Raw genomic sequence first — 72089 nt, forward strand, 5'->3', positions numbered from 1 at the left:
CATCACTAGTCCCCAAGCTCAGACAGCACAACACACAGAAAGATACCCTCTGCCTATGGGAGAAGGAGAATAAAGTGAGCCCAAATGCCAGGCCCACTCCAGTGGCCCTGGGTTACTAACTGGTCCTCTGGACTCATGATCTAAGTTTGCCCATGTAAACTCAGTCCCATATCCATCACCGAAGACTCCAGTGCTAGGCCAATGCACATGGACCCAGACACCAGGATGACCCCTTGCTGACTCCCCACATGCTGACTCAGGTACCAAATCTGCTCATCCAAGTATACCAGCAGCCAACCTACCTGTGGACACCACCAGAGAGCCCACCCAGAATCTCTGGACAGGCTGCCTTGGTGAACGGATTTGCCTTCCTAAAGCTGGGGAGATATTTGCATTTCAAGTTCACGAAGCTAATAGGTCACTCCAAAATTTCAGCTCAAATTAATCTCCTCCAAACACATTATAATAAAACTGTCTAAAATGAAAGACAAGAAAACATTATCAAGGGAAAAAAAAAAAAAAAAACCCCAAGAGAAAAATAAGTTCATACATAAGGCAATCTCCTAAGGCTATCAGTGGATTTATCAGAAGAAACCTGCAGGCCAGGAGAGTGTAAGATAATGAGATCAAATTGTTGAAAAAAAATTTCTAAACAAGACTATTTTACCTGGCACAGTTGTCTTTCAGGAATGAAGCAGTTCCTCACCATCAGACCTGTTTCACAAGGTGCTGAAAGGGATTCTTCAAGCTGAAAAGAAAGGACTCTAATTAGTAACATGAAACAATATGAAAATATAAAACATACTGGAAAAGGCAAGTATCTAATACTCTAACACTGTAATTTGGGGTTGTATTAACTAAATCCTGCATACATGACTCTCACTTCAGCTTTAAGGATATATATATAGGCTCAAAATTAAGGGACAGAAAAAGCAAAAGTGAGTAGGGAAAGGTAAATTTATATTATACAAAACAGACTTTAAGTTAAAAACTGTCACAAGAGGCAAATAAGGTGATTATATAATGATAAAGTGTTCAATTCATCAAAAGGATATATCAAACACAAGTAAACAGGCACCCAACATCAGAGCACTTAAATATATTAAGCACATACCAACAGAGCTGAAGGACACATGGACAGCAATACAAAAACAGTATGGTTCTTCAATACCACACTTTGGGCCATGGATAGATCATCCAGAGAAAAAATCAATATGGAAACACTGCACTTGAACTATACCTAAGTCCAAACAGACATAACAGACAGATACAGAACATTCCACCCAACAACAGCAGAATATAGATTCTTCTCAAGAACATGCAGAATATTCTCCAGTTTAGATATTATGTTGTCACAAAACAAATCTTAGCAAATATAAAGGATTGAAATAATGTCAACTACCTTTTCTGAACACAATAGTATGAAACTAAATATCAATGATAAAAGGAAAACTGGGAAATTCACAAATGTGTGGAGAGTAAACAGCACACTTCTAAACAACAGGTCAAAGAAGAAATCAAAATGGAAAATCAAAAGATGTCTTGAAACAGATGAAAAGAGAAACACAACATACCAGAAATTACAGTATGAGCAAAAGCAATTCAAAGAATGAAGTTCATAGTGATAAATATCTGCATATTAAAATGGAAAATCTCACATAAACAACCTAACTTTATACCTCAAGAAGAAATAAATGAAATGGAGACCAGAAAATCAGTAGAAAACGTCAGTAAAACTAAGATCTGAATTTTTGAAAAGATAACCAAAATTGACAAACCTTTAGCTAGACCAGCCAAGAAAAAAAGGAGAAAATACTGAAATAAATACATCAAAAATGAAAGTGGAAACACTACCACTGATGCCACAGAATATAAAGGATCATGAGACTAAACAGTTATGTGTTCAACAAATTGAATAACCTAGAACAAATAGAAAAATTCCTAGAAAAACACAATAACACAAGACTGACTTATGAAGAAATTGAAAATTTGAACAGACCAATAATGAGTAAGGAGATTAAAATAGTAAACAAAAACCAGCCAACTAAAAGAGCACAGAAATGGATGGCTCACTGGTGAATTCTACTAAACATTTAAAGAACTGACAATTCCTTTCAAACTCTTCTAAAAAACTGAAGATGAGAACATTTCCAAACTCATTTTATAAAGCCAACACTACCCTGATACAGAGAAAGACATTAAAATAAAAGAGGACAGTATCCTTCACAAATATAGATGCAAAAATTCTCAACAAAATACTAGCAAAAGACAAGCCACAGAATGGGAGAAAATATTTGCAAACTAAGAGAACAAGGGATTGATCTTCAAAATACACAAACAGTTCATGCAGCTCAATAACAAAAACACCCAAACAACCCAATCAAAAAATGGATGGGAGATCTAAATAGACATTCCTCCAAAGAAGGCATACAAATGGCAACAAACAAACAAACCAAAAAACCCACACATGAAAAGATGTTCAACATCATCAATTATTAGAGAAATAAAATCATAACTACAATGAGGTACCACCTTGCACCTGTCAGAAAGGCCATTATCAAAAAATCTGTTAGTGATACATGCTGGAGAGGGTAGGGAAAAAAGGAAACCCTCCTACACTGTTGGTAAAATGTAAATTGGTACAGCCACTTTGGAGAACAGTATGGAGGTTTCTTAAAAATCTAAAAATATATCTACCATGTGACCCTGCAATTTCACTCCTGGGCATATATTCAGAGAAAACCAAAACTCAAAACAATACATGCACCCCAGTGTTCATTGCAACACTATTTACAATAGCCAGGACATTGAATCAACCTAAATGTCCATCAACAGACGGATGGATCAATAATTTGTGGTACACGTGTATGATGGAATATTTCTCAACCATAAAAAAGAACAGAATAATGCCCTTTGCAGCAACATGGATGGGCCTAGAGACTGTCATACTAGTGAAGTAACTCAGACAGAGAAAGACAAATATCATATGATATCACTTGTATGTGGAATCAGAAAAAAATGGTTCAAATGAATTATTTACAAAACAGAAATAGAGTCACAAATGTAAAAATAAACTTAGGGTGACCAGTGGGGAAGTTGTGGAGGGGTGTGTGGAGATAAACTTGGAGACTGGGATTAACAAGTACACACTGCTATATATAAAATAGATAACTAATAAGGACCTGCTATATAGCACAGGGAACTCTACACAATACTCTACAAATACCTATATGAGAAAATAATCTAAAGAACAGTTGATATGTGTATGCATATAACTGATTAACTTTGCTGTATACCTGAATCTAACAAAACACTGTAAAGCCACTATACTCCAATGAATTAAAAATAATAGTATCAGCATCAAAAGAGAAACACTGACCAGTAAAACAGAAATGAGAGTCCAGAATGATTGCATATATAGTAAATAATGTTTGATAAGGGAGTCAAGAGTATTCAGTGTGGAAAGGATAATCCCTTCAACAAACGGTATTGGGAAAACTGAACTGTCACATGCAAAAGAATGAAGTTGGACTTCTAACACTACTGATAAAAATGAACTCAATATAGATTAAATATTTAAATCTAGGATTCAAAACTATAAATTTCTTTGAAGAAAGCATAGACAAAAACTCCTTCACAGTGCTATTGACAATCATTTCTCAGATATGATGCCAGATGTGCAAGCAACAAAAGTAAAAATAAGCTGTGACTATAGCTAAACAAAAATCTTCTGCACAGAAAAAGAAACAATCAGCAGAATGAAAAGGAAACTATAGAATGGGATAAAATATTTTCAATCCTTCTATCTGATAAGGATAGATAAAAAAACAAGAAATTCATACAACTCAACAGAAAAAAAAGACACAATCTAATTGAAAGATGAACAAGAACCTATTAAATAGACATTTTTGAAAAGAAAACATACAATGGCCAGAAAACACATGAAAAGATTATCAAAATTAATCATCAGGGAAATACAAACCAAACCCATAATGAGAAATCACCTTACACTTGTCAGAATAGTTACTATAAAAAAGAAAAAGAAAAAAAGAGTAGTGAGGATATGTAAAGAAGGAACTTTTGTGCTCTGCTGATGGAAATGTAAAATGGTACTATTAACACTATTATAGAAAACAGTATGGCGGTTCCTCAGAAGATTGAAAAAAATAAAATAACACTACTATATAATCCAGAAATCCCACTTCCAAGTATATAGCCAAAGGGAATGAAATAATTATCTTGGAGAGATTATTTGCATTTTAATATCCATTGCAGCAGTCATCTATGATAGCCAAGAAATGGAAATAACCTAAGGATACCTGGAAGAATGAATAAAGAAAATATGGCATATGCATCCACTGGAATATTATTTAGCTATAAAAAAGAGGAAAAACCTGCCATTTATACAACATAGACTGACTGTAAGAGCATTATGCTACATGAAATAAGCCAACCAGCAGAAGAAAAATATTGTATGGTCTCATTTATATGTGGTATCTGAAAAAGTCACACTCACAGACAGAGTACAGTGGTGATAGCCAGAGATGGGGGTAGGGGAAAAGAGGAGATGTTGGTCAAATGGTACATACTTCCAATTATAAGATAAATAAGTTCTGGGGATCTAATTTATAGCATGGTGACTCCAATGGACAATACTGTATTATATACTTGAAATCTGTTAAGAGAATAGATCTTAAATATTGTCATCAAAAATTTTTTAAAGGCAGTTAGGTGAAGGGGTGGGTATGTTAACTAACATTATTGTGGCACTCATTTCACAATACATGTGTGTATCAAATTATCACACTGTACAGCTTAAACATACATATATGTCAATAATATTAATATTGCAGTAAAGTTAGAAAAAAAATAGAGCAGATATCTTACCATAGCACATATTTTGCCATAGGAGGAAGTTGGTAACAGCATTAAATCCTTATGAACCAAAGTTAATATGTTGAGATTTGAAAAAGAAGAAATTAAACTACACTAAAATTTTCACTGTGAGGCAATTCTATTCCTACAGCAGACAGACTTAAGATGGCCCCCTGATCTCTCTCTTCAGGTGTTATATTCTTATAAATTCCCTCCCCTTTAGAGTTAGCAGGACATATATCTTATTTCTACCCAAACAAATATAGCAGAAGTAATAGGCTTTTGTGTCCATGATTATGTTTCATTATATAAGACCCAATCATTCCAGCCAACTTTTCCCTTTGCTAGCGTAGAAAAAGCAAGCTTCCATGAAACTTAAAATTATAAGAAACTAAATGCTGCCAACAAGAATGCTAGAGGACACGAAGAACAAGATGGCGGAGGAGTAGGTGGACGTGGAGTACATCTCTCTCAATGGATGCATCAGAAATACAACATCAAGAGCTTAAGTGCACGCAGAACACCAGCTGAGAGCAGACAGGAGTGCCTGAACAGCAGAAAAGAACATACAGAACCACACAAAACTTGGTAGGATGAAGGAAACGGGGGAAAACAGGAGTCTTAATAGGACTGGACCTGCCCTCAGCGGGTGGGGGAACTGAAGCAGGGGTCCGATCCCCACATTGGGCAATTGTCTGAGTCAGAGGAGAAACATTTAAGGCTGAGAGTGAAACAGCTCATCTGTGGCAGCCTAAATGGGATGAGAATCAGACAATCCTTGCCGCAGCCATACAAACCCCAGACGGTGCAGCGGCTGGGAGCTGGAGTTTAGGGATTGTGGAGCAATCTGAGGGCAAGGGCTGCTGTTGACTGTGGAGAGACAGATGGAGGGGATGTGGGGGAGGAGATTCTGGTGGGAAATGCCTGAAGAGGAAAGCCGGGCAGCCAAGGAAGCAAGACCATGCTGCTGAGTTATGCGTAGGGGGTGGAGACATCACCACAGCCTCTCTGTCCCCACACACCAGCATCGGCAGCTGAACACTAGCGAGGCTGGCCCATCAAATGCCTGACGCACTGAACTAGAGTAGGCCCCCACCCAGGGCGCCCCTTTTAGTGACTGATGTGCTGAAAAGCAGAGAAGGACCCCAGGCAAGGGAGCCCTCTAAGTGTCTGAATGGGAGGAGCTACGGAGAAAGACTGGCCAAAGAGGCCTGCTGATCACCAGCTACAAGAGGCTCGAAAAAAGACTCTGATAGGGCCGTAACTTCTACAGTGGAGGCAATCTGTGTCCCTGCACACTTGGCACCACCAGGATCCCCACAAACCAAGCAGCTGCACCACCTTCATGCTCAGGTCTCACTGGGGCAGAGCTGACACAGGCAAGAAAAGTCTTACATCTATGCTTGCAGGGTCGCTTTGGTTGTGTCCAGGCTCTTTGCGACCCTGTAGACTGTGGCCTGCCAGGCTTCTCTGTCTGGGAGGGGGGTCTCCAGGCAAGAACACTGGAGCGTATTGGCCAATACTGGTTGCCATGCCCTTCTAGAGCTCTATATTTCCTGCTGCCCCAGCCGCCAACTCCCCTGAGTACCTGGTGCTGCCAGAACCCCTGCGACCCAAGCAGCTGCACCACCTCCACACCTGGCCCTCACAGGGGCAAACCCAAGCCCTCCAGGGCAGCCTCAGGAGCAAACCCCAGTGGACGACCCACATGTAGAGGTGGAAATAAAACCACAATTGAAACCTAGGGTCAGTGTGGCTAAGATAGAAGACCCAAAACCTTCCACCAGCTGTGCAAGCTACAGATTAAGTCCACACAATCAACTAGTCAGACACTGTGTCTATGGAATATATAAAAGGTCATTGAGAGCTCCCACAAAAGAAAATACACTATTTCTGATAGCTGTGGACTTTAGAGGCAAGAATACACAGGAGTAGGACCAGATTAGAATCTGAGCAGCCCCCACAGAAGGTCCAGAGACAGCAGTGTTGGAGGACATCCTAGGGAAGTGAGGTGGACTGTGACTCCTAGTGAGGGAAAGGATTCTGACAGCAGTGACTCAAGAAAAACATTTATTATTCTTATGTTGTGAATTATTCTTTAGATTCTCCCCCTGAACCCCATTGTAGCTGTCAATTTTATTGGTACTGTGAAATCTAATAAAGCTTTTCAGCTATTTTTTTTTCTCAGTCACATTTTTTATTGTTGTTATAAAATCTCAGCCTCTATGTTGGGCTTTTGCAGTTCTGTGGAGTTTTCCTTTTTTAAAATTTTCTCTTTTCTAATTTTAATATTTTAACCTATTATTATTTCTTCTACATTTATTCCTTTGTTTGCCTTTCCTACTGTTCTTTTCCCCTTGCAGTTAATCTTTAAGGTATATAAATCTTCTTCATCTACCTCTATTTGACTTTGCATACCCATTCTTTCTTTCCTTTCTTTCCTTTCCTCTCAATGTATTTGTTAGTTTTATTTTCATGCTTTATTTCTCACTTGGCACCTAGTTTTGGTTTTGTTTTCCAGTTTGTGCTTTAGTTAGCTTTGTTTTTAACTGGTAAATAAACTTTTGATTTCCTGTGTCAGGTCAATCTATTGTGATTAATTTTTGTTGGACTGTTGTGAATTTGCTCATGGGTGTATATGTATATGTGCTTATTCCACTATTTTAATATTATTTGCTGGATTTTGTAACTGCCATTTGTCTGGGGTTCATTTTTGGTTTCTTGTTTTTAAATATTTGTTTTAATCTCACTTAATGCCATAACAAACCACTTGTGGAATCTTTGTTCCTGACCAGAGATCAGACACTAGGCCTTTGGAGTGGGAGCACTGATTCCAAGACTCTAGACTACCAGAGAACTAACCCTAGGAAGTATCAAATAGTGAGAACTCACACAAAGTTGTGAATACAAGGTTTTGAATACAAGACTTGGCATCACCCAACCACCAGTAGCACCCTGTGTAGGATGCCTAATCCAAACAACAACAACAACAACAACAACAACAAAAATACAAACCCAATCATCAGCAGACAGGATTACCACCTCACTCAGCCTTGCCCATCAGAGGAAAAACAAATAAACAAACAAAAACTCAGCACAAATCTCACCCTATAGGAAGCTTACACAGACCACTGGACCAACCTTAGGAGGGCAGAAACCAAACAGAAGAAAGATTTCAACTTTGAAGCCTGGGAAAAGGAGATCTCAAATATAATAAGTTAAAAAAGTAATGAAAAGGCAGAGAAATACCACACAAATGAAAGAACAAACTAGAAACACAAAAGTCCAAATAAATGGAGAGGAAATAGGCAAACTACCTGAAAAATAATTCAGAATAATGATAGTAAAGATGATCAAAAACCTTGAAAACAAAATGGAGAAAATGTAAGAATTAATTGACAAAGACCTAGAAGAATTAAAGAATAAACATACAGAGACAAACAACATAATTACTAAAATTAAAAATACTCTAGAAGGAATCAATAGCAGAATATCTGAAGCAGAAGAATAAATTAGTAAGCTGGAAGATAAAATGGTGTTAATAACTTCTGAAGAGCAGAACAAAGTAAAAAGAATGAAAAGAACTGAGGATAGTCTCAGAGACTTCTGGAACAATGCAAATGCACCAACATTCGAGTTATAGGGGGGTCCCAGAAGAAAAGAAAAAGAAAGGGTATGAGAAAAATTTTGAATAAATTATAGTTGAAAATTTTCCCAGTGCGGAAAAGGAAATAGTCAAACAGGTAATCAAACTAACAAACACTAAACACAAAGAAAGAATATTAAAAGCAGCAAGGGAGAAGCAACAAGTAACAAACAAGGGAAACCCCATACGCTTAATAGCTGATCTTTCAGCAGAAACTCTGTGGGCCAGAAGGGAATGGTAGGATATATTTAAAGTAATGAAAGGGAAAAATCTCCAACCAAGATTATTGTACCTGGCAAGGATCTCCTTCAAAATTGACGGAGAAACAAAAAGTTTTTCAGACAAGCAAAAGTTAAGAGCATTCAGTACCACCAAATCAGCTCTACAACAAATGTTAAAAGGATTTATATAGTCAAGAAATACAAGAAATGTAAAAGGGCTACAAAATCAACCCCAAACCAATTAAGAAAATGGCCATAGGGACATATATATCAGTAATTACTTTAAATGTAAATGGATTAAATGCTCCACCCAAAAGACACAGACTGGCTGAATGGATACAAAAATAAGACCCATACTGATGCTGTCTACAAGAGAACTATTTCAGACCTAAAGAGACAAATAGACTGAAAGTGGGAGGATGGAAAAATATATTCCATCCTAACGGAAAGCAAAAGAAAGCTGGAGTAGCAATCCTCATATCAGACAAAATAGACCTTAACATGAAGATTACAAGAAATAAGGAAGGACACTACATAATGATCAAAAGATCAATCCAAGAGGAGGACATAACAATTGTAAATATCTATGCACCCAACACAGGAGCACCTCAATACATAAGACAAACACTAACATACAGAAAAGGAGAAACTGACAGTAGTACAATATGAGTAGGAGACTTTAACACCCCACTCACACCAGTGGGCAGATCAACAAAACAGAAAGTTAATAAGGAAATACAACTCTTAAATGATACATTAGATGAGATGGATCTCATTGATATCTTCAGGACATTCCATCTAAATGCAGTAGAATACACCTTCTTCTCAAATGCACATGGAACATTCTCCAGGATAGACCATGTCTTGGGTCACAAATCAAACCTCAGTAAATTTAAGAAAATTGAAATCATATCAAGCATCTTTTCTGACCACAACATGATGAGACTAAATATCAATTACAAGAAAGAACTGTAAGAAACACAAACACATGGAGATTAAACAACACATTTCTAAATAACTAATAGGTACTGAAGAAATCTATAGGGAAATCAAAAAATTTCTAGAAACAAATGTCAATGAAAACATGATAACTCAAAACCTATGGGATGCAGCCAAAGCAGTTCTAAGAGGGACGTTTATAGCAATACAATCCTACCTCAAGAAACAAGAAAAACATCGAACAGACAACCTAACTTTACACCTAAAACAACTAGAAAAAGATGAAGAAAAGAACCCCAAAATTCGTATAAGGAAAGAAATCATAAAGATCCAAGCAGAAATAAATGAAAAATAAATGAAAGAAACAATAGTAAAGATTAATAAAACTAAAAGCTGGTTCTTTGAGAAGATAAAATGGACATACCATAAGTCAGACTCATCAAGAAAAGAAGAGAGAAGAATCAAATCAACAAAATTAGAAAAAAAGGAGATGTTACAACAGAAAATGTAGAAATACAAAGGATTATAAGAGACTATTATGTATAACTATATCACAATAAAATGGATAACCTGGAAGAAATGGGCAGGTTCTTAGAAAAATTCAGTCTTCCAGGACTGACCCAGGAAGAAACAGAAATTATGAACAACCCAATTACAAGCACTGAAATTGAAGCTTTGATCAAAAATCTCAAAAAAACAAAAGCTCAGGATCAGATGGATTCACAGGAGACTTCTATCAAACATTTAGAGAAAATCTAATGCCTATCTTTCTAATACTCTTTCAAAAAGGTGCAGAGGAAGGACCACTTCCAAACTCATTCTAAAAGGCCACCATCACCCTGATTCCAAAACCCAGAGAAAGACAACACAAAAAAAGTAAACTACAGGCCAATATCACTGATGAACATAGATGCAAAAATCTTCAACAAAATTTTAGCAAACAGAATTCAGCAACACATTAAAAAGCTTGTACACTATGATCAAGTTGGGTTTATTCCAGGAATACAAGGATTCTTCAATATTCACAAATCCATGTGATACACCATATTAACAAATTGAAAGATAAAAACCATATGATAATGTCAATAAATGCAGAGGAAGACTTTGACAAAATTCATCACCCATTTATGATTAAAACTCTTCAAAAAATGAGCATAGAGGGAACCTACCTCAACATAGTAAAGGCCATATATGATAAGCAAACAGCAAACATTATTCTCAGTGGTGAAAATCTAAAAGCATTTCCCCTAAGATCAGGAACAAGACAAGGGTGTCCAATTTCACCACTGTTATTCAACACAGTTCTGGAAGTCCTAGCTACAGCAATCAGAGGAAGAAAAAGAAATAAAAGGAATCCAGATTGGGAAAGGAGAAGTAAACCTCTCACTGTAGATGACATGATACTGTACATAGAAAACCCTAAAGATAGTATCAGAAAATTACTGGAGCTAATCAATGAATTTAGCAAAGTTGCAGGATACAAAATCAATACACAGAAATCACTTGCATTTCTATATACTAACAATGAAAAAGGAAATTAAGGAATCAATCTCATTCACCATTCACCAAAAAAAGAATTAAATATCTAGGAATAAATTTACCTAAGGAGACAAAAGAACTGTACAGAGAAAATTATAAGACACTCATAAAAGAAATCAAAGATGAAATAAACAGGTGGAGAGATATTCCATGTTCCTGGGTAGGAAGAATCAATAGTGTGGAAATGATTATACTAAAAAATGCAACCTATGGATTCAATGTGATCCCTATCAAATTATCAATGTAATTTTTCACAGAACTAGAACAAAAAGTTTCACAATTCATATGGAAACACAAAAGACCCTGAATAGCTAAAGAAGTCTTGAGAAAGAAGAATGGAGCTGGAGGAATCACCCTTCCTGACTTCAGATTATACTACAAACCTACAGTTATCAAGACAGTATGGTACTGGCACAAAAACAGAAGTATAGACCAATGGAACAAGATAGAAAGCCCAGAAATAAACTCATGCACCTGTGGGTACCTTATTTTTGACAAAGAAGCCAAGAATATACAATGGGGCAAAGACAGCCTCTTCAATAAATGATGCTGTGAAAACTGGACAGCTACATGTAAAAGAATGAAAGTAGAACACTTCTTAACACCATATACAAAGATAAACTCAAAATGGATTAAAGACCTAAATGTAAGACCAGAAACTATAAAACTCTTAGAGGAAAACATAGGCAGAACACTCGATTACATAAATCAAAGCAAGATCCTCTATGACTCATCTCCTAGAATGGAAATAAAAACAAAGGTAAACAAGTGGTACCTGATAAAACTTAAAAGCTTTTGCATAGCAAAGGAAACTCTAAGCAAGGTGAAAAGACAACCCTTCAGAATGGGAGAAAACAATAGCAAATGAAACAAGTGACAAAAGATTAATTTTCAAAATATACAAATAGCACATACAAATCAATACCAGGAATACAAACAACCCAATCAAAAAGTGGGAAAAAGAAGACATTTCTCCAAAGAAGATATACAGATGGCTAACTGACACAGGAAAAGATGCCCAACATCGCTCATCATTAGAGAAATGCAAATCACAATTACAATGAGATATCACCTCACACCAGTCAGAATGGCCCTCATCAAAAAGTCTACAAACAATAAATGTTGGAGAAGGTATGGAGAAAAGGGAACGCTCTTGCACTGTTGGTGGGAATGTAAACTGATATAGCCCTACGGAAGACAGTATGGAGATTCCTTAAAAAACTAGGAATAAAACCACCATATGACCCAGCAATCCCACTCCTTTGCATATAGTCTGAAGAAACTAAAATTGAAAGATACATGTGTATCCCATTGTTCACTGCAGCACTATTTACAATAGCTAGAACATGGAAGCAACCTAGATGTCCATCAACAGATGAATGGATAAAGAAGCTGTGGTACATATTCACAATGTAATATTAATCTGCCATGAAAAGGAACACATTTGAGTCAGTTCTATTGAGGTGGATGAACCAAGAACCTATTATACAGAGTGAAGTGAGTCAGAAAGAGAAAGATAAATATTGTATTCTAACACGTATATATGGAATCTAGAAGAATGGTTTTGAAGAATTTTTTTACACGGCAGCAATGGAGAAACATACATAGAGAACAGACTTATGGACATGGGGAGAGGGGAGGAGAGGGTGAGATGTATGGAAAGAGTAACATGGAAACTTACATTACCATATTTAAAATAGATAGCCCACAGGAATTTGCTGTATGGCTCAGGAAACTCAAACAGGGGCTCTGTATCAACCTTAGAGGGGTGGAAGGGGAGGGCGATGGGAGGGAGTTTCAAAAGGGAGGGGATATATCTATACCTATGGCTGATTCATGCTGAGGTTTGACAGAAAACAACAAGATTCTGTAAAGCAATAATCCTTCAATAAAATAATTGATTTAAAAAAATGCTAGACAAGAAGTGGATATTTCCTAAGGTGAGTCTCCAGCTGAGAACCCAGCCCTGGAAAACACCTTGACTGTAGGCTCTGATACCCTAAGCAGTGAAGTTCTGCCCAGACATCTGACCCACAAAACTTCAGGGAAAATAAATGCAAAAATAAAAACAAATAAACACAGATAATAAATTACTATATACACTAATACAATTCCACAGTCAAAAAATTGGTTTAAAATATAAATGTCCATAAGAAAAAGTATGTCAGGCTAATGATTTTTATGAGAGTTTGTCCTTTAGAAGATACTGATAGTGTAATGGGGGCTGGAAATTATTTAGAAAGTATGACAGAACTAGGAGATACTTGAAGTAATTGCCTGAAATAAGAAAAAATTATCATTTTTAAAATGAACAAAATAATCTTTTTAAAACAACTGTAATAACTGGACTCAAATTTCCAAAGCTTTGATCAATTCCAACACCCTTGTGAAAATTCTCATCCTTCTGTAGCAGTGAAACATCACTATTCTCTTAGTTGTTTTTATAGTTTGAAAGTTCTCTTGAACACTTTCTTTTATCACCAAATTCTGGTCAGTTTATCTCTATGGGCCTGTAACATCTGACCTCTTCTTTTCATGTGAATTCCACTCTCTCTGAGTTTTCATCTCTCCTGATCTATATCAACTGGTCTTTAAGTCTCATTTATTGAACAAAAACTTTGGGAATACCTACTACCATGTGTAGAATATTCAATAAAATATCATCTAAACTGTTGTCAGAGCATCTCTCTAAATGACAGGCCTAATCACGGAACAGAATCTATCAAAGCCATTCCACCATCAAACAGAGGTCGTCTGATTTGTCTGATTTTGCATTTTAGCTAACTTTCAATCAAGCGATGACAATTAGCATTAGTCTAGAAAAGTCAAATATTTAACTTAGCTAACTAAGAAAAATAACAAAACTATTTTCATAAAAATAATACATATTTTATTATAAAAATTAACCTTTAAATTTCATATGTTTAACTTACTAATTGTACTCACCTGATATAGTTATTTTGAGAATAAATGAAAGAATATACATAAATCCCTGAACCATCAGAACCATTCAATAAATTGTAGTAAATATTATTTGTATTCTTATTTAAATTGATTCATAATCAAGCACTAATTTTCAAATGACAAGATTTAGCTGAAATGAGAAAGATATACTTTGTAAGAAAAGATAGTTGATAACTTTATACTTAGAGACATGTACACAAAATTTAACAGATTATTTTAGTAATTCAGGAACAATAACTATGTCCTTAGACATGAGAATAAAAACTCAGTTTATGACATATTGAAGTGATATATTTGAAAGAAATTGACTGATAGTGAAGGGTAGAAAAAGAAACTTTAAGGAAGGCTTCTATATTTCAGGCTATATTTCATCAGTAACTTTAACCAAGGTGAGAATTAAATTCAGCTTGGGACAGGTTGAATTTTAGATACAGAAACTTTTGTCAGTGAAACCCAATGGGCAATAAAATGATGCCTGTGCCCCTAGATTGAATAGCTTGAGGGTAGGGACCTTTTTTACTCATGTTGTCATTTTTCTTCAAGTACAAGTCCTTGCACTAGAAAGTATTCAATACAAGATTTAATTCAATTGACAGCTCTATTTTGGAAAGGTCAGAAAGCCCAAGAAAAAGAATACAGTAAATATAAAAATGCCTATTCTTCTCTTTTCAATCAAAACTCAGTAGGGATTGGAAATATTCATGTTTACTGTCTCACCAATCCAGAATAGAAACAGAATGTTTTGAAAAGAATAGAACTGATTCAAAACCCTATAATTTTGCCGAAGTTGCTTGAAACAGTTTTTTAAATAATTGAATACAACTTTATTTCAATTAAAAAATTCTTGATATCAAATATTTAGTTTCTCCTATTCATCTATCACTTAAACTGAAATACCCAATGTTTTCAAACCTTTCCAAATGAAATCTCTAAGTAACTGTCAGGTCCTTCCCCTGTTGGAGATATTGCTTTGTGCAATTCACATTGTATCTATGAAATCCAATTTCTGCATAAAACCTGTGATCAGACTCTATAATCTATTTCTCACATTAGTCAGGCTCTTTAATATGGCTTTCAGTCAGAATTATTTGATCTCTTTAACTTTAAGCTTCTGAAGATAGGCACAGGGATCTGTCTTTCTTAAGCTGTCAATTGTCATTTAAATATAAGAACTTTTTTTAGTAGTCATTACCAAACTTTGAATACAGAAAATTCCCTGAGCTACTTCCCCATCTAAAAAAGTCTAATTCCACTTCTCAGACCATTTCTAAAAAGAAACTTCCCAAGGATAATCATCATGGCCCATGCAGAAATTTGAGGTGAATGTGATAGTTTAGGTTCTGGGAAAACACCTAAACCTAAAAAATAGTTAAAAAAAAAAAAAATTTCCTATGGGAAAAAAAAAGTCAGACAAATTTAGTCAATATGACCTATTTTAAAATGTATGTTTCTCTGAGATAATAATCTGAAGCATGCTTTACTCTGCATCACACACACACACACACACACACACACACACACACACTTTCTTTCTCCTGGACCAAGCATGTTTCTGAGATTACAAACAGAAGTCAAATTGAGTTAGTTCAGTAGCTACAATTCATGGCATTTCTTATAAGATATTCCTTTGCAAATATTGAGTAGTAAGTTCTGGAGCAATTTTAAGCAATATTCTGAATCATATACCATACTCCACCTTAAAAGTTTCTCTCCAAGAGCTTCAGAAGGGCAAAAATGTTAGAGTTCTGGACTACTGGTCTAGATTTCCAACCTAGGGTATGGAGTCATATTTTTCACGTTTTTACTCACTAACATCATCTATAAAATCTGAGTACCCAACATTTATTAACTTCTATGCCAAGCGCTGAGAGCAGATACAAAAGAGACTGCTTCCCAAGACAGATGGGCTTTCCTTCAAACTAAGGGTATTAGGATAGCCCAAAAGGCTTATCTCAAAAGACAGAAGACCCATCAGAATCTCTCTCACAAACAAAACTCCTATCTTAGATAAGACTGGGTAATCTTGTCATCTGCTCTCAGTCTTAGTTGTCCAGACCTTTGTTGAAAGAGCTTAAAGTCATTTTTTTGGTGAAATAACCTTAAAGAAAATTGCTTCCACCAAGTTTCTTTTTGCCTCCTTCTTACTCTTTTCACATACCCTCAGTCAAATTTGCCTCTCTTGTCATTTAATATTAAAAAACACTCAAAGGCATTGATCAAACTGTTCCTCAAAACTGCCTCACATTCCCACGTTAGAGCCTTTGCATGAGCAATGTGTGATAATTGACACAATCTCTTACCTCATCTGTAATCTACTGGTAACTTAAAAAAAATTTACACTTCCTACTATTTCTGACTACCTAATCCACAGTAATTACTCAATCTCTTATTTTATTTTAATGTTCTGAACAGTCTTTAAAACTGATGTTTTTTTTGAAGGTCCTATTATAAGACCATAAAGTGACAATGAAGAACCTTTTCTGTCTGCCCCCCTTGCTAATCTCTATATCCACAGTAAGGAGAAGAGCGCCTGACATGTACTGGATGCTCAATAAATATCTGTCAATGAAAAAAATATGTATCATTGTAGAAATCATTCACAATGCAGTCTGTGGAAGTAATATATCCCAATAATTCAATGAAGGGGCCCTATTTTTGAGTCCAGTCTGGTCACAATTCAGATTGTGTCTTGTGGAAAGCAAGGGTTTGTAAAGAGCAGTGAGACAACAACAAATATGCCAGAAGATAACTGGGCTTTTGCCATTGTGAGTATCAGCATTTGCTCAGCCTTCAGAAACAGAACAATTTTCTTCTGGTTGGTGTGTAACTTTAGGAAAGACTGTCAACCTGATTTGGAAAGTGTCCCCTGAACTGAAAACAACATCACAGAGTAAAGTTCTGCCCCTGCAGCTGAAAATGGCCTCAATGTTTCCTCACCAGCAGTCTATGCTATACGGCATTTTGCTTTACTGGACAGGTAGCCAGCTCAGGGAAGATGCAGCTTCTGTCCAGATCCATATAAAATGTAAAACATAGAAGATGTAGTTACTCTGTTTGAAAAGAGGAAAGAGATTTGATCGTATTCCTGTAGTATCTGGAAAGATTTTTCAAACTTTGGGGGGCTGAACGGGAAGCAATTAGTTGGAGAGGTATAGATTCCAAAGCAGATAAATAGGAGGAGGATGGGGAGCAGTTGAGCATGTCTTTATGAAAATCCTTTTATCTGTACCTCTCCTGGCTTCCCAGGCGGCCTGCCAGTCCAGGGTGAGCACATAAATATGTGTAGCAGAGTGCACCAGGGGGCCCATGTTCCTCAGCAAGGGTGATTAATATGTGATATCAACATCTATGACAAGACACATTTTATTTCTGTCAACAAAGAGGTTTCTACTTTCTCTGTCAGCTGAATACCCAAGGCTTTTATTTTGCGCAATAAACCCTTCTATAGCTGGAGCTGAAAGATAGATGTTGAACTGCAGTCAATTCTTTAAATAGGTTTCTTCAATTGGCAGGTGGCCTGTCTGGGGCCAGTATCAAATATGAGGAATTCTACTTTTGGTGGGAAATAAGCAAGCATGATGGGGAGGGGTCCAAGAGATTTGCCTGCTCCAGTTTTCATAGCGAGCATTTAGCACTGCGCTATGTACACTGGAGAAAAAAGGCTGGTTTTTCTGTTCTCAAGGAACTTTCAAGTGAGTCTAATACATATGACACAGTAGAAATGTTGGAAAATTTATCTTTAGATAAATGCTTTCTTTTTAAGACTTTGAGGAGAAAAAGAGGGGACTTCCCTGGTGATTCAGTGGTTAAGAATCTGCCTTGCAATGCACAGGATGTGGGTTCAATCCCTTGCTGGGGAACTAAGATTCCACATGCTGCAACTGAGCCTGCCTGCCACAATGACTGAGCCCGTGTGCCACAAGTAGAGGGTCTGTGCACCACAGGAAAGATCCCACATGCGGCAACTAACAATCCATGTAGCCAAAAAAAAAAAAAAAAAGACCTTCAGGTGCTATACAAATGTTAATTTCTAAAATGGAACCCATTTACAATAAAATGAGCTGTTATAACTTTCCCTCAGAACACAGAAAACAAGGACTAGTACTTAGATAAGAAAGGAGAATGGTTTTCTTTTTCTGACCATGAGGATGAGTTCCTTAAAGAGCAGTAAGTGCCATGATCCAGTGATGCAGATAATGCCCCTGAGTGTGGCTGAATGTTTGCTCTGTAAAACCCAATGGACCCAAGCAGATGTAGTGGCTTTGACCCTCCTGTTAATGCCAACTCAGCCCACCTGAGATCTGTGCCCACTATGTCCAGAAATGATATGCTCAAGCTCTTCATGAGCCATTGGGCTCTCTGTTAACATATCCTTGGTATCTGATAAGTTTTTATTGTTGATGTTAATGAACAAATAGATCCACTGGAGCTGTAAACCTCATTAAGATGTTCATGGACTTAATGGGACAGCTGGTAGCTAACACATCTTCCAATCTTATAGTGGGTTCTTATCCCTGATTATTGAGCAAGTTGATGCCTCAGTAAAATGGCAAAATACTATCTGTCATGTACTTTCTGAAATTTTATTAGAAAATGATGATGAGGACAAAGCTAGTTAGTATACCTATTAAGAGTGCTTCATGTTCTCCATGCTTTACCTATGTTATGTGATTATCATAATCATTCTACTAGGTAAATTTTTTAACAAGTTCATTTTAGAGATGAAGAAATTAACTCATAGATTCAGCAACTTGTCCAAGATCTCACAAATAGTAAGTGGTGTTTCAGTGACTTGAATTAGGTTTTTCCTGACCCTGAAGCCTTTTTGTTGTTGATAGAGTGGATTATTACTCCAAAGACCAAGCTTATGCTATCCAGTAATTTATTTGGAGCATCTACTGTTTTCTCAGCATCATCCTATGTGCTCTGGGAGATACAGTGCCCTGGCAATGTTTGACTTTGCTTTCAGATGTTTATAGGCTTAAGGGAAAAGGAAGATGAACAGGAATAAAACAATTAGAGGATAATTCAAAAGGGAATAATTAAGGGCTGATAAAATGAAAGGAAGCACCAGCTTGGCATTACGTACAGAGCCCTAGATTTGAAATCAGAGATAGGATTTAAGCACAGTTCTATCATTTATTTCTGTATATCGTTAGGCAAATTGCTTGACTTTGATCTCCTCACAGGATAGTATTCTCTATCATGGGAATATGTCTCTTTGTATTTACTGGACTCAGATGAGTCCTGTGAAATCTGTATATAAAAACAGAAAGATATAGTTCACTTAATGTCTCTTTCAAAAGAAGAGCACATGCAGTACAGTCTGGGTTCACCTCTGAGGGAGGATAACATTGAAGACAAACCTGCAGCAAACCATGCTTCCCAAATGGCCTTCCTACCGGGAGGGTGCTCGCACCTCCTAAGAGGAGCAGCAGAAAAGGCCCTGGTGCCACACAAGCAGCAGCAGAGCAGCTGGGGAGGAGCACCAGGGGGAGTGGGGAGGCAGCAGCGCCCAGCAGGTGGGTGTGGAGCAGAGGCAGCAGGCGGGAAGGCGTGACCAGGCCCATCCTAAACCTCTGCAGGGCTGGGGGCGGGAGAATGAATGGAGTCAACATAGCGTGCATCTAAACATTTAAAGTTGTAAATAGAGTTACTAGACTGACAAATAAAATCTCTTCTATCCCCCTAGCTCCATGTGATCCTCTACTTGACAGCACTGGGAGCACTGGGAGCTGTTGGTCACTGCTGGCTGGGGGCCTGCACCTCACGCCCTTTTACTTCCTGATGAGGAGCAGCCCAGCTCTGCAGGTGCATCTCAGGTGCATGCAGGTGGCATCTCAGATGCAACGTGGACATCTCAGCCTAAGTACCCAAGCTCCCCTGTGTCTGTGTGTTAGTTGCTCAGTCGTGTCCGACTCTTAGGGACCCCATAGCCCGCCAGGCTGCTGTGTCCATGGACTTCTCCAGGCAAGAATACTGGAGTGGGTTGCCACATCTTTCTCCAGGGGTTTTTCTCAACTCAGGGATCAAACCTGGGTCTTCTGCTGGGTAGGCAGGTTCTTTACCACGTGAGTCAACAGGGAAGCTCCTCTATAACGCCCTGAAACAGTTCTGCTTAGTGCAGGCCTACGGGTGTGCTCTGTGATGACACCACCCAACCTCAGAAGGACAGAATTCTGTAGGGAAGAGATAACAGGAGCATGCTGCTTCTCTAGCAGGCAGAATCCTGCAGGCAGGGAGGGTTAAGTTATGACTGCAAAAACGTAGAGAGCTAGTGCTTTGCAGAAACTTTTGCAAAACTAAAAAGAAGGTAAGAAGTCATCAGAGGGAAACATTAATGATGTCATGGTTTGCTATAGCTTTGGCACCTGGCATAAGATTTTTTCAAAGAAACAATTCCCACAAAGTTCCTCCCATCCAGTCCAAAATTATATCTGCATTCCCAGCATCTAACTCTGTACATGATGTATAACATTATGAATAAGCATTTGTTAAATAAATACATAGAAAACTGTGTGCTAGAGCCCAAAGCCACTGAATCCAGAAAGAATTCTTTAAATCAAATCAGAATAAATGAATGAATGAATAAAAATATTATTCAAGGGAGAATCAGGGTATTGCCACTATCACCACTGCACTGTGAATAAATAAATAAGCTCAAGTCAAGAATGAAAATTCTTGTGGTTCAAGCCAGAAATATATGACTAAATTAAAAAATAACAATTGTCTTAGTTTTCCATGGAATTTGGGATAAATTCTCAGGTCACTGTCTTTTGCAAGCATAGGCAAAGCCTAAGGAACTGCATACATAAGGTGTCTATTAGATTTTTCCAGCACTAAGGTAACTCGCTATAAGTAGTATGGAATTTTACATAAATTATATGACTCTATAAATGTTATGATCAGTTTATTAGACTTATTATTTTTTTTCCATCCATGGAGGGGTCAAAGTTCCATCTAGTTGATAAATCTAAGCAATGCTTTTTTTTTTTTTCAACTAAAAAAAGATAAAAAGCAACCAGGTTTGTTATTCTTTGATATATTATTAAAAAACTACCCTAGATATCTCTCTCCGGAACTTATTCTACTTTATTTGGGAAAGAATTCATGTAAGAAAGGTTCTGAGACAGAGAACTTAACATTTTTAACATGTTGTTCCCCCAACTAAGTGTTTTTCTCTGCTAGCTTCAGAGTCTGGAAGCAAATATTCTTTGTGTCTATATCAGTTTAAGATAAAAATTTATTGGTATTTCCACTCACTAGGATTTCAAACGAGACACTTGAGGAAACCAAGGGGTTCTTTCATATCCCAAATGACTTCTCGGAAACATTCTTTGTCATCAAGGAGACTGATTCTGGGAAGCCATGGAGAATGATGGCTATTAGGTAATGTGTTCGGAAAAAAAGAGCAAATGGAGGAAATTTCCTGGCCCCCTCCTCTTCACATTCAAAGTAAACCATCATCCTTGTCCTTTAGTCTTATGAGATTTCTGTTGTACAAATACTGCTTGAAATTCTGGCTTGTTCCATCTTGAGTAATTTCTGCCTACTCTATATTGTTCACAGGTAGTAGAACAGCACTTGGCTTCCCTTTGCCAACTGCATGTCTAGCTTTACTTTGTACTTGTCATTCTAGATCAAAATATAACTGAGATGATAATGAGTGCTGATTTACCAAGAACCTCTCCATTTATCTGCTCTCACTGCTTAAAACATCATTTTAAAAACATATTTCCATCAGTTACCACTAGGTGGAGATACTAATTTTGAAGTGCATAATAAAGTGCACAATTAACCCTTCAATTCAGTAACTGAAGGGTTAATTGTATAAAATAATATATATGATTGTTGTATTTCTATACATCTTTAAATTCCACTGCGTTGGTAATGCTGAATCTGTATACTATTTTAACTCATGTTAAGAAATACACACACACATCGTGTGTGTGTGTGTGTGTGTGTGTGTGTGTGTGTGTGTGCTGTGATAAGCAGCTTCAGTCATGTCTGACTCTTTGTGACTCTGGACTGTAGCCCACAAGGCTCCTCTGTCCATGGGGATTCTCTAGGCAAGAATACTGGAGTGGGTTGCCCTCCTCCAGGAGTATAGACACATTTATGAATAATGCTTATACACATTTATGAATAATGCTAAGTGTAGAGAATATGCATTTTTATATTAGTTCTATAATATATGCATATTTGGAAAAGCTAATAATAAAGTTAATGCTTCTGTGGCTTGGCAATAATCAAAGAAAATCCACTGCATATTATTTTATTGGAAATGCCTTCAATACTTGACAGAATATAACAATGTTAGTTGAAACTGAGGCTGAGGTAAGGGAACTATGGATGCAAAAGTAAATGTTCATTATACTGAGAGTGGAGTGTCCCCTTTCTGTTCCCTTATGTGCTTAATACAGGGGTTTCATGTTTTTTGCCCCCCTACTCCTTGTAGAAATCTTTCAGAACACATTTGGCAATCTTAGTCAAACTAAAACGTCAGTGATTAACAATGTGCTTTGGGCTATCTCACACAAGGAGATTGTTCTGAAACAGGGCTTACAAAGCTTAAGTCTTTAACAAAGGAAATTCAAACATCAGCAAATTAGTGGACAGAATCTAAATGGTTTTGTCTTGATCACTGAAATCACTCACAAAGGAGGAAGGTCAGCCCATACAGAAATGCAGGAAGGTCCTGATTGATTGTCTTATTTCTCACCATGGCATTTGGTGCAATGCAGAAAGAGAATCTCTGGGCTTGTGATGATTTGGAGGAGGGTAGTTACTGCATGAATTCTCAGCATGAGATGGCAGCTGGCAAGAGAAACTGCACTGACGGCAGTCCTTCAAGAAGAGAAAGAGATGAGTCCTTGGGGCCAGGACATGTTGTACCATGAAGAGAAAAACAGAAATGGGGTGGGGACTGTGAATGGACGAAACAAGGAATGCAAATTAAAGACTGATAAGGCTCTATAGGGGTACCTTACTCGTTCACAAATGTGTTCCCCAGAGACTTAGGCCACAAGGAGACCAAAATCCACCTAAGATGAAGCATGTTAATGGAGAAAACAAATGAAGCGTTTCAAAGAGGAGTTCTTGCTAGTTACCATATCGGCAAATATTTGGAGTGATGAAAAATGTTTTTCTCTTCATCTAATGCAGGCTACCCATTTAGGTAATGCGACTAAGTTATCAGAAAAAAAATATCACAGTAAATGAAAACCTGCAGCTCTGTCAAACTTAACACCTAAAACTTTCTGGCACTGTGATTCTCTGAGAAAAAGCCTTTTATTGTAAGTGGGTATCTGCTAGTGCCTCTGATTAGAAATACTTTGGAGAGAAGGAAAGCAAAGTGTGAGAATACAGTGGTTCTTCTGCCTGTTCGTCAGGAAAAGGTACATTGAATGCTCACTCACCAAGTTTAATCCAGCACCAGTCCTATACTTACCACACAGTTGTTCTTGCTTTGTAGGATTTATTGTTATGTTATCAAGTATTGACAATTTGTTTGATAGGTTTCTGCCTCCTTTCTTATAGCAAATGTTTCAGAAAATAGACATGTTTCTGAAAAACAAGTAGAACCATTCACGTATAACTCAGAGGTCTGTGTGGGCATTGGCATAATTAGTCCATATTACTGAGCTAGTGGAAGTACAGAAAGTAACATCTATATATGTATGGTTTATATATAGCATAGTTTTTTCTCCCAGCGGAAAAGGATAATGGTGAAACTGGCTAGGATAGCTATATTTTATTCATTCACATATTCAACAGAAATCAAAGGAGCATGTGCAAAGGGCAGGTGTTAATAAATACAAAATAGTCAGAACCCATCTATAGATCACACTCTAGGAGATGCCCAAAGATAATATAAGATAAATGACTTACAATATGAATAAATACAACTAAGGAAAAATAAAGCACATGATGAGAAGGTATAGCAGGGGAAGCTAATTTAGCTTGGGGGAGGTGTTTGAGGAGTTTTCTAGAAATTGACATGCAAGGTAAGACTTTTTTAACAACCAGGATTTAGCCAGATAAACAGGTGACAGAAGAGAGCCTTAGGAAGGGACAATAGTACATGTGAGTACTTGTCACATTTGATGAACTAAACTGTTGCTCACCAAAGAGATAAAGCCCCCTGTCCTTTTGGATCCTGCCTAAAGACATTCAGTTGCTGTTTCAATAGGGTCCAAATAGGAAACAGCTGTTATAGTCAAATTAGAATAATTCAAAGAGTGTTAAAACATATATAAACATGTGGGCAGGTTGCAGAAACAAAGGATTCTGCAGTTAACCTGGGGTTTGTAACCCTGGAGCTATTACTACCCTCAGAACCAAAGGGACAAGGGAAAAAACGTAACAGAACCTGGAAGTAGAGTACTATGTAGAAAAGGACACCCTGAGCGGAGCAATGATTTTCAGTCCAAAGAGACAGCTAGCCAGATCAGATCCACAGTAAGGGGGCCTGACTTCACTCCCTCTCTCTGATCTCCTTCTAGGGCACCCTACTGATCCATCAATTAGAAGCCACAGAGCATGGGAACCACGTGATGCAGTCTAGCATTTCAACTCTCCAGACAGAGAACAGGGTGGATGGAAAGGGATGGAGAGCAGATCTGAAAGAGAAAACAGAAATGTCTGTTTGTTGGGTCATTTCTAGGATGAAGAAGGGATGCTAGGAAGGGAAATGGCTCTTAGACTAGTCACTTCTGATAAAGCAATAAAAAACTAGCAGCAATCCATCCTAGTTTTCATTATTTTAATGAGTTTTCTCATTTCTATTATTTCTCTGTTCACTTGGATGAATCTGCTTCTTATGAGCAAGAGGGTTTCTGTATTTGCTTTTAATCATACACCCTGGGAATACAGAATCCTGAAACTCCTCCACTTCTCTACAGGAATCTCTACATCTGGGTGGCCTGATCCTCTAAATCTGTTCCTAGGACAACTTGTGAATAGAATCACCTATGATGTAGCATGGGCTTTTCGCTTTACAGGGTGCATGAGATTCGCCCTTGGGAGCATGGAGAAAGGCAGAATCCTTGCCTCAGTGGTTCTGAATCAGCAGGTCTGGCCTGAGACCCTAGAATCTGTCATGTAAAAACAAGCATCCTAGATGATTCTGATGCATGTAATCCAAGGAACACATTTTAAAAAACTCTGGTAGAGTTGCTATAGCAAATAGAGCATCTTACTTAATTAGTAGAAATTCTGAAAACACTGGGGTATATACTAGGAGTATTTTAAAAAGTAGAAAGTTTGGAAAAAGAAGCTAAGTTCAAAAATAGAAACAGAAAAAAACAGAATTATGTAGTGATTTATTTAATTTACAGGTTAAGCCAAAAATGAATGGAGTCATTACAATTAATCCTGAATTGCTAGTGACATCATTTGGAAAGGTTTTACCTTTTTCTGTGACTAATCTGTGACTAATAGGTCATGGTGCTTTTGCTGTATATTTACATAAGCATCCACCCCCAGGGGCACCTAATGATCTTTAAACCATATTTAAATGCACTGGGGTAGCTTATACTTTCAAAGATCCTTGAAAATTGTTTTATTGTTATATATTTGTTGATGTGAACAAGCCTTCTTAATACTATATGTCAGTTTTGTACATTAAGATCTCTCTACCAGGTTTTGCTTTAGAGCAGAAGTCAACAGAACTTTATTGTGTAAAAGGCTAAGTAGTAAACACTTTAGGCTATGCTGGCCATATTGTCTCCGTCATTAGCACTCATCTCTGCTACAGTGGTGAGAAAGCAGCGCCAGGTAAAACAAAATGACTAAGTGTGGGTGTTCCAGTTAAAACTTTATCTGTGGTCAACACATTTGAATTGCATATCATTTTCATGGGCCATGAAATATCCTTCTTTAATTTTGCTTCAACCATTTCCAAATGTAAAAACCATTCTTATAAGCCATAGAAAAACAGACAATGGGTTATAAATTTTTGACCCTTGATTTTGAGCAATCTTATAAATTATAGTGGTTAGAACATACAGATTTCATTTCTTATCCCTAGACATAAGACAAAAAAGAATGTAGGTCTTCAGGCAATCCATGATAAGCTATCCTTTATAACTTTGTCTTAAAGGAAAGGTAGGAAAAACGATGAATTGTGCAGACACAGGACTGAGTCCCAGCTGCTAGCTTCATCCCCGAAAACACTGTTACTCTGAGCAAGTTACTTCTCTTCCCTTAGCCTCACTTTCTTCACCTTTTAAATTGCGTTGACTCTTCTCACTTCACAGTATTACAATAAAAATTAAAAAGGTAATAGTACTCAGCATCATTGCTGGCACCAAAAGGTACTCCTTAAAGATGAGCCTGCTTCCCTTCGGTTAAAAACAAAGGTGACAGTTGCACTTTGCATCTATGGATTTAATACTGATTTTCAAAATCCACTTATAACTACAGTTCTTAACCACTGGCTGCATGTTGGAAATCTACTGGGAAGATTTTTAAACTTCTGATGAGAAAGCCACAACACAGAACAATTAAATAGGTATCTCTCATGAGGTATACTAAGCCTCAGTATTTTTAAAAATAAACTTTCCAATGTACAAGCAAGATTGAAAATCACTACCTTTTACCTTACTATTTTTAAAAACTGAAACACTGGTACTTTTTTGTGGTCATGCAAATGTTTGAGACATTGGTCAGCAACTTAGTTGACCATTTTTCTCTCTGTCTTTAATAGCCTCCTCTTCCACTCCTGCTCCATCCCCTTTCTAACATCCTCAATGCAAGCTCTTCCTCTTGTTCTCTGTCACTGATCTCCTGCCGCATCTAACATCCTTTCCCCAACCTTATCATGGCCTCCCACAAAAAGCCTGCAAGGACCTGGCAGTGCAATGCACAGGCAGATGCTTCAGCTGAGAATGAAGTGATTAGGACCACAATCACTTATTTGCAGATGGCAAGTAAGGCAATAAAACTGCTCACATACAACTGCTCTGGCCCATGCAGAGGAGTCACCCAGGGCAGTATTAGTGACAACTCCACTCAGGGGAGATGCATGACAAAAGATACGCAAGGCCAATTGGGCTGACCCAGCCCAGGTTAGTGGGCTTCGCTGGTGGCTCAAAGGGTAAAGAATCTCCCTGCAATGCAGGAGACCCGATTTTGATTCCTGGGTCAGGAAGATTCCCTGGAGGAGGAAATGGCAACCCACTCTAGTATTCTTGCCTGGGGAATTCCACGGACAGAGGAGACTGGCAAGCTACAGTCCAAGGCATCACAAAGAATCAGATATGATTGAGCAACTAACTCTTGCACTTCACTGCAGGTTACAGCTCTCAATGATCCCAAGATGGAAAGGAATACAGCTCAGAGATGTCATTTAATAGCTAGTAATTTATATTTAAGTAATATTTTTCCTTCACTTTTATATTATTTCATAACTTTACATTGGATACATTTTGTTCAAATGTATTTGATAAGGTTGAGTAACTAGTTATGATTATTTTGTTAAATTATGCTTACATTTTCATAATACGCCAATATTGTACTGTTACCCACTCCCCCCAAAAAAACTCCAGTAATTTTCCCCAGCATAGTCATCACTACTTCTCTCCTCTCCTGATGTGTGTGCTGTTTTAGAGGATCTCCTTCTGGCCACGTTCACTCTCTCTGTAGGCAAAGCTCCATGACCTAGAGCTCTCTCAGTCAGCACTAATGCTCCACCCAAACTAACCTCAGCTAAGCCTTTCCTCTCTTACTTGCCAGGCCTTCACACACACTCGCCAGTGTTAACTGTGTCTTGTCTTGCAGGGGCTACAGAGGGTTAGGTGACTCAAGGACTCAGAAAATAAAGCATATTTGATTGACACCAGATCAATAAGTCTTGAATTCAGAGACTCTGAAGGCAAGATGAAGAACTGGACTCTGTTAAATGTACAATCAGTAGAGGCAGAGCACTGCAATGAAATGAAAGTCAATATTATCTTAGAATCCTGACAGCCTTTTGACATATGTCATGATTTTTAATATCAGATAAAATCTGGGCAACTTTCAGGTGCTTAAGGGAAGACGCTTTTTTTCCCCTTTCAGAATTACTTCTTCTGGGACAAATGCATTGACAACAGAGAACAGCCTCTCAATTTTTTCCCTTCTACTTTGCCCTATTCTGCCTTTCATGACTCAATACTTTCTCTATTTCCCAAGTTATTTTTTTTTTAATTTCTAAAAGATTTGGCAAACATTTGTTTTTTTTTAATAATCCATGGATTTAAAAATTCATAGTTGATTATGTCTCTAGTCACAGTAAGCCAAATTACAGATTTAAAATGAATATGCAATTTCCTTTTGCTTACTTGGAAACTAAGAATGATTATGCAAAGGCAAAAATTGGCTGAGTAGGAATTCTCTCCCTGTTGCTGAGAGTGAGGCTTGCTATAAACATGTAAACAGCTAAAGAAACGAATATACATTTGCCCAGACACAGTGCTACAAGGGTCCCCCGATTCTGTTATTCCTATTACATTTCCTTAAGAATAAAAAGAATTACCTTATAAGCTATAGATAAATCTTCATCTTAGGAAAACTGTATGATTTTGGCTATCCATATTCCATGGAAATATTACATTCCCAGGGTGATTATGAAAACCTTAGTAACTACATTTCAAAATGTACTGCATTATTAAGAGGTGTCACTTAGAAAAAAGTTCAAGCATTTTGGGTCTCGCTATTTTTGAGTTGCTATGAAGTTTGATATATGCTTTCTTGATACTGAATCTGCGAAGATAAGCAAAGCTCCCACAGAACTTTAAAAACAGCTATTTGAAACAATGGCAAAAATATAACTCACAAATAAAACTTTTCTGAAACCTAGAAGAAGACTAAGATCTGCTCCCCTTGTCTAGATCCAGAATGATGCTACCCATGAAAAGGGCAGGGGTGGGGGGGCGGAAACAACAACACTTTCTTACTTTTACTCTTGTATCTTTAATCAGCGGGCGCTGAGAAAAAAAATCTGTACCCAGATTTTCAGTATGCACACTTCCACCCACCTCAGTTTCTCTGGAAGAGCCCGAGGGAACACACCAGCTGAGTAGTCACAGCTGTGGGCTCCTTGGCCTTGTACCAACGCAGAATGTTCTATCGCTCAGGGACGAGGGTGACTTGCGGAGGCTCTGAAAGTGAATTAGTAGGTTTGCCAGGCCCCCCGGCTTATCCGAGTACAAGTAGCACCTCAGTGGCTCAGAACTCACAGGGCTGGGCCCCAGCAGGGGTCAGGGGAGCCATATCCTCCAAACAGCAATAGCCGCTGATGGAAACCAAAGCTAATGGACGATAAAGGTACTGCCTCACACATGGGCAAAACACTGCTAACATCATGGCTGCTCAAAGATAAACTTAAAGGACTGCAAATTTCAGTGTTTTAGATAACCAACAGTGAAAAAGAGAAAAAACCCACCAAACTCGTTTCCTACCATCTTATTACAGAAAGAGAGAGAAAAGCTGCAGTCTGCACATTGCTCATTTGAATATCAAAGTGGAAAGAAAATTGCCTTTTTAAGTCTTCCAGAAAATTTTATTGGAAAGTTTGTACCTGGTCTAGGAAAGTAGCCACTTTGAATTATGATGGCACCATAATACCGCACTATGAAAGATGGCAAAGCAGCACACAGGCCCATCTTCTCACCTAGTAAAATCATCTTTCCATGCAGTTGTTCTTTCAGAGCATAGACCAATGCACAGATTTCTATACTACAGCAGTAAGAGATAATGTTTAAAAATGCATAAGCTCTACGTGCCATTTATAAACCCTTCGGATGGGCTATCTTACATGCTAGTTTCCTCTAATTTTGGTTAGCTTCTGCCAGTCTCCCTAAATGTGACCAAACTGCATGCTCTGGCAAAACTAAATTTCTGGGACAGTAAAACTAAAAATAATATTGTTCTCCATGTTCCAAAATTGTGAGGTTCTGTCAAAAGGCTGACTTGCCCCGAGCATCAATCTCTCCTTCACTCCTTAAGAAAGTTACCAAGCTCGGTTTAACATCCTTAACTTGTTGGGACATGCTCAGACACCTCCCTCTATGTTAATCCAGCACACACTACACCTTTTTGCCTCCACAGTTACGATTTATTCCTATTCTGAAGAACTTTTCCAATCCCTATGGTTTTTACTTTTGTTTTATTAACTTTTCTTCTAAAACTTGTGTGTTTGGGAAGAAAACACATGAAACTATAGTCCCAAAGGTTACTGATCAATCCAGCAAGTATTATAGCTCTCGTTTTATACTTTTCTCAATTTTGAGGTCTCATAGCAATTGTTGAAAAATGTAAACTGCCACCCAGAAAATTGTTAGAAATGTCCTGGGAGCTGTTGGATCGTGCTGGTGAGAGCTCATTTGAAGGATTAGAACTCCCCAAAGAATAGGCAGTTTTCCATCCTATAATTCCTCCTTTTTCTATTTTTTGGAGGGTTATGGCTATAACAGTTCAACTTGCTTTCTGAATAAATACTAATGATAAAGAAGGCTATTTCCTTGCTTATTCCCTTGCTTGAAACCATCTCATACTGATTCAGCATCTCATACTGATTCTCTCCAGAGTAATTTCTTTCTCTGAGAGCAATGAGGTCCGAATGTTCAAATAAATAAACCAGTCATGTGGGAATAAGTATTCCCAAACAGAAACCCTTTCCATGTCTAGGAGAGGGAATGTTTTAAATGTTATTTAACCGTCTTGGAGGTGAGTTAATTCATCCAGAGCTCTACCACCTTAAAAGTAAGTACATGATGAATAGCCTAAGTTCAATCATAAAATGGTAAAGATGTCTCAGGAACACAAAATGTGCTTGCAAGTTTTCAGTACAGTGGTTACTTATTTCTCTGAAAGTGTTCAGAGGAAAGGAGAAAGGGAACCCTCTTACACTGTTGGTGGGAATGCAAACTAGTACAGCCACTATGGAAAACAGTGTGGAGATTCCTTAAAAAACTGGAAATAGAACTGCCATATGACCCAGCAATCCCACTTCTGGGCATACACACTGAGGAAACCAGATCTGAAAGAGACACGTGCACCCCAATGTTCATCGCAGCACTGTTTATAATAGCCAGGACATGGAAGCAACCTAGATGCCCATCAGCAGATGAATGGATAAGGAAGCTGTGGTACATATACACCATGGAATATTACTCAGCCGTTAAAAAGAATTCATTTGAACCAGTCCTAATGAGATGGATGAAACTGGAGCCCCTTATACAGAGTGAAGTAAGCCAGAAAGATAAAGAACATTACAGCATACTAACACATATATATGGAATTTAGAAAGATGGTAACGATAACCCTATATGCAAAACAGAAAAAGAGACACAGAAATAAAGAACAGACTTTTGAACTCTGTGGGAAAAGGTGAGGGTGGGATGTTTCAAAAGAACAGCATGTATACTATCTATGGTGAAACAGACCACCAGCCCAGGTGGGATGCACGAGACAAGTGCTCGGGCCTGGTGCACTGGGAAGACCCAGAGGAATCGGGTGGAGAGGGAGGTGGGAGAGGGTATCGGGATGGGGAATAAGTGTAAATCTATGGCTGATTCATATTAATGTATGACAAAACCCACTGAAATGTTGTGAAGTAATTAGCCTCCAACTAATAAAAAAAATAATTAAAAAAAAAAAAAGATCATCATTTCTGGTATGTCATTCACTTGTGCTGTACTACCAACCAGTTCTCAAGGTATGACAATATTATGTGTCTCTCTTGATGAATCAGTATTTAAAAACCCCTGACCCTTTATGCGCCCCACCCACATAAGTCACTGAACAGAATCTGCTATGTGAATCAAAGACATCTTATCAGGATATTACACATATGGATATTTGTAACATATATATATATTTGTGGTTTGGTATCACATGCCTTTAGCCACACAAGTGTTTAACTTAAATAGGAACTAGAGTGCATTATGTATACAAAGATTCAGTGACTAATTCTATTAAAAACTGTGATGCACCTGATTGCATTAAGAATATAGTATACTTAACTTACTTAACATAGAACATAAAATTAAAGTTAGGTTTTGAAAAGAATTTAAATTAAGGAGGACCTCACAGAAATGAAGATCCACTGTATCTTGGGGGAAAGATCTGAGGGGAAAAAAAACAAACACAAAAAGATAAGACAGCAAAATTCAAGTTTCTTTGACCATTAAATTCCTATCTGTGAAAGTTGTCAAAAAGCTTCAATCTAGACTAGGTAGACAGCAGGGGAAAAGGCACAATTATACACTGATGTAGATTGGAATGACCACTTGTGGAACTGAATTGCAGTTGCTGGGACAAAATTTCCTAGACAGCCCTAGCTAGAAGTAAAAAAAAAAAAATAGGGACTCAAATATGCAGCTTCCAACTATGCACTCAAATATCTGTTTAGGTATAAACCAGAAAATCATGTCTGCATCAATCATATGTAAGTATTTACATTATATGGATATAGCTAAAACCGAGAAAATGCACTACTTAGAATGTGGTGCAATGGTCATGATTAGTCTGCAGGAGCCCAAGGTATGACAAAGGAATAATATAAACTGAGGCTGGAGAGAGAGGATAGGACTATTATTTGTATTGGAAATTTATATTCTAATTTCCCTAAATTGTAAAACTTCATCTCACCTTGGTGGGCAAGGCAGAATCCTTGATGGTTTTAAATACAGAAAGGACCATATACTAATGGTATATTATATCTTCAATGCAGGCGACCCAGGTTTGATCTGGGTCAGGATGACTCTCTGGAGAAGAGAATGGCAATCCATTCCAGTATTCTTGCCTGGAGAATCCCATGGACAGGGGAGCCTGGCAGGTCACAGTCCAGTTCAGTTCAGTCGCTCAGTCGTGTCCGACTCTTTGTGACCCTATGAATCGCAGCATGCCAGGCCTCCCTGTCCATCACCAACTCCAGGAGTTGACTCAAACTCATGTCCATCAAGTCAGTGATGCCATTCAGCCATCTCATCCTTTGTCGTCCCCTTCTTCTCCTGCCCCCAATCCCTCCCAGCATCAGGGTCTTTTCCAGTGAGTCAAGTCTTCGCATGAGGTGGCCAAAGTATTGGAGTTTCAGCTTCAGCATCAGTTTTCCAGTGAACACCCAGGACTGATCTCCTTTAGGATGGACTGGTTGGACCTCCTTGCAGACTCTCAAGAGTCTTTTCCATCACCACAGTTCAAAAGCATCAATTTTTTCGGTGCTCAGCTTTCTTCACAGTCCAACTCTCACATCCATGCATGACCTCTGGAAAAACCATAGCCTTGACTAGATGGACTTTGTTGGCAAAGTAATGTCTCTGCTTTTTAATATGCTATCTAGGTTGGTCATAACTTTCCATCCAAGGAGTAAGCATCTTTTAATTTCATGGCTGCCATCACCATCTGCAGTGATTTTGGAGCCCCCCAAAAATAAAGTCTGACACTGTTTCCACTGTCTCCCCATCTATTCCCCATAAAGTGATGGGACCAGAAGGCATGATCTTAGTTTTCTGAATGTTTAGCTTTAAGCCAAATTTTTCACTCTCCTCTTTCACTTTCATCAAGAGGTTTTTTAGTTCCTCTTCAGTTTCTGCCATAAGAGTGGTGTCATCTGCATATCTGAGGCTATTGATATTCTCCCAGCAATCTTGATTCCAGCTTGTGCTTCATCCAGCCCAGTGTTTTTCATGATGTACTCTGCATATAAATTAAATAAGCAGGGTGACAATATACAGCCTTGACGTACTCTTTTTCTATTTGGAACCAGTCTGTTGTTCTATGTCCAGTTCTAACTGCTGCTTCCTGACCTGCATATAGGTTTCTCAAGAGGCAGGTCAGGTGGTCCAGTATTCCCATCTCTCTCAGAATTTTCCACAGTTTATTGTGACCCACACAGTCAAAGGCTTTGGCATAGTCAATAAAGCAGAAATAGATGTTTTTCTGGAACTCTCTTGTGTTTTCGATGATCCAACAGATGTTGGCAATTTGATCTCTGGTTCCTCTGCCTTTTCTAAATCCAGCTTGAACATCTGGAAGTTCACGGTTCACATATTGCTGAAGCCTGGCTTGGAGAATTTTGAGCATTACTTTACTAGCATGTGAGATGAGTGCAATTGTGCGGTAGTTTGAGCATTCTTTGGGATTGGAATGAAAACTGACCTTTTCCAGTCCTGTGGCCACTGCTGAGTTTTCCAAATGTGCTGGCATATTGAGTGCAGCACTTTCACAGCATCATTTTTCAGGATTTGAAATCGCTCAACTGGAATTCCATCACCTCCACTAGCTTTGTTCGTAGTGAGGCTTCCTAAGGCCCACTTGACTTCACATTCCAGGATGTCTGGCTCTAGGTGAGTGATCACACCATTGTGATTATCTGGGTCGTGAAGATCTTTTTTGTACAGTTCTTCTGTGTATCCTTGCCACCTCTTCTTAATATCTTCTGCTTCTGTTAGGTCCATACCATTTTTGTCCTTTATCGAACTCATCTTTGTATGAAATGTTCCCTTGATATCTCTAATTTTCTTGAAGAGATCTCGTCTTTCCCATTCTGTTGTTTTCCTCTATTTCTTTGCATTGATCACTGAGGAAGGCTTTCTTATCTCTCCTTGCTATTCTTTGGAACTCTGCATTCAAATCTTTCCCTTTCTCCTTTGCTTTTCACTTCTCTTCTTTTCGCAGACTGTGACAGTGGGTCATAGTCCATGGGGTTGCAAAGAGTCAGACACAACTGAGCGACTAACACTACTACCATATGTAAAGATACTACAGCACCAACTATCATAAGATAATACCAAAGATGCGGTTTCCCTGTTGGCTCAGTAGTAAACAATCCGCCTGCCAATGCAGGTGATGCAGACTTGATCCTTGAGTCTGGAAGATCTCCTGGAGAAGAAAATGGCAACCCACTCCAGTATTCTTGTCTGGGAAATACCATGGACAGAGTAATGGCTGGCTACAGTTCATGGGGTTGCAAAAGAGTCAGACACAACTTAGTGACTAAAACAACAACAATAAAACCAAAGATAGTCCCCAAAATAAGAATAATAGCTATAATAATAGTTTCATGTTGTATACTTTAAATAAGTATACAGATGTAGCAAATATTATTGGAATAAGTCCCATGATAAAATACTAAATCTATAAAATATAAAATATTATAAGCTGCCTTGAGGCCTAAACAAATTATATTTTTATATAGTGAAAAGTAAATGTGTTGGTCGCTCAGTATATTTTTCTTATAACTCAAGTATAAACTCAGTTATATTTTTATATAGCTACAGCCCATTTGCACTTCCTTTTCCTCCTGACACCAGTTAGAAACTAGCGTGTGTTTGGGCTGAGACAAAAACAATTCTTTCAGTTCAGTTAAGTCGCTCAGTGGCATCTGACTCTTTGTGACCCCATGGACTGCAGCACGCCAGGCCTCCCTGTCCATCACCAACTCCCAGAGTTTACTCAGACTCATGTCCACTGAGTCGGTGATGCCATCCAACCATCTCATCCTCTGTTGTCCCCTTCTCCTCCCACCTTCAATCTTTCCCAGCACAAGGATCTTTTCAAATGAGTTAGTTCTTCCCATCAGGTGGCCAACGTATTAGAGTTTCAGCTTCAGCAATAGTCTTTCCAATGAGTATTCAGGGCTAATCTCCCTTAGGATGGACTGGTTGGATCTCCATACAGTCCAAGGGACTCTCAAGAGTCTTCTCCAACACTACAGTTCAAAAGCATCAATTCTTCAGCACTCAGCTTTCTTTATAGTCCAACACTCACATCCATGCATGACTCCTGGAAAAACCATAGCTTTGACTAGATGGACCTTTGTTGGCAAAGTAAGGTCTTTGCTTTTTAATATGCTGCCTAGGTTAGTCATGGCTTTTCTTCCAAGCAACAAGCGTCTTTTAATTTCATGGCTGCAATCACCATCTGCAGTGACTTTGGAGCCCCCCAAAATAAAATCTGTTACTGTTTCCATTGTTTCCCCATCTATTTGCCATGAAGTGATGGGACCAGATGCCATGATCTTAGTTTTCTAAATGTTGAGTTTTAAGCCAACTTTTTCACTCTCCTTTTTCACTTTCATCAAGAGGCTCTTTAGTTCCTCTTCACTTTCTGCCATCAGGGTGGTGTCATCTGCATATTTGAGGTTATTGATATTTCTCTAAAAAATTCTCTAGTCCTCAACAAGTATTGAACTTGAACTGGACATATTAGTAAAGCCAGAAAAAACTCTAAGAATAAGAGCAAGATGAGTAATTGGTATTAATTAGCATCAATTGCTGTTTTCTCTGAAAACAGCTCATGCTGAGGAAGCTATGTCATGGCATAGGCTGAATGTATACCTACAGCTTTCTTGAATTTCACCAATCTTATATATATATTTTTTTAAATTGAACTTAATTTTATTTTATTCAAGAACACTGATCGGGGGAAACAGCTTTATTTGATGAGATCATGTAGCATTGGATTGTTGGCTTTTGTGTGCTGTCTGAATTGGAAGGGGCTGTTCTCACTTGGCTCTGTTTTCTGACATGAAATGAGCCTTGAAGATTAACCAGCCATGTGGTATGTGCATCCCTGATATCATATGTTGTCTTGTACTTACTGTCAACAGAAGTTTCTTATTTTTTTCTTTATCTCCTCTTATCATCTGCCTCACATTCATATTGGACCTTCAGATTATCACACAGCCAGAATACTGAAGAAACTGCTTGTGAAACAATGTCCACTGTGTCTGCAAAATTCCTGTTGGCCGGGTTAGTACCTGACTGTCTCAGCTAATGCAAGGTGGCTTTTCATATCCAAAATAATATATCTCCCTCCCTGGGGCAAAGTCCAAAAATAGCATGAAATGCAGGAATTTGCCACAGGCCAATAGCTAATTTTCAGCTGTTTGTTTTGCTTGTTTGTTTTTCTCATTTAACTGACAAAATTAATTGCACATCAATTAGCCCTTCCTCTTGGAGTTAAAGAAAAATGTATATGCTCCTAAGACACCGTCAAGATGTTTTTATTCTTAATTATATTATTATTTAAGTCTTTGACTTCCAAAAAATCAAATAATCTCACCAAAATCAGTCTGCTCTGTAAATTTTTCAATATTTATTCTTAAAGCTATTGCATAGAGCCATTGTCCTGAATCCCTCCTTTGATGCATTTACAAAGGGTTTCTTCTTAAGTGGGTTGTGACTTGGTTCTCAATCTCATAGTCTCTGACAATTTTCCGTCTCACATGTCTCTCACCATGGAGACATGTACATTGAGATATGGATCGGCTCAGAGTGCTGAGCATTATTTCTGTAGTTTCATGGCTGCTGCTTATGATTGTATTAGTTTAATTTCAATTCCCTATTCCATGTCTCTTTTTCCTGTCTTGTCAAAAAGAATTTTAGCTAACAATACTCTTCCATGGATAGGGCACAGGTTTGCAAAAATGCATCTGAAGATGTGTGCTCTTCTGGTCTTTTTTATGAGTTTACATAAAAAGGTACACTTTGAAAACATGTACAGTCTCTTCTCAGTTATCAGTTTACATGGATCTAGTAAGCTAGACTGTGCTCAACTTGCAAATTATTTTTAAAATAATTGAAAAAATCATTTTAGCTCAGTTATTGGGAATTCTAGATATGGTTCTTGTCACCAAACAATCCCACCTCAAGTACAGCATTTATGGCTGATGAGACGGGCTCTGAGAAATTGGGGCCTGAGGTCATTACCAGGGCTCTAGAAGCTTCTGGGAAGTAGGGATATTCTGGTAGGAGGATAGAAACTTAGAAGGGTGTATGGGTCTTAGGGGAATGATCCCACGGGTTCATACATGCAGACTTATGTGGTAATGAATCCAATGTACCAATGATGGCAGGAATATAGCCCTATCAGAAGGGATGTGGGGGGAAGGCATTTAGGTGTAAGGCAGGGACCCCATTTTTAACAGTTGGAGCTCCTTGTGAGAGTTGGTGGGCTCTGTGTGTTAGCCAAGAGAAACGTAAATTATGGATTGATTTTTTTTTAAACAAAGCTACACAGTAGAACACTCTGTATTTTGTCACCATTTGAGACACTTAAAAATTTAATCATATTTTGATGTTTGCCTAAAATATGGTTACATGTTAAAATCTAAATATTAACTCTTCTTAAATCACATCTAGTAAATTTTTCTTGTGCTTTCTTTCTCATGGTACATGATATTGTCACATGCTTACACAAAATGGTATTCTTTTTGATGTACTTCATACCTACTGTCTACTATGTTCCTGGCTTTATAGCAACTTTTGAAGATATAAAGATGGATAAAAAGCTGTGTTTGCCTTCAAAGTCTTCACTGAAGACAAGTGTGTGAGATATTGAAGTATCAAGAAATAATTATAATGCAGTGTGAAATATGATAACAATTGAATATACAGATGAATAATAATAGTTATATCAGTCTTTACTGTATAACAAGCACTCTGACACTTTATTTTTTAACTGGATCCTGATAACTGCCCAATGATGGAGATATTATTATCATTTAGTTGATGTACAGGAGAGAGAAAATAACTTATTCAAGGTAACACAACTACTAAAAGATGGCTCTAAGCAGCCTGGATCCAGAGCATTGAGTTAGAGGGCCTTAGTTCGGAAGATGTAGTGATTCAGCTGTTCCCTGGGGATGGTTTTGAAAAATCAGTAGAAGTTAGCAATGTCAATGGTGGCATGAAACTAGGGGGTTAGAGCAGGGTGTAGCCTGGAAGAGGGAACAGCCTGGAAAAGGTAGGGAAATTGGATAGAATTTTGAAACCATAAGAGTTCAAAAACTCTAAATCTAAAAGAAGGAAGGAATAAATAATGAAAAAAAAAATGCACCTGGAAAGCTGAGCTACTGACTGAAGCTTGGATGGACTTTCAGGTTGTTGTTCAGCCACTGTCATGACCAACTCTTTTTACGACCCCCATGGACAGAGGACCCTGTAGCCCACCAGGCTCCTCTGTCCATGGGATTTCCCAGGCAAGAATAGTGGAGTGGGCTGCCATTTCCTTCTCAATGGGATCTTCCTAACTAAGGGATCAAACTTAGGGTCTCCTGCATTGGCAGGTAGATTCTTTACCCCTGAGCCAACAGGGAAGCTCAGGACTCCAGGAGCTTAGGTTTAATTTAAGATTGTGAGCTACGGGGAGATGGAGAGGTTTGTATGGGGAAGAGGGAAGGGCTCGTAAGGAGAATACATGGGATTGTGGGCAGATCCAAGACAAGGAGACAGTGATGGATAGTTGGACTGTCCAGCTCAGAGAAGCTAGGACCTGGAGAATATGGGGGCAGTGATGACAGAGGGAAGGGGATAGATGCAAAACAAATCTCAGAGGAGGTAACAGATTTGGACAGTGATTTGAGCATGAGAGCCAAAGCAGACTACTGGCTCTAGGAGTTTGCTTCCAGTAGTAAAAATTGTAAATAATTAACTGCTGGTGAACTCATTTCCATTGAATACATAGAAATTGGAGGTTTCTTTTAAAAAGGGAATAATGATAATGAGCTGCTTTAAGTTTTTCGCAAAGTCAAATCTAATGCAACTCTGCTGACATAGATATCTAATAGCTTGGAAACTGTTACAAAACTATAAGGGAAAAACATCACAATTGTGCCAAAATAACTCTTTTTACACTGCATTAGTCATCATTATATAAGAGCTATTTCCCCCCATCCTTTTAAGGGCTTACATTAAATAACACTCATTCTTAGCTTTTTAATCCACAAAATAAAGACACAGTATCTATAATAGCACAATCATGTACTGCAGAGCTTTGCAATCTTGGCTCTAGAAGAGAGAACCTTTTCTGTCTGTAGATCCCCACTCTATCCTGAGGACAAGGCCAGCTTCAACTAAAACACCAGCTCTCAAGGGGCTCTTCTATGGAGGTTTGCAGAACAAAATTTTGAAATCAGTCCTCTAAAATGCAAATCAAAGCTACAATGTGAGGAACTTCCCTGGTGGTCCACTGGCTAAGACTCCAAGTTTCCAATGCAGGGGGCCTGGGTTCTATCTGTGGTCCCGGAACTAGATCCCGCATGCCACAACTAAGACCAGATGTAGCCAAATAAATGAAGAAATAAATAAATATTTTAAAAAATAGGTATCACCTCACATTGGTCAGAATGGTTATCACAAACAAGTCTGCAAATAAAAACTGATGGAGAGGGTGTAGACAAAAAGAACCCTCTTACTCTGTTGGTGTGAATGTAAATTGGTATAATCACTATGGAAAGCAAGATGGAGGTTCCTCAAAAAACTAAAATCATAGTTGCCATATGATCCAGCAATTCCACTCCTGGGATTATACCCAGAGAAAACTATAATGTGAAAAAAATACATGCACCCCAATGTCCACCACAGCACCATTTACAATAGCCAAGACACAGAAGCAATCTAAATGGCCATCAACAGAAGAATGAATAAAGAAGTGGTACATACATGCACTATATACATATTTACAATAATATATATATAATATATAGAATATTGCAATAATACAATATTATGGCAACCCACTCCAGTATTCTTGCCTGGAGAATGCTTGGCAGGCTACAGTCTATGGGGTTGCAGATAGTCAGACACGACTGAGCGACTCACACACACACAGACACACTCAGCCATAAAAACGAATGAACTGATGCCAGCTGCATTAACTTGGATGGACCCAGAGATTATCGTACTAAGTGAAGTAAGTTGGACAGAGAACAACAAATATCATATGATATCACTTACATGTGGAGTCTAAAATAGGACACAAATGAACTCATTTGTAAAACAGAAATGGACTCACAGGCATAGAAAACAAACTTATGGCGATCAAAGGAAAAAGGAGAAGGAGAGGGATAAATTAGTATTTGGGATTAGCATATACAAACTACCATATATAAAATAGATTAAACAGCACAGCCCTACTGTATAGCACAGGAAACTATATTAAAAATCCTGTAATAAATCATAATGGAAAATAATATATATATATATTTTAATCACTGCTATATACCAGACACCAACACAATATTATAATTCAACTATACTTCACTAAAAATTCTTTAAAAAAAATCAATACTCCATTAAACTTAGAAATTCTCCATGGGACTCAATTAAATGCTTTTTGGTTACAAGCTAATTTTAGTTCATTTTCTTCTGAAAAAAAAATTTATGATGAATGATTATAAATTCCAAGAATGATCAGTCATGAGAAAACTTAGGCCTTACTTTAATTCAGAGACATGATAAGGAATGATTTTTTAAATTTGCTTAACTGATTTTAGGGTTGTGGACCTTGAACGGAGAAGAAGTTTAATTAGGACAATCTTGTAATGATACAGGTAAAGCATCAAAAAAAAAAAGTTCTATTCCCATTGTATTTAAAAGATGAATATCCCACCTCTTCCCAATAAATGTCTAATCTGCATACTTTCACAAGTTCCCCAAACACTAATACTAATTCTAGCCCATAAACTCGAGAGTTTATAGCGCCTCCAAGGTATCAGACTGAAATAAAAGACTGGTGGATTCAATCAACCAAGCAAGCATTTCATCAATTTAAATAATGTTATGCAATACAGTGATTAGTACACAATAGGTGTTCACAGCCATAAACCCAAAGTGACATAGCACCAAACCGTTTCTCTACCAGATTGAAGCCTAGGGATTTGTCTGTTTATATATACACAAGTGTTCTTTATCCAAGCATTTTTAAACACAGATTTTTCCTCTAAAGGACAAAACATATCCTACAGGGAAACTTACTGTAATATATTAATCAAAGATAATAAACTAAATAGTTCTGCTTGAAGACTTTGTCCCTGCCACCAGTAGGAGGCAAGGAGTATATTATCTCAAACCTCTTTGGTACAGCTCAAAAATCTAGGCGTATCTTCCTAACAAGAGGGTTGGGTTTAAAAAAGTAAAACAGGCACTGTCAACTGGGTTTGGCTAAGAAAACAAGGAAAGACAGACAGACAGATGCAGACTTCCCTGGTGGCACAGTGGGTAAGAATCTGCCTGCCAATGCAGGGGACATGGGTTAGGTCTCTGGTCAGGGAAGATTCCATGTGCCACTGAGCAACTAAGCCCCTGACCTGCAGCTACTGAGCCCACGCACCCTGACTACTGAAGCCTGTGTGCCTAGAGCCTGTGCTCCTCAGCAAGAGAAGACATGGCATTCAGGACCGCCGCACCACGATTAGAGAAAGCCCGTGGAAAGCAACAAAGACCCAGCCAAAGATAAAAACAAATAAATAAGCAAATAAATTTAAAAGTTAAAGAAAATAATCTCCACTTTTATAAAGAGACCTATGCATATTGTTTAGTTTGTAAATTAAAAGTTCTCCTTCTGCTATTATAAGGTAAAGAAAAGCAATATTTAATCTTCTTGATAATTCTAAAGACCTAGACAGCACTAATGGAGAAGGAAATGGCAACCCACTGCAGTAATCTTGCCTGGAGAATCTCATAGACAGAGGAGCCTGGGGGGCTAGAGTCCATGGGGTGGGAAAGAGTCGGACACGACTGAGTGGCTAACATTTTCACTTTCACTAGATGACACTAAAAGGCAATGCAGATGAAAACTAGATTCTAGACATCTGTGGAAAAACAAAATGCTTTGTTATGTGCAAGGTAATACGAGTGAATTGAGTTTTGCTTTTTTTTTTTTTAATCTGTAAGAAATGAATTTCTGGACAGTGTTAAACCTCTGTGAGAATATTCATGATATTTATGCAAGACATTTATGTAAGACATATAATTTTGGACAAACAATAAGCACACAGGAGGAAAGATCTTTTCATTTCCAAAATAATTTGTTGGATTAAAAGCTTTACATATCTTAAAATATTTCCCTTCTAATTTCTGTGACAAAAATTTCATTTACATATGTAATAAAACATTTAGCAATATAAAAATAAACCCAACTCCCACTGAATCATTTGTGAGGAGGAAATCTTGAACACATTCAAAAGATAATGAACCAGTTGTATCACCCAGTAGTTATATATCTCAATATAAGATTAAAACTCTTATTCCCAAACTCTTAATTGAGTCAAAATAAGACAATTACAGCAAAGAGATGGTGTAGTGCTTGGCAATGACTCAAAGGAGCAGCAACCGACAAGACCCGAATCTCTCCTCCCCACTACTCTCTCCCCTCTAAAGAATTCGTAGACATTGGATCTTAGACGTTACTTTGGATATTTACTTCCATGCTCAAGTCAGCTCCTCCTTTATCTAAATGTTTCTTTAGCATTAACTGCCTGGACAGTAATATTATTTCACCTTATTTCCACATCCTCACCCCAACTGTTTCTTAATACTGGGGGAAGAATCCAGGCATCTGGGAGGTGTCAGACTGTCACAGCACAGTGACAGAGCAGCTATAAGTGCTGGCAGGGATGTGACTTGCCTTGCAATAAGAACCTGTCTCCTGCAAGGCAGACAGCAATATACAAGTTATACATCTAGCCCGTGTTGTCAAAACTGAAATGCAAAAACTGGTCTGTGTGCATCTAAGTATATTTACCTTTATCAAACAGCTTTGGTTGGTTTCCCACAGGCTCAGATTTCAGAAGATTTAGAATTGTAACTTGTTTTGATAGTTTTTTAAAAAGTTTATTGGTGGTGCTTTCTAGAGACAATCAAAAAGATAAAGATGTTGGACTTCAGAGGAGTTGATACCCAAATACTTTTCCAGATGGGAGACTATGAGTCAGCAGAATTAGGGAGGTGATTTCCATGTTCTGATATCAGCCTAGAAATAACGTTTCTATACATTTATATTTTGCATATTAAAATTTGTGAAGCACTTTTCAGTTCAGTTGCATGTGAACTCTCCATAGGGCTGTCCTGCCACCTCCCCCTCCAAGACTTCCCAAGCTTCAAAAATGACCCCCCCTCTCAGTTTAGTCTTGTGCCATACCCAGCATTCTTCAGAGCTAACACCATACAGAGCAGTTAATCTGAGATATTGAATGAGAATCAATCAGAATCTTTGCTTTAATAGAAAATGGTCCACATATTCACAATTAGCTAGAACTATCCTCTCCAACAGGATAGCCACCAGTCACCTGTGGCTATTTAAAGTAATGAAAATTAATAAAATTAAAAACTCAGTTACTCAGTCACACTGACCACATTTTAAGTGACAAATTGTCACAAGTGGCACCTGATCACTGCTTTGATCAGAGCAGAGTTGGTATATTTCCGTTGCCACCAAAAGTTACTACTCTAGACAAAGGGTCAACATACTTATTCAGTAAAGGGCCAGATGTATATATTTTTAGACTCTGGGCCATATTGTCTCTATCTCACATATCTCTTTGCATTTTTATAGTGCTTATTTAAAAAATAAAAACTTTCCTTCTCCAGTGGTTGTATGAAAAGTTTTCACTTGCCAGGTTTATCCCTCAGGTCACAATCTGCCAACCTCTCCTCTAGATCATTCCCCTCACTGGAAAAGCCAATGTGCCTGCCTTCCTTTTTTCTTTTTTCTTTTTATCACCAGGTTATCTCCTGAGTGGCCCCTCAGTTTGCTCCCTTGGCTCTAATCTCTCTGCTTCAAGTCCTCAACTTGCTATTGTTTAGTTGCTAAGTCCTGTCTGGCTCTTTGCAACCCCAGGGACTGTAGCCCACCAGGCTACTCTGTCCATGGGATTCTCCTGGCAAGAATCCTGAAGTGCGTTGCCATTTCCTTCTCCAGGAGATCTTCCTGATACAGGATCGAACCCGTATCTCCTGCACTGGGAGGCAGATTCTTTAACACTGAGACACCTGAGAAGCACAGTCCTCAACCTGCCTCAACTTTAATTCTATTCTTTTACATTTAAAATCATAAGTTTTATGACAGCATAAATTTTCATATAGTTTTCCCCTAGTGAAAGGATTGATGGCTCTACAATTATTTTTACCTTTGGAAGTTTTATCTTTCAAAAACCAGATAACAAGTTACAAGAAGATCCTCGCTATGGCTCCTCTTCCACTTGTCTCCCTCTCTGAATTACTGAACATGGTCCTGAGCCCATGTGACAAAGTATTTGCTAAGTGACAGAGCACTTATCTTAGATTTCATAATACTGTGGAATATGAGGGTTAAAAAAAAACTCATAAAGCTTTTTGGTATATAGCCTGTTTGAATGAGCATATGAATTATAATAAGATGTTTTTCATATACCCTATAATCTGTAATCTATATAATACATAACATTTGACTTATTGCCACACTAAACAGAAAATGGTGGTGGTGGGGGTTATACTATTCTTTCATGCTTAAAGTTTTTCTTACTTCCTATTTATATAGTAAAGAACATTGGGGAAAGAGAGGAGAAATGGGGAATATGAGGTTAAAACCTAGTTTTGAGAATGCAGTGGACAATATGGATTTAACAGAATATGGCATTCAGATTTTTAAGTTATATATGAACTTGATCAATCCAATAATAGCTAGGGCCTCCTAATTAAACTACAAAAATTGCTTTTCAGACATTCTTACTTCCCTCATTTTCATCTCCTGGTTGGAAGAATGAGGAATGAATGAATGAGGAATCTGGCTTTATTTGACTCTAAACCAATACAGGTGTCCTTTTAAAGCAAAAACAGTTGGACAAAACCCATAATATTCTCAAAATTTGTATCTTTGTCTTCCATGTTTGAATTTATACTAAACATATTTTACTTTTTAAGACTCTTTGAGAAAAACAGTATTGTTGCATCATAATACAACTGTCCCATAGACAATTCAGTTTATGTCCCCAGTATCTGATTACATATGCAACTGTCTTAAATTTCTTCCGTCAAGTGGAAAGATACACCCACCTTCACTCAGGGATTTAATTTACTTTGAAAATCAATTTCATTTAACATGCAGCACAATTTCAATATTTAATAGCCATATTAACAGGGATTGATTTACTTACTGAACAGTTCTTTTAAAAGCTAGAAATCAGATATCTTACCTCTACAAAATGTGAGAGGGTACCAAAATATACTGAGGTGTAAAGTGTAATGGAGCTAAAAAGTAAAAACTTAAAAAGCAATTAAATTTTTGAATTTGGGGGCATCTACTGTTTAAAAGTGTGACTGCCTGGGATATACTTTGAATTTTTTTAAAAGAATCTTGCCTCTGTCATTTGATACAATTTCTAAGTAGAGTATAGAGAGAGACATGGGATAATAATTCACTGCAAAAGGGTACCCCAGTTTTCATTGTACAATAAAATCACAATGTACCAATAATTGGATTGTTTTCATTAATGAGTTTTTATAGAGTGACTTATGATGCCAGAATCTGTACTAGTTACTGACAGACTAAAACACCCAGGACTTGGCAACCTCATTTTCTAAAAGTCAAGCATGAGAGGGAAGGCACTGGGCAGATCATAAATTCTGCAAGAGTGAGCAAAGTGGCCCAATTCAGCAGCTTCTCTTCAGGGAGGGACCCAGCCCTCTGCAGCTGCAGGACACGGGACACCACACCGACTCCTGGGCTGTGCTGCCAGGAGGGAGTGACAAGTCGCTATTAGATTTCCACACGAGTGAGGCCACTTTCCAATTCTTTTGCAAAGAGCTGACAGATCTGATTATAGCGACAGGCTGCCCATCCGCAAGGAGAAATTGATGTGCACAAGGAAATTGCTGTCACTTTTTGAGGCCTGCTGGATACAGGGAATGCCGATTTCTGCCACCCAGGGGTGGGGGCAGGATTGCCAAAGGTTATCAGGGCAGGTGACACTGATCTTTATTTTGAAAATTCAGTAACCTTCTCTTTCTGAAGACTGGTTTAGAAAAGAAAACCACCAAAATCCATTCCATACAATCCCTGGGTAGAATGTAACATGAAACTCCAAAAGTAAGAGCTGGGTGACATGTTAACATTATAGACAAACAATAATAGGGTTAGTTGTCAAATGGTTTTATACCTCACTACAAGGTATTATAAACTTTAAAACCTAACTTCTTGTTTACAGAATGCCTCTGAGAAGCAAGTTAGCAGAAACTGACCGTTTTGGTAAGAACTGACTGTCAGTATTTTACATCAAGATTTAGAGTACTGATTGATTAGATTAATGTAGCTCCTTGAGTATGCATAAAGCAGTTAAATCAAGAAGAAAAGCAATGAGGAATGATTTGTCAACTTGAAAATTTTATGGTTATAAAAAATGTTGGAATGGAAAAAAAAATGATGTAATGTCAAATGTGTACGGAAGGCATGTAGTCTGCATGGAATCTAAAATAAGAAAGAGAAATGGGAGAATGGGTACTTATAAATATGATTCTTCAGTGTTCAGGAGGAATGTATTCTGACTCTATCAGCTGGTCCTGATCAGTGGGCAGAAAAAGTTTCCAATGTGGAAAAGAGCAATTCATTGTTTCCCAGTGTTCCCCAAACTACGTTCCCTGAAGCACACGTCATATGATTAAAACTAGACAGACAAACAAACAATAATGTTCATCATCTAGTAACTTCAGAAAATATCATGTGCTACATACTCACTTATGGACTGATATTGGACATCAGCATATTAGAACCTCTAGGAGAATTTCTGACTAAGGAAACTCGTTAACTCTGTTTAACCAAGAATTTTTCAAATTTATTTAATTTAACCATGTGGGTGCTCAGACTTTCCAACATCAAACAACTTTAGCATTCCGGGAAATTATGATCTGTGACGTATGTTACATAAGAAAAGATTGTTTATATAAACTGATTCCTTTTCCCTAACTGCACGCTTAACAAGCATTCCTGTGATCATAATGCAGTGTTTGGTATGAATCCACCTACCTGCAAAGCAAAGCCCACACAGAAAGCCTATTCTAGATTTCAGGCTAGGTGTATGTCTGACTCCTTCTCCAGGGCCTGCCTTCCTGCTGCCAGGTTAATTGCTAACATGGATTCTGGAAACAATAACCGAGATCCTAGAGCACAGTTCTTGATTTGTTTTTAGATTTCCTGTGTCTCTGCACAATTATTTCTGTTTCCTTAGGGAAAACTAGATACATTTAGAAAGGGGTAAAGAGAGAAGGAGAAATTTTATCATTTCATTCTAATAGTTAAAACACACACATACACACACACACACACACACGGCCTACTAAGACTTTATTTATGAAGGAAGAAGTGGACAGAAGAAGCAATAACAGATACAAATTGCCTGCTTGCTCTGTCTGGACTCTGGTATAACCCAGTGCAGCATTTCTCAACTACAGGTCTCAGCCTGCTAACAGTAAGCTACAACTAATTGTAACTCATAAAAAATGCAGAAGTGTGTGAACTACAGCTTAATGGCTAGACTTGCTGGGGTTGGCACACGTTTTTTTAAAGATCCAGAACTTCAGGTTTTGTGGGGCAAAGAAGAAAAATTGAGGACATTACATTGGTACTTCAATAATCATTTAAAATGTGATAAATTTAAAAATGTAAAATCTATTCTTAGTTCATGGGCAGTAAAAGATTTTAAAAAATAAATAAATAAAGCCAAGCAAGCAACTAATCAAATTCAGCCAATAGGCTGTGGTTTGCCAGTCTCTGGTTTAGAGCAGGGGCTCTAGAATCAGACACTTGGGGTCCTGGTGTCTCCTATAATCATCTGTGAGACTGACATGGCAAAGTGCTTAATTTCTTTCTCAGTTTTTTTATCTATTAAAAAAAAGATGATAATAACATCCTCTATCTCAATTAAAAGCGATGAGGATGACTTATTGCATATGAAGCACTACAACTCTGCCTGAGGGTGCTCAGTAAATGTTTACTAGCATCTTTAAAATAAAGTGATTCCTATTAGTCCAAATAGCAACAGATTTGAGATGTACCCAGCTCTTTAAATGATAAAATCAGAGTGGAGTTTGGGTTTCGTGCACCAGGAACCCTGAGGAAGGTGGTGAACCTGTGAGCTTCCTGTCACCCATGTTGCTCTGCAAAAGTATTAAGAGCCACTGACCTAAGAGATTAGCATCCTTGGGTTCTAATTACAGTCCTGTCCTGGTTCTCATACATTCAAGATGACCAGTCACTTTGTATCTCATTTTCAACAGCCACAAAATAGACTTAGCAATACTTTTTGGTTCAGGAAGTATGTGAGTTAAATAAGATATTAAGTATAAATGTATACTGGGGCTTCCCAGCTGGCACTGTGGTAAATAACCCACCTGCCAATGCAGGAGACATAAGAGATGTGGGCTCCATCCCTGGGTCAGAAAGATCCCCTGGAGAAGGAAATGGCAACCCACTCCACTATTCTTGACTGGAGAATCCCATGGACAGAGGAACCTGGTGGGACATAGTTCATAGGGTCACAAAAAATTGGACATGACTGAAGCGACTTAGCATGTGTGCATAAATGTATTATGGAAAAGCACTGTTAGGTGCCAGATTTTAATAAAGTATTTAATGTAACTTGGATGTGTCCTTGTTTACTCTGGGAGAGCTACCAAGTTTTGCAGTAGTTCTGAGGAGGAAGCTCCTAGGAGAGAAATTGTCCATGATTGTATTGGGGAGCAAATCCTCAACTGTGGCTGAAAAACTTCATTGAGCATGCAATCTTGCTGTCTTGGAATTTTTATGGTCTGAGTACTGAACTGAGCCCAAATGTCTGTATCCTCTCCAACTGAAAATCTCTTTAAAATCAATATAAATGCTCCTGTAACATCACAGGATGTTGAATGTCATTCATATTTTTGAAATTTTGGAAATTCCTTTAAGGACAGAAATAAAATGGAGTAAGATTGACAGGAAAAAGCAGAGGAAAAAATATATATCTAAAACATCAGGACCCAATGAGTTACTTAAGAAATTCCAAGCCTGAAGTCTGTAAATCGACAAGGCAGACCTCATAGCACCAAGGTGAAGAAGAACTGTATGGAGTACTGCTAAGTTCACAGGGTTCGCTTTTCAACCTGTAAAGCAGATGAGAGCCGTGTCTCCTGCCCTCAAACTGCCGCCTGAAAGTCTGTGGACCATCCATCCAGGGAGGGTTCACAGTGTACATGGATAGTGAGGCAAGAGCAGTCTCCAAGAAGACAGAAAATCAAAAAGGATGGCTGCCTGCTAAGGCCATTCTGCGAAGTATCAATTAAGACAAGGGAGGAAGCCCAGGCATGAAAGCAGCAGCACTGTTACCCCAGGTAATTTACAGTTTCTGGAGGGACAGAGAGGTCTCACAGCGGGAAGACAAATCAGCCTCCTGCACCACATCCCTCCCCACCATCAGCAGAGGCAGGCACTGTAAGAGGATAAATGTGAGACAGAAGCTGAGGCACAGAAAGGTTAGATCCCGAAGTCTCAAGGTCCATCAATTATGTGTTTCAGAATGAAAAATTCAGGGGAACAGGACAGGAAGGAATAATAATGAATGAAGTCAAATAAAACCAAAGTCTGATGACTGAGTATAGTGTTAGTACCAAGGAAACTGCACTGACACAAATTGTGGTGAACTTTTCAATAGTTAAATAGAAGGGAAAAAGTCAACAGCTTCCCAGAAGAAAAATAAAAACTTACTTAGCGGCATGTGAACATCAAACTTCCATCAGAATTTTTATCAGTAACAGTCTCCAGAAAACTATAGGGTCATGTCTTCAATACTAAGAAAAGTAACTTAAAGGTAGTATTCAAGTATAAGGACAGAAATTCAAGAAAGGAAGGCATGAGAATAAAACTGCTTTTTAAAGGAAAAAGACTGGTCTTTACACAAGTAAAGGAGGGGAAGGTGGAGCCTCTAGCTAAGTCTAAAAATTGCTGCTGCACAATATATAAGAAAAAAATTAAAATATGTAATAAAATCATAAATGTGGTTAATACTAGAGCTGGTGGTGATGGAGGGAATGGGACTTCAAAAACAGACTGGCTTTTTATTTTCCATCTCAGTTGAAACAAATCATCAACAAAGGGCTTTCCTGCTGCCTCAGTGGTGGAGAATCTGCTTGCCAATGCAGGAGACACAGGTTCGATCCCTGGTCTAGGAGGATCCCAAGTGCCACATGGCAACTGAGCCTATGCATGTGCTGCAGCTACTGAAGCCCACACACCCTAGAGCCCATGATCTGTAACAAGAGAAGCCACCATAATAAGCTCACGCATCGCAACTGGAGAAAGTGAAGAGTAGCTCTCGCTCACAGCAACTAGAGAAAGCCCATACACAGCAAGAAAGCCCATGCACAGCAACAAAAATAAATAAAATCATTCAAATTTCTATGATCCAGTGAGTATAAAGCTCTCTATCCTGACCCATTCTTCATCTGCTCCATGAAACTATCTAAAGGTTAGTGAGATGGTAACTTCAGAGCCCATATCATCATTTAAAACATGTAAGACGACACGCACTCTCCCACAATACTGACTGGATCACAAGGGAGACTTGAGCAACACCCAACACTCACTGTGAGCTGAGCTGGACCAAATGGAAATGAGATTATTTTTTTCCCTAGGCTACAGGTGAGCAGTAATTAAGACCAGAGGGAAGGATCCCCTTGTACCTTGTCTCAGAGGCTGTTTTCATTTTTATATGTTTTTAAAGCACACTAATGGAATGTGGATAAAGAGGAGAAACAGCACACCTCCACTATTTACTATTGCATCACTCACCTTTATCCTTAGAGATTTAATGGTGTACAAGGGTCATTGTACCATCTACTAAAAAAGGACCATCTACTAAAAAAGCATTTGATTTACTCATTGCTGTTAGCTTTTGCATTAACAGGAAGACATTTTGATTTTAAAAGTCAACCCAGCTGCAGCAGTAAAGTCAATAAGAATCATGGCTTTACGGAAATAAGGAGTCCAGCAATGAGTTCTTAAAAATACCAAATGCTTCCACACAGATCTTTGAGAAATACATGCATACCCTGCCTTCCAAGAAAATATGAGATAATTCTTTAAAGAAGTAGACATGATTAGAAAATAAATTTCACATGAGGAAAGAATCATTCACATCTACCTAAAGAGTTAAGTCAAGGCTAAAGGGGGCTGGGATCAAAGCCAAGGATGGTAGATATTACCCCACTCTTGCCTCCATTTTCAGGAAATAATGCTTCTACAATGGGTCAGATGTCCATTTCACTCAACTGCAAAGCAGTGAGTGAGGCACCATTCCTGTGTGGCCAGATAAGATCATCTAGTTTGCCCTGTGTTCTTCTGATTTCCATCAGTAGAGTACAACAAAGCTCTCTTCCCTTTAAACTCCTCATTCCTCTCCGTCCTCAATCTTATTCTGAAGAGCTTTTATGACATCATGGTGAGCACAAGTTATCCTGATAGGATTTATCTCTGTAATAAGAGAAACAGTTCCTTTTTTCAAGGCCTTGTTATGGCTTTTCTACATGTTGAAGAATGTGAACAACTGGAGAATTCAACTTGGTGATACAGATTCACCATATGAAACATATGAGACTCAATTTTTTCAGATGGAGCACAAGTGTAATATAAAGTAGAACTTTTGGGAGAGGAATAGGAAACAGAGACTATGGGAGGGAACCTATCATGACCCACAGCACCAACCTCTGGACGCCAGGAACATTCCTGCATCTACTGGAAAGATTTGGTTCTTATTGGTGATGGACTATGCACTATTTTCCAGACTTTAATCAGAATGCATGAGCATGACTCATATTGATCACAGAAGTTCCCACATCTTTTCAGGTATGAAAGGCAGTTAGGGGCTAAATTAATGCCATAGCAATTTCTTATAAACACCTTATAGTCTTTGTTTTCTTCCTCCTTTCATTTCTGTTTCTTCAAGGCTCAGAATAATTGGTTTTATGTACTGTAAAGAAACCATGGTTCCATGAGAACACACAAAGAAATTTGAGTAATTTAAGATTTCCTTTTATTTTCAGCAAATGGGTGTGGGGGGAAACTATTTCATTTTGGAAGTTTCTTTTTCTTGGTAATAATGCTATTTAAAATTCTGACTACAAAAATACACATGGACACTATAGTTTGAAAATTACAGAAAAAACTAGAGAAGAAAATTAAAATACCTCATAATCCTATGACTCAAATTTTTTATGCTTTGGTAACACATAAACACACATAACAAACATTTATAAAACTAGTATTAGTGTGTCTATAATATCTTAACCTCATCAGTTTTTCACTAAATATTTTATCATAATTATTATTTCTTTTTCTTAAATTTTATTTATTTTATGATTTATAGTGTTTCATTTGTATGCACTGTTATCCACTGAACTAGGCACTTAGTAGAGAAAATTTTTATTTTCATTATAAATGACACTGCAGAAAGGCATCTTTCATTTTACTTACATTAAACCAATACCACTTACACTTCTTAAAGTGCTCTTACCAAGTTACCAAGAAGCTGCCACTGCCATCTCCCTGCAACAACACACGAGGTGAATAACTGAACAGGGAGAGTATCAAACAGTTCCTTCTGGAATCAGAGATGCTATTATGCAGGTTGGGAAGAGGAACAATTTCACAGGCACTGCTTTGTAGAGTGATAGTTAATAATCAGATTTTGGGAAAGTGCCCAGCTGCTGTGGTGGATAGCTGAATAGCAGCATAGTCAATTCTGAATAATCTTTATAATGAAGGCAAACTTTGAGCAAGATAGCAAAGATGTCAGACGAGTAATCCAAAAGCAATCCAATATAAATTAAAAAAATCATTGATACTTGAGGCTAGATATGGTTTCTTTAGACCATAGGAATAGTTTCCAAAATTCAGTCTTTAATTAATAATACAAATTAATATTGGCTGTACTCAGAACCCTGGACGCTGTTATGGAAAATTGACCAAAAGAAGGAAGTCATTTTAGGATTAAATTTATGCTTCCGGGTAAATATGCATCAAGAATCATCAGCATGCAGAGAGCCTAGAGGCACTGTTGCAATGTTGATAGATAGCCATAACACATTTTAATTGAGGCTATGGAAAGGAAATTATGCTTTAACAGGAAGAGTCTAAGAAAGTAGCCAACATTGAAGATAACGATAACAAAAGAAAGTAAAATTGCTATCTCCAAAACATACTGCACGTGAGAGTTTGTTTAAATCATTTAAAATCCAGATTGTTTCATGACTGATATGTTTCCCCAAAATATGTAAATTGTTTGTTAGACATGTGGAGTATTTTTCCCTTTTAACTGAGTTGAAAACTCTGGCAGAGTACACATACTGGATTTCAATTTCTACTCAATGTAAAAGTTACCACAAGGCAAAGTGTGGCGTTAAGTGAATTTATTGTGTGTTAGCATACTAATAATTTCACCTTGACCTGTTAAAAGCACAATAGTCACATTCTCCACTTCAAATCCAGAGGAATCCTGAGTCCTTGTCTAAAAAGTAGCCAAATTCATGTTCTTCTAGGCACCCTTTTCCTTTCTCTCTGAGTGCTCCAGAGGTTTGTCCACCTTCTTACTTTTCTAGTTACTCCCATTTGTGATTTCTTTTCTTCAACTGATAAATGTAAACTGGTAAACTGATAAATGTTTAACCAGAGACTCTTTGGAATAAAACATGGATATACACATATGTGTACATAAAACCCTTTACCATTTTTAAAAGGTTTTTAGCACACAATTAAAAATAATAATAAAAAATACAATGCACAATTAATTCCACATACCCACTCCATTCTCACACAATGTTTTGGTTGATTTTTGCCCACTTTTAGTGTCCAGAACCAATCTATAATTGCAGTTGACAAACATGTGTAGTTCTGACATAAATAGTGGATGATATTTTCTTTTTTTGTTTTTGATATTTTCATTTACATTAATGAGTTACATGAAAGTGAAACATAGAAGACATTATGTCAGAATGGCACTCATTCCTCAATGATGCTAGTGGCTTTCTTGCCAAAAGGGATAATAGTGTTCAGATATTGGAATGTTTTCCAATTTTTCTGTATTTCTCACAATGTAACTGATACAGATACAATACACTTCTAATTTAAATGAATTACGAAATTTTCAGCAGTCTCTTAAGTTTACACTAGAGATCAGCAAACCTTGGCTGATGGGCTGTATTTGGGCAACCTCCTGCTTTGGTAAAAAGTTTTATTGATACAAAGGTAAAGAAAAAGTTTGCCAACTTTTAGAGAGACAGTAAAACAATAAAATGAGCCTTGGGGTGTAATATTTTCTGATTTCTATGGTATTAAAACTCCCCCCATGGCAAAATTTAAGCTACAAGCCTGACTATGGAATTGGGGGAAAGTACACAGTAACACATGGCTTCCCTGGTGGCCCAGCATTAAAGAACCTGTCTGCCGAAGCAGGAGATGTGAGTTCAGTCCCTGGGTAGGAAGATCCCCAGGAGAAGTAAATGGCAACCCTCTCCAGTATTCTTTCCTGGGAAATGCCATGAACAGAGGAGCCTGGCGGGTTACAGTCCATGGGGCTGCAAGAGTCAGACTGGACTTGGTGACAAAACACCACCACGACAATAGCACACTCTTGGGTGCTATTGCCACCAGGTAAATGTAATGGATTAAATAACTTTGATCAAATAGAATAGTAACATGTAGGTGGTGAGTTTTGAATATTTATTTCCTTTGGGTTTAATATGTTATTTAAATATGTTTATATAATTTAATTCTTAACAATGGCTTTGTTACAAGGCCAATTTTGTTGTAATTAATGAAAAGCTAACAGTTGGCTCTGGAGGGCCGCTCTCACCTGCTGCTCTGCAGGAGCCAGCTGGAGCAAGCTCTGGCTTTGACTTTACTCCCACCGCCCTCACCTCACAACTGCTGACCTGTGTATTCCTGTCGCTCAGCTAAACCCATCCTTCTGGGCAGAATGGGCTTTAGATATGCTTATCAAGAAAATACAGGCAGTGATTTAAAGGGATTTTTCCACTTCACTGTCTATCTTTTATTCTTTGCAGTTAAACTCAACAGGAAAATTACTAAAGTGCACACAAAAGGGATCGATGTGGATTTTTAAACATTCATAGTAGAAGATCCCATTAGTTTATAAAGAGAAATAATTGAGCCTTAATTTGGGGCATTTGATCTGAAAGAGCCTGGTCTAAGGTGCACAAATGAAGTAAAAGAATTGGAGATAAAGAACCAAAAAATCCACAATTTAGTAAGTCTAGGGTGGTAGGAGGACTGCCTGGGGTGGCCAGAACACAAGTTCTGAGACGGGGGATGTTTATGAGGGGTAACACTCCCCATCCTGCTAGACCTGAAGGGAAGTGGAAAGTTGGGCAATCAAAGGAAAATGACTGGAAGTTCACATTTTAAAACATAAACAATACGGAAGTACAGGAAGTCACAGCAGTAGCTAGTCTTGAGTTCATAAGTTACATGGTGAATGTGAATAAAAACCCACAGTAAAAAAAAGTTTTTACACTATTTACCATCATTTTACCAAAGCAGGTTTTGGCGGATGAAGTGATGATAGTTTATTTTCGTTTTCACACTCAATGAGGTATAATATTTAGGCAAAACCAAGATCCTCAGTGGAGGCTCTATTACACTTTGTTTCTACCTTCCTACTTCCTCATTCAACACAGGTTTTCTCCAGATTTTCAAATAGTCAGAATAATGTTTCATGGAGTGCCTTCTATAAAGCCTTAGAGCCAGGAATTATTTTGTATCTCTATGAAAAAAAATGTAATATGATTAAATACATTTGGGCAATGTTGAAAAGTATGTTTTTCCCCTCGTAGACTTACAAATGTACGTTAGCAATAACAAGCGCTCTGAGAAATCTAATAGTAAAAAGAACTACAAGACTTCCCTGGTGGTCCAGTGGTTGGGAATCCACCTGCCAATGCAGGGAACATGGGTTTTATCCCTGGTATGGGAGGATCCCACATGCCGTAGAGCAACAAAGCCCCTGTGCCACAGTTACCGAGCCCCCATTCTGGAGCCCTAGAACCCCAACTACTGAAGCCCACACACCCTAGAGCTTGTGCTCTGCAGCAAGAGAAGCCACTGCAATGAGAAGCCTGTGCAACACAACAAAGAGGAGCCCCTCGTCACTGCAACTAAAGTCTGCACACAACAGCAAGGACCCAGTGAAGCCAAGAATAAATAATCTTTTTTTTTAAAAAAATTAAACTGCATAAAAACTTACATATTAAAAAAAAAAAAAAAACTAAGACCTACAACAACAACACAACTAGTTTTTTTTTTTCCAAAATACAAGTTAGAAAACAATGAGCTAGACCATTAAATAAAGGTGGTCTATGAAGCCACCTCACCCAAATAGATATGGTGCACTGTGACACCACAGGGCTGGCAAACACTTCTCCATTTCAAAACATCTCCCTCTTGCTTGGTTTTAGTTGTATTTAGTCACATTTGAGGCTGAAGCTGAAACTCCAATACTTTGGCCACCTCATGCGAAGAGTTGACTCATTGGAAAAGACCCTGATGCTGGGAGGGATTGGGGGCAGGAGGAGAAGGGGACAACAGAGGATGAGATGGCTGGATGGCATCACCGACTCAATGGGCATGGGTTTGAGTAAACTCTGGGAGCTGGTGATGGACAGGGAGGCCTGGCGTGCTGCGATTCATGGGGTCGCAAAGAGTCGGACACAACTGAGCGACTGAACTGAACTGAACTGAGGCAAGGTGGGATAATGGGACACTGGCATGGTAGACAGTACATAAGTCACAAAAATATGTGGGTCCTAATACTTGGCTCAGGGTTATAATGAGGATGGAATGAGAAATGAATCTGAGTCAGCAATATCTTCAAATATGAAAGGTGACACTGTCAACAAAAGCAGTTACTTAAGTTGTCTTTACTAGAAATGCCTTGAAAATTGCTATCTGGTCCCTCAAGAAGTTTCCTGATTCAAATTTTAATATTAGTGAGCTCCTTCCTGCATATACATTCCTGACATAGGACCTTTGATATGTAAATTACTTATACTCCCTTTGAGAATCATTATGAATGATCATGCCAAAACAACCCGTGTGCAGACATGCCACCTGTTAGGTTCTGCAAGGCTTCTCTTTGACAGGTACAAGGATTCAGGGCATATGGTGTTTGTCACAAACAAACGCTTTGCCATTTGAATATGGGACTGAAACACTCTTGAATCAAGAAGAGCAGGAAGTCAGTTACAAAGCGAGGAATGTTGGGAGAGGGGGCAATTCTTAGACTCTGTAGACAGTAATCACAATAAGAACAGCCAAGAGGAATGTAAATATGCAAAAATGCTAAGCAATTCAAGTGCTTACATGGAAGGGCATCTCCAGTGATCACAGCCTAAAATTAGTAGAGGTAATGTCTGCCCTGAAAATATGCAAGAGCCACTTTAGTGATTCATCTGGATCCAAAGAGAATTAAATGAGATATACAGTTATATCACCCCTATAAGAAAAGAGACATGAGAACTGGTGATTATCATATCATGGGTGCCAAGAAAGGCAACTCTCTGTAAAATTGTCTTCTGACTTCCTGATGCTTGAAGAAACATCAAATGGCTTCATTATTAGAGGTAAGATTTAATATCCATAAGTCCCTCAGGAATTTAACAAATCACAACACTTTATAAAAGATGTTTGTAATAATAGCAATGACTAACATTCATTGAAATACTTATTAATGACAGTCCCTCAAATGGATAATTATTTTTTTAAACATTAGAGGATCTTATGAGTTAGTTAGTTTACTCGACTGTAAACAGAGAGGTTAATGAACTTGCCCAGAGCATACAGCAGTAAGTGATAGAGTCAGAATTTGATACCAAATGGTATATCTCCAAACCCCACACTCTTAACCACCACTCTATGCAATATCTTCTTATACTTTACTTTCTGAAAGCAAAGTTTGATATACTAATTTCAAATAAAAGATTTCTGAGCATAACACAAGGAAGAATTAGAGGAATCAAGAGGTGAGGAGAAGAGCAGGCATAGAATTCTGTTCACCACCAAGACACAGCTTCTCCACTTCATGCAATTCCTTTCTTAGTCTCCTCTGACACTTAAAGAAATAGGCTAGTAGTCAACACTGGGTGATGTCTAAGAAGGCTTCTTTATTGGATTTAAGATAAGACAATGGATTATTTCTTACCACTGACAAATACTGCTGACTAGATAAGACCTGCCAGAAGTCTCAAAAATGTTTTTAGTGTGCTTATGTGAAAATTGTGCTTTTATTCAGTTATTCACAAACTGATAAAATTTAAACTTGCCAATGACCAAGGTTTCAAGTAGCCAGGAAATGTTGGTAATCAACATATTCACTGAGGGTTGAAATCTCTTGGAAACAGTATAAAAGTGGTTGTCAGGGGTTGAGGGCTGGAGGAAATGGGGAGATGTGGGTGAAAAGGCACAAATTTTCTGCTGAATAAAGCCTGAGGATTGAATGTATAACATGGTGACTACAGTTGATAACACTGTATTGTACAACTGAAATGTGCTACAAGAGTAGAATTTAAATGTTCTCAAAAATAGAGAAAGATATGTGAGACAATAGATGTGTTTTAAATCAATGGGGGAATTTTTTTCACAATATTCACATACATCAAATTGCCATGATGTACACTTCATTTCGCAAGATTCTATGGCTCAGGGGTTAGCACACTGGTCTTGTAAAGCAGGGGTCCTGAGGTGATACTTTGCTGGAGCCTACTGTGTATTTCTTTGGACTCCTCTGGTAGCTCAGTGGTAAAGAATTTGCCTGTAATGCAGGAGATGTGGGATCCATCCCTGGGTCAGGAAGATCCCCTGGAGAAGAAAATGGCAACCCATTCCAGTGATTTTGCCTGGGAAATCTCATGGACAGGGGAGACTGGTGGGCTTTAGCCCATGGGCTATAGTCCATGTCCAACAAAGAGCTAGACATGACTGAAAGACTAAACAACAAACAAACACTTCAATGACCTTACAAATTTATTTGTGAACTATGGCTCAATAAAGCTGAAATAAAAAAAAAAGTCTGAATATCATATTGTAGAAGTATAGGCCCTTTATTGCTTTAAAGAGACATTAACACATTTGCTGATTTTGTAAGGACCAACAGTGCAAAGGCTGACCTAGGAAAGTAACCTGCTTGATGGTCCAACTGTTCTCAATTTTATCTTCAGAAAATCTTAGGGAGTCTTAGACTGCAATCTTAATGCTACTGGAGAAAAATTAACAGGTGCTCTTTGGAACAAATAAATTAAATGCCTTATTTATTCAAAAACATGACTCAGTCTGATAAAATATGCTTTGAAATAAATGTTCACTACACTATCATTTTTCAAAGGGTTGAAGAATGAAATGATTTAATCTGGAGAAAATGCCCTCTTGAGATTTTGAAGCAAACTCTTTGGTTTGAAAAACATATCAATACATGGAAAGTAGAGAATATTATCAACATGATTCTCTCTGACTGAAAACAACAACAGTGTCACCTATCTAACAGGGAGCATTTTAAATTGATATTTCATGATCCCATTTAAACAGCTTCTATTATCATCTTCCCTGGTTAAAGTCCTGACTTCCCTGACTTCCAACAAGCAGCTCTTGTTTAGTTGCTAAGTCATGGTTGACTCTCTTGCAACCCCACAGACTGGAGCCTGCCATGCTCTTCTGTCCGTGGGATTTCCCAGGCAAGAATACTGGAGTGGGTGGCAATTTCCTTTTCCAGGGGATCTTCCTGAACCAGGGATTGAACCCCACATCTGCTGCATTGGCAGGTGGACTCTACCACTGAGCCACCAAGGAAACCCAATGCAGCTGTTATACTTTTTTATATCACTATGAAACTGTGACTCAGACATGAGCCATATGATTTACATGGCACATCAACTTAACATCTGCACACCGAGACACAATATTAGCAGTGAGTTCAACATAGAATTGTGATCAGTATTTGATGATAAGACAAATGCAGTTCATTCTAGCTATAATTAAGAAGTGAATCACATTTATCCAACTTTTCCAGGTTTATATAGAGCAAAATTGAAAAAAAGAAAAGATTCTCTTTAAGGTTTTATTCCCCAGATCATAAAAAGGAATATGTCAAAGAACAAATTGAAATAGACATCTCAATGACCAATTGGCCATTTGGAGGTCACAAGAGATTGTCACCTGAGTCCTCAGGTCCAGGCTTATGCTGTGAACTAAAAGAAAAGATGTACAATATAGAACAGAAATGGAGAAGGAAATGGGAATCCATTTCAGAATTCATGCTTGGATAATTCTATGGACAGAGGAGCCTGGTGGGCTACAATCCATGGGGTCACAGAGAATCAGACACAACTGAAGTTAGCAGCAGCACATGGAACAGAAAATAAGACATAAACCCATAAAACAATAGAAAACCAAATTGATGGTATGTCCAAATCCAAAAATGCTTGGGCAAACAAATATGAAAACAAGTCTCACAAACCTACATATGAATTATGAAATACACACACAGTTAAAAGCAATATATAAAGCATGTCTATGGCCCTATTGTAGTAGCAATAGACGCAAGAATTTACATATAAGATTATCGGTAATATTAACTCAATCAGAAAGCAGCTGATTAGCTTGGAGAAGTACATAGGCACTTTGTTTAGCAGCACAGGAGAGAAGATAATTAAAAATGTGTAAACCACATAGAAAACAAATGATGTTTTTTCAAATTTTTACTGAGGTTGTGGTGTTAATTCAGCATTTACTTCATAAAAGCATATATGTGTTAGATAAATGTTTGGTGAAGGAATGAATGAATCAATCAAAAATTGACAAATATTGTCAGAGAGTTTCAGGGTAGCAGGGAACAGAGTCCAGGGAAGCCACCAGCTCCCTAGATCCTTCCTTATTTTGTTGCCCTCTTTAGAAAACACAAAATCAAAGATTACTTACTATGGTTTAATGTCTGCCCAGTTTTGTTTAGTAACAGGAAATGAAATTTTGAGGGGCTACCCGGTTATCCTTTTACCTTGGAGGCTAACTGTAAGCTGTGATTTCAGTCCTACCTCACAGTCACACATCATCTTAACAGGCTATATTGATCTAACAAAAAACACACTAGATTGAGATCAGAAATTATAATCATGTTTTAAAATTTACATGAAATTTCCTTTTTATACTCTACTAAAATTTACCTTTGAATTACAAATACACCATTTGATTTTAAAGGAAACTCTCTTTTCTATATTGCATGTTTGAACTCCTGGAGGAAGACATGAATAGAAAATATAATGAGTTTTAAAGAAAGACTGATTTACATTTCTCGGTGCATATATTTCCAGGGTTATTTTCTTTTATTGACTTCTATCCTTTTATTTTACACAGTTGTGGGTATTATTCTTTTTGGGTGTAAATTATGATGCTTGGAAGGAAGGAACAGTGTTCCATTAAAGATAATATAAATAAGATTGGATTGTAACTGACTAAATTTGGAAAACTCAGCAGTGGCCACAGGACTGGAAAAGGTCAGTTTTCATTCCAATCCCAAAGAAAGGCAATGCCAAAGAATGATCAAACTACCTCACAATTGCCCTCATCTCACACGCTAGTAAAGTGATGATCAAAATTCTCCAGGCCGGGATCAACAGTAGGTGAAATGTGAAGTTCCAGATGTTCAAGCTGGATTTAGAAGAGGCAGAGATCAAATTGTTAACATCCATTGGATCATCGAAAAAGCAAGACAGTTCCAGAAAAACATCTATTTCTGCTTTATTGACTACACCAAAGCCTTTCACTATGTGGATCAAAATAAACTCTGGACATTTTTAAAGAGATGGGAATACCAGATCACCTGACCTGCCTCTTGAGAAATCTGTATGCAGGTCAGGAAGCAACAGTTAGAACTGCACATGGAACAACAGACTGGTTCCAAATAAGAAAAAGGAGTATGTCAAAGCTGTATGTTGTCACCCTGCTTATTTAACTTCTATGCAGAGTATACCATGAGAAATGCTGGGCTGGATGAAGTACAAGCTGGAATCAAGATTGCCAGGAGAAATATCAATAACCTCAGATATGCAGATGACACCATCCTTATTGCAGAAAGTGAAGAGGAACTAAAGAGCCTCTTGATGAAACTGAAAGAGCAGAGTGAAAAAGTTGGCTTAAAACTCAACATTCAGAAAATTAAGATCATGGAATCTGGTCCCACCACTTCATGGCAAATAATTCCCCATGGCAATAGATGGGGAACCAGTGGAAACAGTGACAGACTTTAATTTTCTGGGGCTCCAAAATCACTCCAGATGGTGACTGCAGCCATGAAATTAAAAGACGCTTGCTCCTTGGAAGAAAAGTTATGACCAACCTAGACAGCATATTAAAGAGTGGAGACATTTCTTTGCCAACAAAGATCTGTCTAGTCAAGGCTATGGTTTTTCCAGGAGTCATGTATGGATCTGAGAGTTGGATTATAAAGAAAGCTGAGTGCCAAAGAATTGATGCTTTTGAACTATGGTGTTGGAGAAGACTCTTGAGAGCCCCTTAGACTGCAAAGAGATCCAACCAGCCCATCCTAAAGGAAATCAGTCCTGAATATTCATTGGAAAGACTGATGCTAAAGCTGAAACTCCAATACTTTGGCCACCTGATGGGAAGAACTAACTTATTTGAAAAGATTCTGATGCTGGGAAAGATTGAAAGCAGGAGCAGAAGGGGATGACAGAGGATGAGATGGCTAGATGGCATCACCAACTCAATGGACATGAGTTCGAGTAAGCTCTGGGAGTTGGTGATAGATAGGGAGGCCTGGCGTGCTGCAATCCATGGGGTCGCAAAGAGTCAGACATAACTGAGCGACTGAACTGAACTGAACAGATAACTCTCTAAAATTTAGAGCAGAAGAGAGTATGAGTTGGGTGTAGAGACTCATTTCTAACAGCTTGGTTTGTGGAATTTTGATTATTATTTAAGTAGGTCCATTTTCATTTCTGGTCCTCTTACAAGCTGTGTCATCTTAGAAGCCTCACATGTACTTTATCTTCTTTCACAGCACAGTGCTCTGCAAGTTGCTCAGTTCCTGTTTCCTCAAATTGTAAGGCACATGATTGTGTTGCCACAAAGCTAACTCTGGAAATAAGTCTTTACAGAGTTAGCACTCATACTATCTTAATTATAATTTCTGTGTTTCAGGTCCTTGCAATCAAAAGTATGGCCCATGAATGGACAATATTCACATCATCTGAGAGCTTCTTAGAGAAGCAGAATCTGTTATCCTACTCTAATTTAATGAAAGTGAATTTGCATTGTAATAAGATGCTCAGCTAATTCGTATGCATATTGCAGTCTGAGAAGCACTGCCCTAACAGTGCTTCCCTAAAGTATAAAGAGGGAAAATGGAATCAGTACAAGGCAGATGTTTATCCTGGTATCATTCATTGCATTCAAGGGGTCATCTGCTAAATAATAATAAAAAAATGACAACTAAATGCAATGTGTTATCTTGAATTGGTCCTCAGACACCAAAAAGACGTTAGGGGAAAAAACAATGAAATCCAAATAAAATTTCTGCCGATGATAATTTCCTAATTTTGGTAAATGTAACACAGTTATTTGGGATGTTAACATTAGGAGAAGCTTATTGAAGAGTATGTAGGAACTCTGCACATTTACAATTCTTCAGTAAATTTACAAATTGACTGTTTCAAAATAAAAAGTTTAAAAATCATACTGCATAGCAATCACAAAAATCTTTGTGGAATACAACACATAAATTTTCTTTATTTAAAAGTTTAACATTCTCAATGGGCCCACTCATGAGCTAGAGAGTCCTGCTCATCTTAGCTTGATTCATTCACATATCTGGGGATGGACTCTCTACTGGCTTATCTATTTTATGGCCTTGTCCAAGAAAATTGGGTCAATATACAAGTGTCCTACATTTCTTTCATCATGGCCATTTATCATGGTCACAGAAGAGATCAATAACAGGCAAGTGAAAACAGAGTTTGTTTTCATGCTAGGAATACTGTAATAATGGGCCAAATAAAGTTACAAACTGCCCAATTCAAGGGGTGGAAAACCGGTGCCACTTCTGTTTTAAGAAGAAAAGCAAAATAGATTGACAAAGGTGTGGATATGCAGAAGTTTAAATAATTGAGGCTATTATTATAATCTATCATGTATGCTATTAATCTACGTATTAGCAATGTCTTCCATATTGGCACATCAGATAAGATACACACTACAACTCTAATCTCACCTGATCAAAAAAAATTCAGTGCTAACAACAACAAAAATAGTGCTACAAGGGAGGAGACAGGATGGCAGAACAGAAGGACATGAGCTCACCTCTTCCAAGGAAAACACTACAATCACAACTAACTGCTCACCTATCATCAAGAAAAAATGCTGGAAACAACCCAAAAGGATACCCTAGATCCAAAGACAAAGAAGAAGCCACAGTGAGATGGTCAACCAATCAGTTCAGTCGATCAATCGTGTCTGACTCTTTGCCACCCCATGGACTGCAGCATGCCAGACCTCCCTGTCCATTGCCAATGGGAGTTTACTCAAACTCATGTTCATTGGGCCAGTGATGCCATCGAGCCATCTCATCCTCTACCAGCCCCTTCTCCTCCCACCTTCAATCTTTCCCAGCATCAGGGTCTTTTCAAATGAGTCAGTTCTTCCCATCAGGTGGCCAAAGTATTGGAGTTTCAGCTTTAGCATCAGTCTTTCTAATGAATATTCAGGACTGATTTCCTTTAGGATGGACTGGTTGGATCTCCTTGCAGTCCAAGGGACTCTCAGGAGTCTTCTCCAACACCATAGTTCAAAAGCATCAATTCTTCGGCACTCAGCTTTCTTTATAATCCAACTCTCAGATCCATACATGACTCCTGGAAAAACCATAGCCTTGACTAGATGGACCTTTGTTGGCAAAGAAACGTCTCTGCTTTTATATGCTGTCTAGGTTGGTCATAACTTTTCTTCAAAGGAGCAAGCATTTTTTAATTTCATGGCTGTAGTCACCATCTGCAGTGATTTTGGAGCCTCCCCAAAATAGGTCCATACCATTCTGTTAGGTCATACCATTTTTGCCCTTTATTTTGCCCCTTTGCAGTAAGTGTTCCCTTGGTGTCTCTAATTTTCTTGAAGAGATCTCTAGTCTTCCCCATGATCTTGTTTTCCTCCATTTCTTTGCACTGATCACACTGAGGAAGGCTTTCTGATCTCTCCTTGCTATTCTTTGGAACTCTGCATTCAAATGGGAATATCTTTCCTTTTCTCCTTTGCCTTTCACTTCTTTCCTATTCACAGCTATTTGTACAGCCTCCTCAGACAGCCATTTTGCCTTTTTGCATTTCTTTTCCTTGGGGATGGTCTTGATCCCTGCCTCCTGTACAATGTCACGAACCTCTGTCTATAGTTCTTCAGGCACTCTGTATATCAGATCTAATCCCTTGAATCTATTTGTCACTTCCACTGTATAATTGTAAGGGATTTGATGTATGTCATACCTGAATGGTCTAGTGGTTTTCCCTATGTTCTTCAATTTAAGTTTGAATTTGGCAATAAGGAGTTCACAGTCTGTGCCACAGTCAGCTCCCAGTCTTATTTTTGCTGACTGTATAGAACTTCTCCATCTTTGGTTGCAAAGAATATAATCAGTCTAACTTCAGTATTGACCATCTGGTGATGTCCATGTGTAGAGTCTCCTCTTGTGTTGTTGGAAGAGGGTGTTTGCTATGACCAGTGCTTTCTCTTGGCAGAACTCTGTTAGCCTTTACCCTGCTTCATTCTGCACTCCAAGGCCAAATTTGCCTGTTACTCCAGATAGCGACTTCCTGATTTTACATTCTAGTCCCCTATAGTGAAAAGGACATCTTTTTTGGATGAGATGGTAGGAGGAGTGAAACCATTATAAAATCAAATCCCATAGACACTGCGTTGGTGACTCATGAACTGAAAAATATTTATACCAAAGAAGTTTTCCCACAGGAGAGAAAGTTCTGAGCTCCACATCAGGTTACCCAGCCTAGAAGTCTAGAAACCAGGAAGAGGATCCCACAGAGAATCTGACTGTAAAGGCCAAGGGGGTTTGATCTCAGGAATTCCACAGGACTGGGGGAAACAGAAACTCTTCTCTTGGAGGGCACACAAAGGGTCTTGTGTACGCCAGGATCCAGGGAATAAAAGCGGGGACCTCATAAGAAACGAGGCCAGACGTACCTGTTAGTATCGGAGGGTCTCCTGCAAAGGCAGTGGGTTACGCCTGTGGTTCACTGCAGAGAAAGTGCCACTGGCTGCAGTAGTTCTGTAGAGTAAGTCTGAGCCCTCTTAGGAGCCGCCATTTACTCACCAAGACCTGTCCCCACCCAACAGGCTGTAGGTTCCAGCGCTGGGATGCCTTGTACTAAACAACCAACAGGGCGAGAACAGCAGACAGGCTCTTTAAAGTCTTCCTGAGCACACAGCTACCTGATAAACACACCCCTTTACATGGACTTCCCATTAGAGGGACAAGACCAAAACAGACAAAGATACTACAACAAAAGAAAATTGTGGAACAATATCACTGATGAACATAGGATCAGAAATCCTCAACAAAATCCTAGTGACCCAAACCAACAATTAAATAAAAGGCTCATATACCACGATCAAGTATGATTTATCCCATGGATGCAAGGAGTTTTCAAAATATGCAAATCAATCAGCTTGATACATGATATCAACAAACTGAAAAATAAAAATCATATGATCATCTCATTAGATGCAGAAAGTTTTTGAAAAAAATCAACACTTATTTAGGATAAAAATCTCCAGAAAGTGTCATGGAGGGAACATACTTCAACATAATAAACACCATCTATGACAAATCTAGAGCTAACATCCTACTTAGTGGTGAAAAGCTAAAAGCATTTCTACTAAGATCATGAACAAGACAATGATGCCCACTCTTACCACTTTAAATGATCACAGTATTGGAAGTCCCAGGCATGGCAATTACAGAAGAAAAAGAAAAGGAATCCAAATTGGAAAAGAAGTAATACTGTCACTATTTGCAGATGACATCATACTATACTTAGAAAATCATAAAGATGCTGCCGGAACTCTACAAGAACTCATCAACAAACTTGGTCAAGTTGCAGGATATAAATAAATGCACAGAAATCTGTTGCCTTTTTATACACTAACAATAAAAAGTTAGAAAGGGAAATCACAGAAGAAGAACCTGTCTACCACTGCATCAAAAACTATAAGATCTATAGGAATTAACTTACCTAAGGAAGCAAAAATCTTGTACTCCAAAAACTATAACATGCTGATGAAAGAAATCAAAGATGACACAAACAGATGAAAGGATATACCATGTTGTTTGGAAAAATTAATATTATCAAAATGACTATACTACCCAAGCCATCTACAGATTTAATACAATTCCTATCAAATTACCAATGTCATTTTTCACAGAACTATAATGAAGAAAAATCTTGAAATTTGTATGAAGACACAAAAGACTGCAAATAACTTAATTAATCTTAAGAAAGAAAAAAGGAGCTGGAGAGATCAGACTCCTTGACTTCAGACTATGCTGCAGAGCTATAGTCATCAAAATAGTATGGTACTGGCACAAAAACAGAAATACAAATCAATGGAACAGGATAGAAATCCCAGAAATAAACCCACACACATATGGCCAATTAATCTATGACAAAGGAGGCGAGAATATTCAATGGAGAAAAGACAGTCTCTTCAATAAACGTTGCTGGGAAGATTACACAGTTACATGTAAAAAAAATGGAATTAGAATATTATTTAACATCACATACAAAAATAAATTCAAAAGGGATGAAAGGCCTAAGTATAACACTGGACACTATAAAATTCTTAGAGGAAAACACAGGTAGAACACTGACAAAAACTGTGGCAATATCCTTCTTGATGCATCTCCTATAGTAATAGAAATAAAAACAAAAATGAAGAAACAGGCTCTAATTAAACTCAAAAGTTTCTTTACAGCAAAGGAAACCACTGATAAAATGAAATGAAAACTGACATAATGGGAGTGTATACATTTAACATTAGAAAATGACAGAGGATTGATCTCCAAAATTTACAAACAGCTCATCTGGCTCAACAACAACAAAAAAACAATCAAAAAGTGGGCAGAAGACCTAGATAGACATTTCTCTGAAGGGGACATTCAGATGGTCAAGAAACACATGAAAAGGTACTCAACATCACTAATTCACTAATTATTAGAAAAATGCAAATTGAAACTTAATGAGGCATCTCCTCACACTAGTCAGAATGGCCATCATCAAAAATCTACAAACTGTAAGTACTAGAGAAAGAAAGAAAGTGAAGTCGCTCAGTCGCATCTGACTCTTTGTGACCCCATGGACTGTAGCCTACCAGGCTTCTTTGTGGAGAAAAGGGAACCTCCTATACTGTTGGTGGGAATGTAAATGGTACAGCCACTATGGAGCAACTTAAATGTCCATCAACAGATGAATGGATAAAGATTATGCGATACATATGCACAATAGAATAATACTCAGTGATGAAAAAGAATGAAATCATGCCAATTATAGCAACATTGATGGATCTACTAAATGAAGTAAGTCCAACAGAGAAAGACAAATATCAAATGACACAATTGAACTTATTTATAAAGTAGAACAGTCCTACAGACATAGAATATGAACTATGGTTACCAGGAGGATTCAACTGGGGTGAGGGAGAGGATAGATTGGGAGTTTGGGATTGACATGTACACATGGCTATATTTACAGTAGATAACCAACCAGGGCCTACTGTATAACACAATACTATATATAACTAAATCACTTTGCTTTAACCTGAAACTAATACAAACGCTGTTAATCAACTATGTGTGCTCAGTTGCTTAGTTGTGCCTGACTCTTTGCAACCCCATGGACTGTAAGCCCATCAGTCCTCCATTCATGTAATTTTCCAGGCAAGAATACTGGAGTGAGTTGCCATTTTCTACTCCAGTTAGTCAACTATACTCCAATATAAAATTTAAAAAAAATTAAATTTCCTTTGGATTAAAAAAAAATCAGTGCTAATATTCCTATCATTTCATTCTTTAAAAGTTTTATTACAAGGGAAAGATAAATGCTTTTTCTGATAAACTTTATATCATTATTTGTCTTGAAAACTTTAAAAATTTAAGAATAAAACAAAAACAGATAGAAGTCAAGTTCAACTTAAACATCATTTCCTTTGTTCTCTTCTTAACCAAATCATACAATTAAAAAACATAATGATTCAAATTTATGCTTATTACAATTTTGAATCTGAACTATTGAAATTAGGAATGGATACAAATAAAAACATTTTAATTTTAAAATTACATTAAAAAATAGAAATAAATAAGTATCGGACATCTCCCAAGATAGAGCTATTGAAATATCTATCAACAAATCCCCTCCCATCTCACTCATTGCTCTCATTTATATTAAATGAATAAATATGTTTTATTTAGGTGTATGATTTTTATTGGACTTCCCAGGGTGGCGGTAGTTGGTAAAGAACCAGCCTGCCAATGCAGGAGATATAAGAGATGTGGGTTCAATTCTTGGGTTGGGAAGATCCCTTGGGGGAGGGCACAGCAACCCATTCCAGTATTCTTGCCTGGAGAATTCCATGGACAGAGGAAACTGGCGGGCTATAATCCATGGGGTCACAAAAAGTCAAACATGACTGAAGCAACTTAGCACATACGTGCAAGCATGATTTTCAGAATAGGTAAAATTCAATGGACATTTATAATTGATCTCTTAGATAAATTCTGAGGGTGCTTCCCAGGTGGCTTGGTAGTAAAGAATCCGCCTGCCAAAGCAGGAGACAGGAGTTCGCTCTTTGGGTTGGAAAGATCCCTTGGAGGAAGAAATGGCAAACCACTCCAGTATTCTCTGGAAGATCCCATGGACAGAGGAGCCTGGTGGGCTGCAGTCCATGGGGTCACAAAGAGTCAGACACAACTGAGTGAATGAGCATACAGGTATAAACCCTGAGAACATATCCTTGCTCTATTAAAATTGACATCTGTTTAAATGACCTTAGAAACGTTCCTTTGGAAAGGAAACAGAAGAGAAAAGAAAGTTTCATAGCCTGTCACACCAAGTCAGTTGCTATTACATAAATAAACTTTGAAGCAAAGCATGACCAGGATACAGAGCAAAACAACCAAATCCCCCAAATTATTTATGTGGACATCATTATATTTCCTTTGCTGGAGTCCAAAAATATACATGGATGATATAATTGGTTTTATCAAATGTGCCATGCAATTGGGTCAGTGTTGCTATTTGGGTCAGATGTTACTCTCTTTATGGTAAGAATACTGCAAAGTCCTATGGTTTTTGGCTATGAATAAAAACAGGTGGTTTTTTTTGTTGTTTGTTTTTAAATACATGTCATAAGCACAAATACAATTACTTTTGTAGTATAGTGATGAATATAGAGCAGTTTCACAACACAGAGAGGACACAGTGGGATTCTGACTGTGTAATCTTCCTTTTTTGAAATTTGAATGTTCACAATCTATAGGTTCACATTTTAGTAATGAATAGAAGATATACCACCTTTGGATTTGAAGAAATTCCTAACTAAATACTGACCCCTACATGATATTAAATTTAAAGCACACATACATAGCTTTGTGCTCATAAATGTTTGAAGACAGAGATATTAAAAATAGATTTAATCAATTAAATTAATATTTATTATATAATTACTCTGTGTCAAATATTCTAGGTGCTAGTATTGTTGATATTTCTCTTCTTTTAACGTTTGGTAGAATTCATCAGTGAAGTCATCTGACTGGAAGTTTTCTATGTAGAAATGTTTTTAACCAAAAACTTTAGTTCCTCTAATAGTTACATGGCTTTTCAGGTTAACTGTTTCTTCTTGAGTGAGAGTTGATAGTTTGTGTCTTTCAGGAAATTTGTATCATCTAAGTTTCAAACTGTTAGTATAAAGTTGTTTATAAATTTCCCTTATCTTCTTCAGATTTATAGGATTTATACTGCTGTTCCTCTTCTCATCTTAGTATTGGTAACATATGTTCTTTT

The 72089-nt window shown here is 37.9% G+C and overlaps 1 long non-coding RNA gene across 1 annotated transcript; it reads right to left on the bottom strand.

Moving 5' to 3' along the window:
* Nucleotides 1–21355: 21355 nt before the first annotated feature.
* Nucleotides 21356–39268, bottom strand: LOC122441285. The gene is made up of 3 exons (XR_006269318.1): nucleotides 39097–39268; nucleotides 35160–35166; nucleotides 21356–21365 (listed from the first exon to the last, which is right to left on the bottom strand). It is a non-coding gene; the product is annotated as an uncharacterized LOC122441285 (long non-coding RNA).
* Nucleotides 39269–72089: the final 32821 nt, after the last annotated feature.

This window comes from Cervus canadensis, chromosome 5 (genome assembly GCF_019320065.1).
Source record: "Cervus canadensis isolate Bull #8, Minnesota chromosome 5, ASM1932006v1, whole genome shotgun sequence".
NCBI lineage: Eukaryota > Metazoa > Chordata > Mammalia > Artiodactyla > Cervidae > Cervus > Cervus canadensis.